General features: G+C 31.0%; 3 protein-coding genes across 3 annotated transcripts; all 3 read right to left on the reverse strand.

The window, feature by feature from the left end:
* Positions 1-28,769: 28,769 nt before the first annotated feature.
* Positions 28,770-29,740, reverse strand: LOC108487793 (vacuolar iron transporter homolog 2-like). The gene is made up of 2 exons (XM_017792151.2): positions 29,419-29,740; positions 28,770-29,190 (listed from the first exon to the last, which is right to left on the reverse strand). The coding sequence occupies exons 1-2, from the start codon at positions 29,738-29,740 to the stop codon at positions 28,871-28,873; spliced, it is 642 nt and encodes a 213-aa protein (XP_017647640.1). The 3' UTR covers positions 28,770-28,870.
* Positions 29,741-31,077: 1,337 nt separating this feature from the next.
* LOC108489691 (40S ribosomal protein S9-2-like) lies at positions 31,078-33,635 on the reverse strand. The gene is made up of 3 exons (XM_017794388.2): positions 33,481-33,635; positions 32,356-32,737; positions 31,078-31,504 (listed from the first exon to the last, which is right to left on the reverse strand). The coding sequence occupies exons 1-3, from the start codon at positions 33,506-33,508 to the stop codon at positions 31,321-31,323; spliced, it is 594 nt and encodes a 197-aa protein (XP_017649877.1). The 5' UTR covers positions 33,509-33,635; the 3' UTR covers positions 31,078-31,320.
* A 16,326-nt stretch (positions 33,636-49,961) lies between these two features.
* On the reverse strand, positions 49,962-53,337 carry LOC108486928 (pentatricopeptide repeat-containing protein At3g54980, mitochondrial-like). Its single transcript, XM_017791095.2, has one exon. It carries the CDS (start codon positions 53,211-53,213, stop codon positions 50,595-50,597), a length of 2,619 nt encoding a protein of 872 aa, XP_017646584.1. The 5' UTR covers positions 53,214-53,337; the 3' UTR covers positions 49,962-50,594.
* Positions 53,338-66,540: the final 13,203 nt, after the last annotated feature.

Genomic DNA, 66,540 nt, shown 5'->3' on the forward strand with positions numbered 1-66,540 from the left:
TAAAATGGATAATTTGTATGTTTTAGACTCAGGGACTAAATTGAATAAAAGAAAAATTGTAGGGGAAATTTAGTAAAATTTCAAAAAAATGACCAAAATGAAGGAAATGAATTTTTTTATTGATTAAATTAATATATTGAATGAAATTATTAATTTGGATAAAAAAATTACCAAAATTCCCCTGAATCTTGATATTTCTGAAATTTCGCTAGGTAAGTTCGTGTAACTAAATGAATGATATATATGTTCATAGAAGAAACGGTAAGAGAATAATATGTTTCGTGACATGTACATATATGATTATCTTTGATATGTTGATACAAGGAAATTATGTAAATTGAGACTATTATTAATCTCAAGTGTGATATGTCGAGAAAATAGGTATATCAATGTTGAAATTATATGAAATATGTATAAGTATACTAACAATGTTGTTGTTTGATACTTAGACAAGTGTCAAGCTATTGATTGAACAATAATATGTTTATTTATATGATGCATTGAATCGGTAAGTATTTAATTGAAATTTTTGTTAAATGATATGTAAATCCTAATAATACCCCGAAACCCTGTTCCGGCAATGGATACGGGATAGGGGTGTTATAATTAGTCTTTCAATAATTATTTAAACCAACATTTTTCAATAAAAAATTATAATTAATTCATATGATTATATTCAATTAACTCATACACTATTTCATTATTTCCTATTCATTCTATTTTTACTTCTTATTTTGATATCTCAATTTCAATTCATATTTCAATTCATAATTACACTTTCTCATACTTTAAATAGTTCAATCGATCAAATTCATTCGATTTTCTCATTTCATTTATTCAACTGATTTCAATATCTATAATTCGATATTTAACAATTTCATGAACCTTAAGTTCATGCTTCAAATCTCATGTCTCAATTCAATTCACAATTCAACTCATAATTTCTTTCTCATATTTTTAATAGTATGATTAATCAAATTTATTTAATTTTCTCATTTCAGTTATTCACCCTATTAACAAACTCGGACCTTGGCGGATAGACGGATCCAACCAACACACCAATACGACACTCAGTGCCTCATCAGCTTTGCCGAAGTAAACAATAATAGTACAGTACTCAGTATCTCATCGATTAAACCGAAGTAACAGTAACAGTACGACACACAAGGTGCCTCAACGACTTAAAGTCGAAGTAACAGTACGAAACTTATAGTGCCTCATCGACTCAAGGTCGAAGTATCCCTGAACACTTTCAATCCTATGGCATGCCAACTATATCCGACTTAGCTCGACTAGTTACTAGGGTATTCAAATCATTTTTCTATATCAAATTCACTTTCAATTCAATCACAATTCAATTCAAATTCACTTTTTCACTTTCTAATCAATATTCAATTCAATACCAATACATATTTCAGATAAGCACATATAATCATATAATCATACTTTGATTCAATTCAATCCACTTTTCAATCAATACACAATTCACATATTCACCATATTCATAATTTAATTTACTTTTATTCAATTCATATTTCGATTCATTTTCCAATCAGGTTCAAATCACTAATCACTTTTCAATTAATATACATTTCAAATAATCACATATTTTCTTCATTCAATTCATTTTGATTCAATTCAAATCACTTTTAATTTCCAAATTGTTCACATTTAATTTCAATAGCCATAAACACGTTTAAATCAATTTAAATCAACATCCTTATTTCAATTACTATCCTAAATTTATCTACCATGCATTTTAATTAAAATATAACAATTAATAATAAATAGATTTGAATTTTAGTAATATAAACCTGGATTTATTCGATTACTCCTCGACAACTTTTTCCTTTCCTTTCGATGTCGATGCCTCGGGTTCCTTGTTAGTTACGAAAATTAAAATTATTATACCATTAATTACAGCACTCATTATAACAATTAATTAAATTTCTATTCAATTTACACCTTATTTTCAATTAGGTCCTAATTAACTCATTCACTTTACTAACTTAATTCTCACTTCATTCTTATTCAAATTCCTATCAAATTCAATCTAACTATCAATTATTCATAATAAAACCCTAATTTAAAATTTCTTTCAATTTAACCCCTCAATCAAAAAACTTATAGCTTCTTTTACAATTTAATCCCTTTATCACTTCTAACTTGAAATTCATTCAATTAAACCCCTAATTCATATTTTTGTTCAACATGAACTATATTTGAAAACCTATGAACTTCCAAAATATTAAATTAATTTCATCAAAACCTTGTTTTAAAACTTCAAAAACATCAAAATTAAGTAAAAAAGATTTAATTGACTTACCTTTTAAAGCTTAAAGCTTCAAATCCCTAGTTTTTCCTTTTTCTTTTCTTTCTTTCTTTCCTTCCCCCTGTTTCGAATGCTCTCTGTTATTTCTCCTTTCTTTTTCTTTTGTTTTATTCTTTTATACCTTATATATATATACACACACTTTATTTTATTTATTTACTTAACATATATTATAATATATTTATTCTAAATATCTATTAAGTATTTAATTATATATATACAAATGTACACCATCAATACCATACAATTGTCACCATTTATTTTATTTTTCACACAAAATCTTATAATTTAATTATTTAATTAACAATAATATAATTTAATCTAATTATCTATTATTTTTTTTTTTTTTGATGTAAAGAAAACCTAAAGTTCGTTTACAGCAACTAGTAATATTTTAGCGAAGATAAATTTTATTAGTTGGTTATCTAAAACTAAATTCCATAGTCTATGGAGTCATGGCGAGCAATTAATTATGTTGTCTAATATGTTGTCTTGATTATCAGAGTAGAATTAACTCCCAAATATATATACATATAAATAGATAGATAAAACACACTAAAGCAATTTGAAGAAGCATTTTAAGAAACTAATGTGATGTGTTGGATTATTGTCATTTTGTCAGCTAAACAATTGTCTATATATAGCTAGATTTTTCATTAAATATATATTTTTTATAATTAAGTTGTTATAATTAATAGATATAATGAATGTTTTGAGAAATAAAATACAAGCAACACATTGACATTTTCAACAACCTAAATATTATTTAGCTAATGAGATCTAATTACGCATGTATGATTAAAATCCACCATTTGATTGACATTCTAACCGATAAATGAGTAAAACTTGCATTACAAATAGAATATTAAGCTATAAATTTGCATATAAAACTGAAGCAAAATATTCACCCCATAAAAAAATTAACACATACAATTAAAAATTAGCCAACTTATCGTAAATATGGAAAATAAAAAATAAGAATCAATGCAAAATGAGAAATTAATGTTATAGTAAATCGGGAAGTAAACTATAACTTTTCCAAATATATATATATATATATATATATATATATATATAAAATCATAATATTAAAAATATACTTCCATTTTTATAACTTTTCATCGTATAAATACACTCCCTGCAACTGAAACCAAAATAAATCAGATTCTATAAAATAATTGAAGTCTTTTCCTTTCTTTTCAAATTTTCCTTCTAACATTCTTGTTTTTATATTTTCTTTTGCTCCATTTACCTTCTAAAGGATCTTAAACATTAGTTTTTAACTTTTATATTTACTTTATGTTATAATAGATGTCAATAATGGTAATAGAATGATAGCAAAAATAAGAAAAAGTAACAACACTTTACGTAGAAACCCTTTCGGGAAAAAAAAACCATGGATAGAGGAGAAGAAATTTACTAATATAAGAAGAGTTTCGACTGCATTTATTTAAATGTTAAAAAACCTTATTCTAATCAATGCCAAATAGAAGAAGTGTAGTTCTATACAGATTCTACTTGTGCAGTATAGTCCGTACCGCGAGGGCTTCTGGCCCTCGGCCTTTCACCCCATATATCCATTTATTTTGCCACTATATTTTTATTTCTTTAACAAGTGATAAGATTCGGATCACACAACTCTTCCAAGTTCTACAATGTATTTTTTTTCATATTTCTTTGTTTTAATTTTTTATGTATTCTTTTTTATGATTTAATTTTACATTTATTTATTAACATTTTTTTATCTATCATTGTGTGGGTGCATTTTAAATATTTTACTAACGTTTTCTTTTCTTTCTATTTTGCTATCAACAATGGAAGGAAGCTCAATGCATTTAAAAAAAAAAGTTTTATGTTTTATTTTATTTTATTAATCTTCGTACTTTTTTATTTTTGCTTTCGTGTTTTTTATGTCATAATAGTATTGTCTCATTCTTAGTAAAATTTCTCATTATTATGCCTCTTAGCATTTTCAAATATAATTATTTTATTATCACCAAAATTGTTAAATTATACAAAACAATATAGATAGCCTTTAACCCTAATTGCATACAATATCCTATATTTTATTTAGGTTTAATAACAAATTTGACCACTAAGATTTATATATTTTTTCCCAAATGACCCTAATTCTATTTTGAGCCTTTTTTGGTCATCAACCTTTAACCGCTTTTTTCAAAAAAATTTTAGCAAATTTGATGAAAATGTCGTTAAAAAGTTAACAGGATGATATGGAATTTCATATGTGCAATATTTTTAATGAGATGTAATTTATTATTTAGATAACCTAATAAAATAATTACATGTAGAAAATAATAAAATAAATAATAATTCATGAAGTTAAAAATAACTATTAATCTAAATAAAATAAACATAATTATCTAAAAAAAGTTTCAAAATAAATACACATATTCAGTTTTTCAGTTTAATTTATTAATTATCTTTTGAAACCTTTCAGTAAACAAACATATACATTCATTTTGAAACATTTTTTAGATAATTACATTTATTTTCTTTAAATTAAGAGTTTTTTAATTTCATGTATGATTTATTTATTTTATTATTTTCACATGTAATTATCTTATTGGATTACCTAAGTAATAAATTACATCTCATTAAAAATATTCCACATCAACATTTTTTTTTACGTGTCCAGACTCATTACAAAAGAAAAAACTCTTTGTAACCTGTTGTTGTTTCTTTTGAGTTGGACTCTTAGCAGCTTCATTCTGATATTTTCTTTTCTTACCCTTGTCTTTAAAGGCATTGGCCAAATGATCACTTTCAAACTTACCTTTGGGTCAATTAATAAATGTCATCTTGATATTTTAAATAAATCAATCTACATAAAAGAGGTCACTTTGGTGGCATTCTGTTTCAACTAATCTATTTAAAATATTAGACATCTTTGATTAAAACCCAAAGCTAAAATCTGAATTTATTTAATTTAAAATATTTCTCTTAATTTCATCTTCAATCAAATTAAAATATAATAGTATATATATATATATATATATATATATATATATATCCCCCAAAACAACATACAGTGATGTTAAAAACAACCTCACATAAGACTTCGAATGTCATATCTCAAAAACCGGGTTAGTGAAACCAATAGCGATCACATCTTGTTCTTGAATTAATTAAGGTTGTGAAAATTATGTCAAGTGAATTGATTTGGTTAAGTGATTAAGTATTGTGTTTGTGTGTGAGAGGTCTTTGTACAACCCAATTTTAGCTCGGGCCCAAACAAAAAAAAAACTAAAAACCTAATAAATAAAACAGTCCATTAACAACCCAAAATACAAAAAGAAACCCTAAGCCCAAGGCCTACAAACCTAAACAACATTTTTAGAAAAATAAACCCTAGCCGCCGCAACCTAGCCCCCTAGCCCTGGCACTACTGCTCCCTCACGTCAGCTACCTACTCTGCCAACTGCTCTGCCACCGGCAACCAACTACCCTGCAAAGAGGCAAAAACTACAACAACACGCAAATAGTAGAAAAATAGAAAAAATAAATGATGTAAATGGCTATAAAAGCCATATCAATTGATGTAATTAGGGGGGAGACAGTTTTGAAAAAAAAAAGAATAGAGGGGATTGATTCAAAATATTAAAGGTTATCATCCTTTTCATTTTTTTTTTCTTCTTCGAAATTTCATACATATACTTATATTTTTTTATATATATATTTTTTAAAACTGTTTTATACACATATATTAATAATATAAAAAGGAGAAGAAAATAACCATTTTTGGGGGCTCCGTTTGCAGGTAATGTGGTTTCAATTTCTGAACTTGAAGACCTAAAAGTCACCGGCGTTCATATTTACAGGGTTGGGTTGAGAGAATTTTTTGTTAAGGGTTTTAGTTTTTTTTGTGTGTGAAATGAAAGAATGAAATTAAAAAAAAAATCTGAGTTTTATAGTCCCTCTAAATGTCGTTTTGGTCAGCGTTCTTAATGCCAAAACGACGTCGTTTTGCCCTGGTCCGACCCGACCCGCCTCAGGATCTGCGTGTTTTTTAGTAGAAGGGCTAATTCCACTTTTAGCCCTTCCGCTTTTTTATGGTTTTGCAATTAAGTTTCTTTTATTTCTAATTTTGCCTTGGAATTTTGTTTTGATTTCATTTTGGTCCCGTGTAAAGTGCTGCGATTTGGAGGGTGGGGATATTTTCCCCTTTAGTCCCTCCTTGTTATTCGCACATTCAATGTGGTCCTTTTCTGTCTTTGTTTATTTCGAATTTGCCCCGAAATTTTGTTTTAAATTCAATTTAGTCCTTTTTAGTTATTTAGCTACTTTATTATTAAATCGATTAATTTTATTATTATTTTCTTTTACTATTATTTATATTCATTATTATTATTACTATTACTACTATTGTATTTTTTACTATTATTATTATTATTATTATTATTATTATTATTATACTATTAAACTGATTTAGTTAATATTTAATATTTAATATTTATTTGTTTGTTTATTTATTTATTCATTATTATTTTTATAGATTGGTTTTATTTTTACTTTTACCTTTATTATTATTATTATTATTTTATTATCTATTTATTTATATCTTTTCATATACTTTTAAATTTTATATTATTTATATTTATTATTTTTACTATTATTATTATTAGCGTATTATTATTCTTTATTTTATTATTATTATTATTATTATTATTATTATTATTATTATCATCATCATCATCATCAAATTAATTTAGCATTATTATTATTATTATTATTATTATTATTATTATTATTATTATTAGTATTAGTATTAGTATTATATCTCTTTCTTTGCATTTATTTCCTATTACTATTCTTAAATACACTTATTTTATTTTATTCATTTTCTTGATTATTTATATCCTTTTATAACTTTAGGTATTCTATTATTTACATTATTTATATTAATATTATTATCATTATTGTTATAATTATTATTCTTCAGTCTATTTTACATATTATTTATTTATTTATTTGTTTACTATTAGGTCCTATTATTTTATTTTACTCTTTATTTTTTTATTTATTCTTTAGTTTTTTATCTATTGTTTTCCTTTTTATATGGCTTGTTTTAGCTGTTTATTTTGTTTTATTTTCGTCTTTATTATTTTTCATTTTATTTTCGGCTTGTTTTATTTTATTTTCTTTCTTCCTATTATCATTAACATATTTATTCTTCTCGTTATGCACATAAGCACTGTAATTTATTTTATTATTTTTATTTTTATTTTACTTCAAAATCGTGTTACATTAATCTTTAGCCGATACCTAAAATTTCCATTTTCTTTTATAAGCAATCTTTCGTATTTTAAAATTTGAAAGGTCGTTCCCTAACTTACGGAGTTTCGATTTCCTCGATGAAGCCGAATAAACGAACGTTTTTAAAAGCACAGATTTTAAATATTCTAGGGAATTAAGAAAAGATCGTGCTTTAACTTACGGAATATGATTTCCTTCTAAAACTGAGATAATTGAATATCTTTTAAAATAAATAAATTTTTTGGTGTTTATTCGCGTATCGGGAATTTAAGACATTGTGTCCTAACTTACGGGACGTAATTCTTTTTCTCGATTAACGTGAAATATGCCATTTTCTTGAAATTTTCAATCGAATAATATTTTAACAAAGGATCGCATTTTTAAAATCTTTTCAAATTCTCAATCCTCGATACTAAGACATTAATTAATCAACTAGGTGCTAATTTTGGGCGTTATGAGGGTGCTAATCCTTCCTTGTACGTAACCGACTCCCAAACCCATTTTTATGGATTTCGTATACCAAAATCATTGTTCTAACAAACAAAACTGTTTATTAAAAATAACTATTTTTTGAGGTGACCCGATCACACCTCATCAAAAAAGATTGGTGGCGACTCCCATATTCTTTTTCGTTTTCAAAACCAAAGTCAACCTTAAAAAAAATGGTTTTGACAGCTTCGCGACTCCACTAGGGATACACTTGAGAGAGTCAAGCCACGAGTTGATTACTTTTTGTCTTTTTCTCGAAAGTTGAAAATTTGGTTTAAATTTACGATCCTCTCATTGTATTTCGTTTGTTTTTGTTACAATCTTCATCAATTTGTTATGTTTTACTGGTTTGATTTCTTGATATATTTCTGCACATTTGCATTGCATGATCGGTCAATTTTACCCTTTTAAGTGGGAGTGAGAAACTATTCCTTCGTGAGGTTTTCACCTCTGTGTATGATAGTGGATCGCTTCCAGGGTACATCTGTACCTATGTCTTCGTGAGATTTTCATCTCCGTACAGCCATAGGAAAATGTATCTCCCTGAACTGAACTCGGTCTGTATGAGCCTATAATGGGTGAGGATCGAGGAATCTGCCGGTTCAGGTACCCTTCTCTTCAAAACCAAACCACATATAGTGACCTATAGGAGCCCACCCTAGGTAGAACCACTCCAAACCCTAGTGGTCACCTGGATAGGTGTTCTATTTTTTGCTTGCTTTTGCTTTGTACCAACCTATTTCATTTTGTTTTGGTTATAATTACATTGTATTTTTCATTATAAAAAGAGGTGTTGATTCACGTTCGATTACTAAATAGAGAGCTTGTCATGAAAAATAGATTTCTTGATAAAGTGGAATATAATACGGCCGTCCGAATATGGTTCAAGTAAACACAACGAGAGAAGGCTGATAGTCTATAGAGGAATATACAACCATGCTTCGATGATTCAAGCCGAAAAAGATTGTTCGAGAGCCGTCAACGTCCTAGCTTTCTTAAAGAAGCTAACGAGTATCATGAGGATAAGTGAACAATGAGTCGCAGCCCGGATCAAGCAGAAATGAGCTAGTAGAGGCATATATTGGAAATTTCGCGAGATTTGATCTTAACATCCGGATAAGAAGAAATGGATCGATATTTTCATATCGAATATTAGGGCAAGGCCGAATATAAATCTGTTTTATGTAAAGAGATTTATTTTCTAGAAAAGTTGTTCTAACAAAATTGAATCAGAATCAACGTCTCTTTTTACATTTACTTCATGCATCTGCATTGCGTTTCATGCATTGAATGTCACAAGAGGGCCCTAATTAGTTAAAAAACTATTTCAGTTAACCTGGAAACAAACGAAAACCCACCAACTAAGTATCACTATGATACTCGCTGCAAGATGAAAGCAATGGATCAAAGAATGGAAAGATTAGAGTAATTACAAAGAGATATGCAAGATCAGCTGCAGGCACAGATGCAAGAACAACTAGCCAAAATTCAACAGGATATGAGGGATCCAATGCTTAAATGCCAAAGAAGTATGATGAGTCAATTGACGCAGTTACTAGCTGGAGGGCTCGAAAAAGGGAAAGGCCTAGTAGTCAAAGGTGAGAATGGTAATGAAGACCCTATCTATCCCCTAGGTTTTACCCCAATAAACGCCCAGGTCCAACCAGAAGTGCATCTACAAGGGGCATCCATTACTGTCAGGCCCCAACAATATCAGGCTGGTACCTCGGCACTCATGAACTACACGACGGGCTCAGGTTTCCATCCGAGGAACAGTCCAACCAATCATGTAGTTCCTGATCTAGATGAAATGGCAAAAATAGAAAAAGCAAGGGTTGAACTGCCAAAACAACTCAAAGATCGGTACAGGTGGTTAGAGGAAAAACTTAGAGCAATGGAGAATGCTGATTACCATTGCGGGGTTACGCCAAAGTATAATGGGACTAGTTGTCCTGAAGCTCACATTACGATGTTTTGTCGAAGAATAACAGGATATATTGATAACGATCAACTGTTAATTTATTGTTTCCAAGACAGTCTGATTAGGCTAGCTGTCAAATGGTACAACCAACTGAGTCATGCCAAAATTCATTCATAGAAGGACTTTGGCACAGGCTTTCATGAAGTAATATGGCCACATGACAGACATGGCTCTTGACAGAATTACACTGTAGAATATGAAAAAGAAACAAAATGAGAGGTTCAGGCAGTATGCCCAATGATGGAGACAGGTAGTAACATAAGTCCAGCCACCTCTTCTAGAGAAAGAAACCACGATGCTTTTCATCAACACTCTGAAAGCCTTATTCATTACCCATATGTTGGGAACTGCCACCATAAGCTTCTCAAATATAGTAATGTTCGGCAAGATTATTGAAAATGCAATCAAGAGTGAGAAAGTAGACGCAGGAGAATGCGCCAAGAGGTCAACCCCAATGAGAAATGAAGTGAATAATATGAGCAAAGGGTATTCCAAATCGGTTACTAGGCCATAACTACTAGTTATCAAGGCCTATTCAGGCAAGAATCCAACTCGAGGCTAAACACAGAAAGATACAGTTTACATCTATCCCAATGACATATAAAAAGCTGTATTGAAATCTGTTTGATGCACATGTGGTATCCCCTTTCTACTCGGAATCCATACAACCTCCGTTCCCTAAATGGTATGATGTTAATTCTCAATACGAGTACCATGCAGGAATAACGGGGCACTCAATTGAGAACTACATCACATTTAAGAAGTTAATCGAAAGGTTCATCAAGATGGGCATCGTGAAGTTTGACGATCTATCAGGACCTAATGTAGTAGGAAATCCATTACTCGGTTATCCAGACCCAATGGGTAAATATGATAATTGAGAGTGGAAGAAGAGGTAGAAACCCCTACTGAAATGGGTTTTGAAATAAATGATAGATATGAGAATTCAGGAAAGATACCTAAAGGGATGGAGCGTTACTGTGAGTTTCACGCTGAAGGTGGTCACGAAATCCAAGAGTGCGCTAAATTTAAAGTTTTGGTGCAGAGTCTAATGAATAATAAAGAGTTAGAATTCTTTAAAGAAGTCAAAGGCCCAAAAGGAATGCTGGGGAATCTAAATGCAGTATCGGAAGAGGGATCTGGAAAAGAGAATTTATCAGGCTTACTTGGAACTGTTTTGAATAATGGGACTGTGGGAGAGATCTCTGTATTCTTATAGCTAACTCAGGGTAATGTTCAAAATACACTTATTGCTCTAAGCCTAAGAGTGATGAGAATCATTTTGTGAAATAGGCCTATGTTCAAAATTTTTATTTTAATAAATGCATCTTTACTATCATTTTAAGCAAATATTCTTTCATTCTTTCCATTTCATTCATAATCATACTATACAAATAATTATTCTTAGATTTTTTTGTTTTTTGGATTCTCTTTCAAATATTATTTTATTCTTCATTCATGATCATACCATACAAATAATCATTCTTAGATTCATTTATTATTTGAAATCTTCTTTCGTACCTACAATAGATACCCAGATATCAATGGCATAAGCGACGCTGCTACTAACCCAAAATCTCCTTTTGAGCGAGATATGTGTCTAGAGGGATCTCAGGATTTTGAAGATGACAAAGATTGTAACATATCTCATGATGTGTTAAAGATGGTAGAACAAAATGAAAACAGATTCTACCTTACAAAGGGTCAATGGACAGCGCGAGCCTAGAAGAAGAGAAAGAGGTGAAGATCGGAGCCTATATCACCACAGAGACAAAGCGGGACGTCATTGAGTTATTCCAAGAATTCAAAGATGTTTTCGCACAGTCGTATCAAGATACACCTGGGCTACTAAGACATATGGATGCGTTTAAAGCTAAGGAAATCTTAGAAGAGGTCTATAAGGTTGTCTGAAGAATACATGCTAATGGTTTTACAATGTCCAGGCAAATCATGAGGTTCGGGTACTGCTGGTCTACCATGGAAGGAGATTGCATCAGTTATGCCGTAAATGCCAAATTTATCAAGATAAGATTCAAGTGCCTCCTTCATTTATTCATAAACTTTCTCCATATGGGGCATGAATGTTATGGGGCTGATCTCGTTAAAAGCTTCTGGCCAACATCGATTCATCCTTGTGGTTGTTGGTTATTTCACTAAGAGGTAAACGTAGCTTCATATGCCAATGTCACAAAATCGACAGTCAGCAGGTTTAAATAAAAAAAGAGAAAAGAAGAAGAAGAAGACAAGAAAGAGATCGTGGGAAAATGACTGAGACTTGTAAAGATTGGTAGGAGAAGTTACCATTTACCCTCTATGCTTATTAAATTCCATCCAGGACCTTCGCCGGCGCAACACCTTTCTCATTAGCTCATGAAATGGAAGTGATTTTACCCATTGAAGTTGAGATTCTTTCCCTCCAAGCTTCAATTGAGTCAAGAATTGGATGAAGCAGAATGAGTCCAGTTTTAATATGATCAAGTAAACCTGATCCATCATGGTTAAATGTATCAGAAACGAATGATGCGAGTTTATGGCAAGAAGGCTTGCCCTAGAGAATTTTACGAGAATGACTTAGTTTTGTAAAGGATCCTTTACATACAAAAGGACCTGAGAGGAAAATGGATGTTGAATTAAGAAGGACCTTACATTATAAAGAATGTCTTCTTTGGAAAAGTGTTGATTTTGACCGAGATAGATGGCAAGAACCTGCCTAATCCCATAAATTCAGATTCAGTTATCAATCAAAAAAAAAAAAAAGAGAGGCCAAGACGAAAACCCGTAAAGGGCGCCTTGAGACCAAAGGGGATTTGAGTTGAAAACCCGAAAAAGGCGGCTCAAATTTAGACCAAAGTGGGGCATACAGTAGTCTTGCTATGCCTAAATTAACAATGAAGAAGTATGCTACATCTTGGGGCATCGACAAAGTACTCCGGATCCCTTAAACACAAATTGAGCTCAAAATGGTTCTCAAGAAGTTAGTACAGAGAAGTTCAAGCTGCGATATCTGAGGTACCCGGTTTTCCATTTTACCCATTTTGAATTTGCTATCTTTGATTACCTTATTATTTTCAAGATATGTCCCAATAAATTTTCTTCTTAATTGCATTTGCTATCATTGATTAACTTACTTGCTTCAAACTATGCTCTTAATTAATTTCCTTCTGGTCCATTGTTATGATCTTTTTCAAGTATTTTGCATTGAAATAACGATCAGTGGGCTAATAATACTTTCATAAAAAGAGTTTCGCATATTACTTTAGAAGCTTCTAAATAATACAAGAACCTGAAACAGGACTATTGTTTGGAACTCACCAAGCCTATGGGTTGGAAATATTGGGGAAATATGATTATCTCTTTGGACTTTTTATTGGTTGAACGAAAAGACAAGACATTTCGTCGGTGATACAACCTCGACAAATAATGAGCAATGTCAACCCAAGTGTAATAGTGGATTATTCTCGGGAAAAAAATGATATTCTGATTTCATGCAAATATCAGGGATATACATCTGGGGAATGGTGTAACAGATCAAATTGATTGAATATGATACAAATCCTATACCTCTGAGATGCAGCAGGATGGATGGAAGAAACCAGATGTTATTCCCCTGAAGTTGCAGTAGGAGGTACAAACTTTATGTCCTAGAATGTATAGTGGAGGGGACTCTGAAATTACAGCGGGGTAAGCTTGTTGAGCAGAATGCGATTGTTTCTTTGGGTTTTCTATCAAAAATACCAGTCGAACAAGATGACAGCGTAATACGTCAGTGATAATGCCCTGATGAACAACGAGCGATGATACCTTAAGCATTTAAAAAATGGTCATTCTCATTTCTGCATTCATATATCATTCATAACATATCTAGTTAGGAGCATTTAATTCATTTCAATCATAGCATCCTAATCATTTGGCATAAGCATAGGTACATGAAACCGATTCTACAAATCATGTCCCTAGAGGATGGTGTAGCAACATTGGTAAATTCACAGATCTTATCTCCATGAGGTAGTAATGGAGTAGATCGAAGACGGTGAATCTTATCTCCTTAAGGTAGTTAGGGAGCAGATTCAAGCCACTAGCCTTGTCTCCCTGAGCAGTAGTGGAGCAGGCTAAAGATTGTAAATCTTATTTCCATGAGGTAGCAATAGAGCAGATTAAAGACGGCGAATCTTATCTCCTTGAGGTAGCAATAGAGCAGATTAAAGACGGCGAATCTTATCTCCTTGAGGTAGCAAGGGAGCAGATTTCAGCCACTAGCCTTATCTCTCTAAGCAGCAGTGGAGCAAGATGAAGATTGTAGATATTATCTCCATGAGGTAGCAATGGAGCAGATTGAAAACGGAGAATCTTATCTCCTTGAGGTAGCAAGGGAGCAGATTTAAGCCACTAGCCTTATCTCCCAGAGCAGTAGTGGAGCAGGCTGAAGATTGTAGATCTCATTTGCATAAGGTAGTAATGGAGCAGATCGAAGACGACGAATCTTATCTTCCTAAGGTAGCAAGGGAGCAGATTCAAGCCACTAGCCTTGTCTCCCTGAGTTGTAGTGGAGCAGGTTGAAGTTACAAGTCTTATCTCCCTGAAGTTGCAGCGAAGCAGACTGAAAATATCGAATCTTATCTCCCTGAAGTTGCAGTGGAGCAGATTGAAGTTACAAATCACAAACCTTATCTCCCTGAAGTTGCAGTGGAGCAGGTTGAAGTTACAAGTCTTATCTCCCTAAAGTTGCAACGGAGCAGATTGAAGATAGCAAATCTCATCTCCCTGAAGTTACAGTGGAGTAGTGGAACAGATTGAAACTACAAGTTACGGATCTTATCTCTCTGAAGTTACAGTAGAGCAAGTCAAAGCCATAAATCTTATCTCCCTAAAGGTGCAGCGGAGCAGACTAAAACCACAAATCCTATTTCACTGAAGTTGCTGCAGAGCAGATCTCTCCGAAGTTGCGATAGAGTGGATCAAACCAACAAGACGCAATGGACTAGAATAAGGCTACTTGAGAAGAGGAGCACTAAAGAAGTCAAGATTCGGGAAGATCGGGCAAAATTGGTCTTTCTTAAAAGTCTTTGCTCTGTTATCGTTACACGACAACGAGTAAAGAGGGGCAGCTGTACAACCCAATTTTAGCCCGAGCCCAAACAAAAAAAAAACTAAAAACCTAATAAATAAAACAGTCCATTAACAACCCAAAATACAAAAAGAAACCCTAAGCTCAAGGCCCACAAACATAAACAACATTTTCAGAAAAATAAACCCTAGTTGCAGCAACCTAGCCCCCTAGCCCTGGCACCACCGCTCCCTCACGTCAGCCACCTACTCCACCAACTGCTCTGCCACCGGCAACCAACTACCCTGCAAAGAGGCAAAAACAACAACACACAAATAGTAGAAAAATAGAAAAAATAAACGATGTAAATGGCTATAAAAGCCATATGAATTGATGTAATTAGAGGGGAGATAATTTTGAAAAAAAAAGAACAAAGGAGATTGATTCAAAATATTAAACGTTATCATCCTTTTCATTTTTTTTTATTTTTCTTCTTCGAAATTTCATACATATACTTATACTTTTTATATTTTCTTTTTTTTAAAAAAAAACTGTTTTATACACATATATTAATAATATAAAAAAAAGGAGAAGAAAATAACCATTTTTGGGGCTCCGCCATTGCAGTGTCTCTTGGTCATTCGTGGCGTAATGGCGTCGAAAAAGTCACCGACATTCATACTTCCAGGGTTGGGTTGAGAGAATTTTTTGTTAAGGGTTTTAGTTTTTTTTGTGTGCGAAATGAAAGAATGAAATTAAAAAAAAAAATTGTGTTTTATAGTCCCTCTAAATTACGTCGTTTTGGTCAGCGTTCTTAATGCCAAAACGACGTCGTTTTGCCCTGGTCTGACCCGATCCGACCCGACCCGACCCGACCCGCTTCAGGACCCGCGTGTTTTTTAGTAGAAGGGCTAATTCCACTTTTAGGCCTTCCTCTTTTTTATGGTTTTGCAATTAAGTTTCTTTTATTTCTAATTTTACCCTGGAATTTTGTTTTGATTTCATTTTGGTCTCGTGTAAAGTGCTGCGTTTTGGAGGGTGGGAATATTTTCCCTTTTAGTCCCTCCTTGTTATTCGCGCATTCAATATGGTCCTTTTCTGTCTTTGTTTATTTCGAATTTACCCCAAAGTTTTGTTTTAAATTCAATTTAGTCCTTTTTTAGTTATTTAGCTACTTTATTATTAAATCGGATAATTTTATTATTATTTACTTTTACTATTATTTATATTCATTATTATTATTACTATTAATACTATTGTATTTTTTAATATTATTATTATTATTATTATTATTATTATTATTATTATTATACTATTAAACTGATTTAGTTAATATTTAATATTTATTTGTTTGTTTATTTATTTATTCATTATGATTTTTATAGATTGGTTTTATTTTTACTTTTACCTTTATTATTATTATTATTTTATTATCTATTTATTTATATATTTTCATATACTTTTAAATTTTATATTATTTATATTTATTATTTTTACTATTATTATTAGCGTATTATTATTATTATTATTATTATTATTATCATCAAATTAATTTAGCATTATTATTATTATTATTAGTATTATATCTCTTTCTTTGCATTTATTTCCTATTACTATTCTTAAATATACTTATTTTATTTTATTCATGTTCTTAATTATTTATATCCTTGTATAGCTTCAGGTATTCTATTATTTACATTAATATTATTATCATTTTTTTATAATTATTATTCTTAAATTTATTTTACATATTATTTATTTATTAGTTTACTATTAGGTCCTATTATTTTATTTTACTCTTTATTTTTATTTATTTATTTTTAGTTTTTTATCTATTGTTTTCCTTTTATATGGCTTGTTTTAGCTGTTTATTTTGTTTTATTTTCGTCTTTATTATTTTTCATTTTATTTTTGGCTTGTTTTATTTTATTTTCTTTCTTCCTATTATCATTAACAAATTTATTCTTCATTATGCACATAAGCATCGTAATTTATTTTATTATTTTTATTTTACTTCAAAATCGTGTTACATTAATCTTTACCCGATACCTAAAATTTCCATTTTCTTTTATAAGCAATCTTTCGTATTTTGGAATTCAAAAGGTCGTTCCTAATTTACGGGATTTTGATTTTCTCGATCAAGCCGAATAAACGAACATTTTTAAAAGCACGGATTTTAAATATTCTCAGGAATTAAGAAAAAATCGTGTTCTAACTTACGGAATATGATTTCCTTCTAAAACCGAGATAATTGAATATCTTTTAAAACAAATAATTTTTTTGGTGTTTATTTGAGTATCAGGAATTTAAGACATTGTGTCCTAACTTACGGGACGTAATTTTTTTTCTCGATTAACGTGAAATATGTCATTTTCTCAAAATTTTCAATCGAATAATATTTTAACAAAGGATCGTATTTTTAAAATCTTTTCAAATTCTCAATCCTCGACACTAAGACATTAATTAATCAACTAGGTGCCAATTTTGAGCGTTACGAGGGTGCTAATCCTTCCTCGTATGTAACCGACTCCCGAATCCATTTTTCTGGATTTCGTATACCAAAATTGTTGTTCTAACAAACAAAACTGTTTATTAAAAATAACCATTTTTTGAGGTGACCCGATCACACCTCATAAAAAAGGATTGGTGGCGACTCCTATATTCGTTTTCGTTTTCAAAACCAAAGTCGACCCTTCAAAGAAAATGATTTCGACAGTCTTGTATTCAAATAATTTCTATTGAATTTTATTAATTTCTGTTCCAACCTTTGACTTTGAAGTCCAAGCTTATATATTATTGTCGCTCAAATAATGATAAGAATGAGCTTATTGGTTTAGTGGTAAGGCTTTAGCTTACCTAGAGATCTTGTGTTTGAATCTTGTGTGTGCAAAGTGGAGATTATTTTTTATTTTCAACGTCGAGGAAAATTCTGATATGGATAATTAATAGGAGTTAGTGAGTAGTTTTTTTTTTTAAAAGAGAGATTATCTCCTAATTTCTCTCCTCCACAACCGTCTACCTCTCATCCCCACTCTTCCATTCTTTTTCTTGTTCTTGTTGTCCATTGTTTCCTTTCTTCTTATTTTCTTAGTTTTTTTTTTTAGTTTTCCAATTTTGCTTGTAGCCAGAATATTTCTTTCTTAACAGTTTTCATGTGATTTCAACCTTCATTCATTCTTTTGTTTTTTTCTTTCCATTCCTAATCTCTGATTTTATTCTTTGAAGAGCGATTTGGAGTTCTGGAATTGTGGTAAGCATCACATAAGTATGGTGTTTGTTTCCATTATTGTTAATCATGAGATGGATGTTTGTGAGTAAGTTTTGTTCAAGAAATTATTTGTTGGTTTGATTGCGTCTTGATGCTTTCTTTTGTGGGATCTTTTTAAGGGAGGATTGTGAGCCATATAAATCTTTTCCGGTGAACTGAGTGCATTAGTAAACGTTTTCCCCATAAGTAAAGGTTGGTTATTAAGCGTTTGTAGCCGAATAAATGTTTCAGGTCCATTGTATTTGTATTAGATTACTCCATGTTTTGGCATTAATCTAACTTTTTTATGCTGTAATAGGAGTTATAAGTGTTGTTGTTGAATCGACATCGAAAAACGACTAGGTGTGTAACGGAAACCCTAAAATATAGTGAATGACGCGATGCCGAAAAGCCCATTGTCGATGTCATACGGTCATGCGGGTCACACGAGTTGGGTTATTTGGGCTGTGTGGGCCACACAAGTGTGTGTTAGATTGTGTAGACCATATAGGTTGGGCCAATTAGGCTGTGTGGGCCCATTTTTTTGTAAAAGTTAGTTAGGGTTGTATTTAAAGTGTGATTTAAGATTAGCCGCTTCGTAGGCTCCGAAATATGTTATGTAGGATTTATATTTATGAAACCTGACATTCTGCCTATGTTAATATGATTTTTGAAAGCATGATAATAGATTCTGATGTGTATAGCACATATGAATTTAATATAAGAAATATGAAATTATGATATTGTATATGTAATGTTCGAGAGCATGTTTGTGTTATAATTTCTACATCTGATCCGTGATTTGAGTTATTTATTTAAACATGATTTATGTACGCATATCTAAGTATGTAATATGTTTGACATGTGCATTGGGGTGGAATAATGATATGATGGAGGAAATGTTGGCAAATTAGCTGCATATTGATAAGCCATTGTTGTCGGGCAACCTAAGATTACTTAATTAGTAGTTTAACTACATATCTGTTCTGGCAACTTGACAACAATTCTGGTGGCTTGACCAAACTTATTTGATTTTGGCAGATTACCTCATTATATCAGGCAGTTTGACTATACTATTCTGAAAGTGACATATGCTCACTTATAGTTGTGTGGGGTTGGGTGAATATTTATTATCATAATTAATGTGTAGGGATGGATACCTGTTTTTGTTTCTGTTTCTGTTTTTGCATCGTATCTGATTCTGTATCTGCATTTGTGTCTGAATCTATTTTTTATTTTTGCATCTGTGTCTGAATCTGTATTTGCATATGCATCTGTGTCTGAATTTGTATCTATATCTATTACTATCTATTCTATTTTTATGGGCTGAGTTACACACTAAACTTGTTCGCTCACCCTTTGTTTTTTTCTTTTATCCTCTTAAGTAATCAACAAATTTAGGTTTGGGCGGCGCATAGGAGCTCAGATTGGCTTTCTCATGTAAAATGGTTTGATTTGTTAATAATTTAATGGCATAATTGCATAAAATGCCCTTAATGTTTATGGGTTTTTAGGTTTGAGCCCTTAACCTTTTTTTTATTGACACCCTTAATGTAACAATTTTTTCAGAAACCAACTCAATTTTAACGGTAAACGTGAGTTGACCGTTAGTCAAATGGCAAGTTAATGAAATAGCCTAATGTTGAGCACGATGTCGTAGATGACATCATCAAAACAATTTTTTTTTCATTTTTCCATTTTCTTTCTTCTTCTCTCTTTCTCTTTTCCCCTCTAACTACTGTTACAATAAAACTTTTTTTTCTCAATGCTTTCCTAGATTTTCTCTCTTTCCAAACACATCTTTAGTTTTTTCTCTCTTTCCAAATTTTCTCAATGCCTCTATAAGTTATTAGTATTTTTCTAATCAACACATATTTGTTAATGAAATGGCATATAACAAACATCCAAAAGGGCATGCAAACTAACGAAATCCATTAAGAGATAATATAGATGCATATATATTTATATGCACACCACCATTTTCTTCAGTTTTCTCACCAACCAAATAGAATAAAATGAATCCATACAACAAAAAGAAGCTAACTTTCTAGTGTTTTAACAAAAACGCAGCAAATCCCACATCTTATTTTATACTAATTTAGTTAGATCTAACCTCCAAATTCAACTTTTAAACCTTCCACAATCCTGTTTGTTTCTCAAGAAAAAAACAGAGAAAGAAAGAAAAAGATTAAAGAAACTAGATTTCGATTTTAATTGACGCTCTTCCTCTAACACAACAACCTGCAAAAATGATTATCAACAACCATTTTTATGATTATTATTGCTTTTTTTTAAAGAATAGATGTCAAAACACTGTTTGTGTAGGAATAAAATAAGTAAAAATATTCAAGAAGAATAAACAAATTAGTGGAATAACTACAGAGGGAAAAAAACCATTTTTAACAATAAAATATATTGGAAATTCAAAGTCTTATGTTAGATTCCATGAAAAAAAGGGTAAACATGTTATCATTTACTAATGAAAAGTTAATGGTTTAGTTCCAAATTGAATAAAAAACATGAAATTTTAAACAACAGTAAGCAAAACCCTAGCTGAAACCATCGACGGTGGAGGACCCGAAATCAGCAAAGAGAGTGGGGTCCACCTACAAAGTAGGATGCTGGATGCGGCGGAATCGTTCCCATTGGACTGAGAGAGTTTAGCGATGGATGAAGGCGACCTGTGAACCTACTTCTTCTTCCACTTCCTCACCAGTCCACTGAACACCGTCGAACCACCATACCTAACGGAAGCTCGGCCGAGCTTAGTGGAGCCCACTCTTTCCATTTTTATATTCCAAATTTTGAAGATAATTATCAAGAGTTACAAGCAAAAAAAAGAATTTTTTTTCGAGTGAATGAAGTATCTGGTTTCAGAATAGAGGGGAATAGAGAAAGAGAGAAGAAGAAAAAAGATGGAAACAAAATGAAAAAAAATGTTTAATAGATGATGTCATCTATGACATTGTGCACTTATGTGGCATGCCACATAAGCTACATTGTTGACCTGCAGTTTTAATTGACGGTCAACTCACGTTTACCGTTAAAATGGGGCTGATTTTGAAAAAAATCGTAACGTTGAGGGTATCAATAAAAAAAGGTTAAGGGCCCAAACCCAAAAACCCATAAATGTTAAGGTATTTTATGCAATTATGCCTTAAATTTTCTGGACTTTTGGTTTTTGGACTAATATTTGGATTTAGTTTTGGTTTTGGTTTCGGGCTGTGATGGTTTGTTATTCAATGAAAGATTTTTGCATGATTTCTGTTAATTAATAATTGGTTTTTCAAAATTAAACAAGCTAAGGTTTTTCCGCTGCAAATTTGAAATGAGTTTAACAAAAGTTTCAAAATATGCTTAAACGACAAAACTATATGTTTTCACTTATCGAAATCACAGTTTTCAAGTTATAACTCCAGAATTTTCCACTGCAAAACTATGTATTCAACTAAGAATTTTTCCGTAAAATAGATAAGTTCTACGCATGACTTTCCAAAAAAAAAATATAAGAGTATTGCCAAAAATAATATTTTTAGATTACTCGATCTTTCAATGCTAGTTTTTTGTTAAGGTTTTCAAGCGAGAAGAGTAATATCTCAAGATCTGGTCATAACCTCTAGGTTGGGTTTGGGTTGTTACATTAAATTTAAACCAAAATAATTTGAATAAAGGAAAACCCCATATTAATATATCAGGCACTATATCAATATTTCATCTTTGGACAAAATATTAACTTTTAAGTGATATTTTGGTGTAGTAATTAAACACTAACAATAAGCACATGTCGAATAATAAATCTTTCTTTGGGTCGATTTATTACTCATATGTAAAACCAAATAATCGTCACATGTTTATTACCAAAATTGTACATGCAATTTTGTTAAATATTAACTTTCCTTTGTGCCAATCGATATTAACATGGCTTAATTTACATGCGCACAACCTTTTATGTTTTAAAACAAAATAATTTCAATAACAAATGTCACTTTGGCAACTTAATATTTTTAATTAAGTTATTTTAATATATATATATATATATATCAATATTCAAATTTTAAAATTTCCATAATAGTTAAAGGTCAAAACTAAATTTTTTAATGCTCTATAGTTTTGAATAACCCAAAATAAGATTGTCTTAATGCCACCATCAGAATCGAAAACCTTAATTTTTGATTGATTTAATAAAAACAATAATGATGATGAATTAATCATAGAATGAAAACTATTTCTTTTACCAACTAGACAATTCCATTATTATGATGCCATGATTGATGTTTAAAAAACACAATTCGTTTAAATTTACACTAAAGCATTTAACATCAAAATTTTAAAAAAAGAAAAAAAAACATGAAATATGCTAATAACAAACATCAATAGATCATGCTCTAAAGGGGAATCAGATTCAGAATTGAAAATAAAAAATCAATGGAACAAAGAAACCAAAGACTTAAATTCCCAAAATATGAATAGCATGATTGTTAGGAAATACTCACTTACCAATTAAGCCTTGAATAAGAAAAGGGAGTTTTATAACAGTCCTGTGCCACAAACATTTAATAATTTCTACAATTGATTAGAAACGTAACTTGGATCTTTAATATACTCAACTTGTCATTGATAAACTATCCAGTTTAAGGCAACCAGAGTAGTGTCGATTAAAGCAAATTGTAAAGTAACCAAATTCAAAACCATGAGCACAATCAATAAAAAAGGACATGCGGTGGTAGAATCAATAATTAACAGACGCATGAAAGCCACCCCTTTAAAGCCATACCCATCATCGATATTGATTTCATTAATGAAACCCATCCAAAACTTGCCATATTTTTCTTTCTTAATCGCACAAAATATATTACCAAAGCTAAATAAGTCTGTCTTCTCATTTAAAGATATACCAAAAGCATTCAACCAAAATATTGAGCCACTATTTTATTTCAAAGCAAAAATTAACCGTAACCCACTTTAAACAACAATGGGTTTATTTACATTAAAAATCGAAAAATACCAAAATTAAGAAATTAAAATCGAAAACCCTAAAACTTTTGATATAGAGAATCAAAATTTAAGAAATTTTATAAATAATTAAAATATCAAATTCATAAATTTTGAAAAATGAATCAACCCAAAACGATAGAGAATCAATTCGTTCTCAATTAGTTAACATGAAGAGGTTCGGATGCCACTTGTTAAAATCATAAAACAAGATCTGATATATAAAAAAAAAAAACTTAACAAACCAGGATCTGCCATGTAAAATCATCAAGAACAAAACTAAATGCAAAAGCGTACATGAATCCATTGATTTATTGGAATCTTCGATCTTATAGTTTTGATCTTCCAAATTAGCACATAATTAATCTAGACAAGGTGACTCTCTCTTTTGTAAAGATGAGATATTAGAAAATTTATGTTATGTATAATTTGGGGACCATAACTTTAATATATAACTTTTGCACATTAATCCTAATTTCTAATCAGCCCATCATTAATTAGAAATTAGTTAGTAGAGTATCCATACTTTATTCAATAACTAAAGCTCAATAAACCTTAATAAAATTAGATCATTTTAATTTGAGCTAGCCTTTTATGATTGTAAATAATAACATATAATTACTCTTATTATATATGGGATGTCCATATTTTTCAACATTGAAACCAAAGCGAAACCAAAACCATATTGAATAAAACCAAAATATCCAAAATCGATAATTGTGGTTCCATTTAGTGGTTTTACCAAATTTGAGCTTTGTAATATATATATATATATATATATATATATATATATATATATATATTACCTTGTTTTGGGAAAAAAATCTAATATTATAATTTTTTTCACAACAATCATAGTCTTTTTTAGATTCATTTATACATTTATAAAGTGAATTAAATAATTAAGTTAATATCATAATCATCAATAAGACCATTTAACAAATCATTTTAATTTAAGCTATTAAATTGATAAATCATTCAAAGTTATTAAAAGGAAAGCTAACACATAATCATTCGTATATCTAATTGTAACTCCCTAAACCATCTCTATCGCCGGATTAGAGTTTTGGAGTACTACAGTACAATTCGGAACATTTAACTTCAAACAAACAAATATTCAAATTAAATACTAACATTCAAATACACATTTCATTTATTGAATAGTTGCACTTACGAGCCTTAAATCGGACCTTAAAAATAGATTTAGGACATTTAGGGATCATTTTGAAACAAAATATAGATTTTTAGGAAAATTGAAAAATTTTAGAAACAGGGGTCACACAACTATCTGACATAGCCCAGACCGTGTAGACATTCAAAGTATGGACACATGATCGTGTCTCAGCCCGTGTGGTGTTCAAAATAGGGTTACATGATCGTGTGTCAGCCCGTGTGTACATTTGATGTTGGGTCACACGGCTGTGTCGTTGACTGTATTCCACATTGACTTGAAACACACGGTCGTGTAGGGTGACCATGTGTGTCACACGACGGTGTGACAGCTCGTGTCCCAGACCATGTGCTGCATAAATTGCCCCTAAAACAAGCCAAATCAAGTCTACATTCTTGCCCACTAAGACACACCATACCTAGCCTATTTCACATGATTAAAAGCACATTCAAAACACCAAAAACATGTCAAATATTCATCCATCCTATGTCTAACCCATATGCTATCAAAAGACACCACAATCACAAATTAAACAAAATCCCATTTAACATTACAAGTTCATTCAATAAACTTAGATCAAACATACCAAAAACCATGACTTGCCTAATATAAGATAGAACATGCACAAGTGTAACTTCACCTATTTACTTCATTGTTTACAACACAACACCAACTAAGCACTTGACCATAATAAGCTTATCACAAACTCAAAACATCAAAGGAACCAAGATTACATTTAAACTCTATACATGCCAAAACATATACATATCATTTAATCTAAATGCCCATCCAATGTACCCTCATTGGTACCACAATAAACATCTAAAACAATTCAAACTCAATGCTAAAAAACTAACATTAAACATATATCTCAATTTGACAATTTCTTTCACATCCTAGTTCTACCATAAGTCATTTACTTAAAAAGACACTCACAAATGACTAAATCACATATTTACATATACCTTAACAAGTCAAAATCAAAACATATGGACAAGAACTCTCAAATCACATCACATTGGCCAAATAACATAAAACACCTATTACATGTCATTTATAACCATCAACATAATAACTAAAGTCTACCAAAATGATGGACGGATAGTGTGAATGTACTCCAAAAAAAATTCCAATCGATCAAGCTTTCCGATGATATGAAAGACAAAGAAAACAACAACATAAGAAACTAGTGCTTAGTAAGCTCGTATAATCTTAAACGTAAACTTACCTTTTAAACTCAATTTCTATGAATTTGATGCATAATCTTATTATCATTCTCATGAATTTATGAAATCCTATACACATCACAAGTTCCACAAGTTAGTGAGCTCAATAACAAAGACATATAATCTCATAATTTCATAAAACACATAATAGTAACATATCAAATATACCTTTCATTCATCATTATACCAATTTGCATAAAATATCCAAATCAAAGCATTATATCAACATCTTCCATTTCAACTTTCATGATCACATAACAATTCATATAATTAAGTTTACTCTTTTAAGTCTTTATTACCTATTGGACCAAATAGAATATCATTAGATACTTGAGATAATACTCATATAACCATTTAATTCTCTAAACACACCATAAACATAACTAGATAACATATTTATAGACATATGAAACATATAATTAACCAAGGCATTAATATTCATTATCAAACTATACTAATCAAAACATTCATCTCATATTCATACTTATAATACATATCTCACTTGAAACATGATTCCTGAATAATGGTTGAAGGATGAGATACCAACCTTTTCATTGCTATCATTTTCAACCTTTTCATTGCTATATTTTTCAACCTTTTCATTTGTTATCCTTTTTGGATAAATTTCTTTTCAACATTTTCATAGATTCGGAAATACCAAATGTAATGTCATGGTGTCTTTCAGATGTAATGTCATGGTGTCTTTCAGCTGTGGTCTTTTCCTTTTTCGAGTATAATACCATGATGTATTTCAATAACGGACCTTTTCTTTGCTCAAATCAAAACAATCTTAATCATCAATACATAAATACTTATATAAAGATATCAATTTACTTCTACAAATCAAATAAATTAATTTAATTAAAATACGAACTTACCTCAACTAAATAGGTGCAAAAACAAAGCCGACGACTAGTCCGATACTTTAGCTTTTCCTCGATTTAGTTTCTATTGGCTTGTTTCTTGATCTAAATAACAATATTTTTTATTCAATTAAACCATTCCAGCACTTAGATAAGTAGTTTAACATAATTAAGTCCTTCCATCATCATTTTACATAATTATCCCAGCATTTTACCTTTTATACAATTTAGTCCTAAATTCGAAATTTGCAAATTAACCACATTTAATCCCAATTCAAGCTAACTGAATTTCCCATTATTCCTATACAACCCATAGTTATCACCTTTTCACAAGAATTTCACGCAACTTTACTATTTTAACAACTTAGTCCTTAAACTTTAAAATTAACTAAAATCACTTTATAAAGTAGTCCTATTTAACTATCAAGCTTAATAATCTATCATAAAAATTCAAGAACATCACAAATTCATCCATGGTACAATTCTAAACATTTAAAATTTTACAATTTAGTTCCTAGATTACTTAAATTAAACTCCAACGATCTCAAAAATATAAAAATTATTAAAAATGGACTAAAAAATATACCCCTTCGATGGTTTGCCGAATCCTTTAAGCCTCATGGTGGAAGAAAAAAAACATGAAGATGACTTTTGTTTTACTTATTTTAACATATTTTATTTATAATATTATTATTAAATACCTATTTTATTATTATTATTAACTAGTCCATCCACTAACCGTCCAACAACATTAAAATGAGTTTAATTATCTAACAAGTCCATCCAATCATGTTTATTTGATAAATTAACACCTTTAAACTAATAGCGATTGACTTTTCAACTATTATGATTTAATCTTTTCTCTTAATTAACTATTTAAATGTTAAAATTTTTAACTAAAATTTTAATATGACCCTAATAATACTCCAAAAATATTAAATAAAATATTTACGGGTTCGGTTTATAGAAATGAGGTCCCGATATCGCATTTTCTAAAACCACTTGACTTTAGGGACATATATGTACTTGACCTATTTATTTGTTCAATTAACAAAAATCATAACATCAAATTTCAACGGAATTCTATACTTGACTCGTAAATATTAAATAATAACATTTACAAACTCATTCGTCAGACTTGTGACCTTGAAATTACCGTTTTCGACACCATTAAAAAACAGTTATTACACTATTTTTTTTTTTGTGTGTGTTATAATTTAGTGACCACAATATACCATATAATTTATTAAATTCATAACTATCAAATATATATAATTGTGAAAAATTATTTTTATAAATAAAATATTATAAAATTTAATAAACAATTTTCTTAAAATTAAAATTATGTTTATAATTAAAATGATTATATTTAAGAAATGATCCACTTATTAAAACTACACTTTTAGATGATATCTAGTTTTAATAATAATAATAACAATAATAATAATAGGATTAAATTAATTAGTTCATATAGACATTGAAATCTTCAATTTATTATTCTACTAGGACTATTTTTTTAAACATAGATTTTTTTTATTTAGTTTGATTGGATAAAACGAGTTTCATATGAAAAAAAATCAAACACGAACTAAATTATGCGGTTTAGATGATAACATCAATCCAAAATTGAACCGAACAATATAAAACCCTAATCGAATATATCAATTTAAATCGATTTATCAATTTTTCCAATTTCTTTACTCAACCCTAATTCTCCCGATATAAATTAATCTTAAATTCATTTATATAACTTAAAAAGTAGTTTCATAGAACTTCACCAACCACCTTAAAATCTTCAACACTAAATTTAGGGAAATTCCAGCTTAAAATACCAAGGAAAATAAGATTGTACCTGATTGAGGTCCACCTTGGAAGCAACTATAAATGGCGTGCTATTTTTTAATTGTTTTTATTCTAATCGAAAAAGCATAAAGCATTTTGAAGAAAATGAATCATTCAGAAACCATGGATTTAAGCTCTTTATGATTAAAATGATTAAAGTATTAATACATTGTCTCTCATTAAATTTTTATAATTTGATAGAAACAATGTATTCTACCTTAAATCAAATTCCAGGCATTTAACTTTTACAAATATACATTTGCTTTGCACTACTTTAATTTTTATTTAAAAACCTTAAATTATATAATTTTCTATATTACATTATTAAATGATAATCACATTCCCCAATCATCTTGTATATATATTGACATATACAGTATTTCTTATTAACTAGATAATATTTAAAACCCTAGTCAGTGTCGCTGCCATGGTGGTATCTATCGAAGGGCTTAAGTAAACCGTAAGTAATGGCCATGGCAACCCACCCTCCAAAAAGAACTCTGGCTGCTGATATCCTAACTGGGGAGCCCCCAAGACAAGCTCCAAAGCAACCGAAGACCGCAAGAGCTATAGATGAAACCACTGCAATCACCACAATCCGGATAACATGTTGTTCAATAAAAGCAGCAGATGCCAGAGGAACAACTGCCCCGCATAGAAATGACAAAGCCGAAGCTGAAGCCGCCTTACACGGGTTGGGCAGTGCGTTTTCCTTGTCATGATCATCATCTTGCACCAATGTTACTAGTGCTTTAGTTTTTAAATCATCGGTCATCACTTTCATTATAGGAGATCTACGGGGAGACAGACCCTGGGGCAAATTTGGCTCTAGAATTATAACAGGAGAGAACATTTTTTCTATCGGTTCACGGCTGCATGGTCCATCTAAGTTTGTCTCTCTTAACCTGCTTGCTTTAGCCGTAGTAGCACAGCAAGTCATATCTAGTTTATTGACACCATCATTTTGCATGCCTGTATCAGTTTTTGAAGCCTGCTCAATATCTCTTTGGGTTGAAACGGAAACAAACTCGCCAACAGCCATGCTACAGGCACCTGCAATGGCTCCAGCTACTCCAGAGAGGATCATGGACCATTTATCATCATTTGCTGCACCTATACCAAGCATTAGGGATGTGGTCGAAAGCAACCCATCGTTAGCTCCTAGAATGGCTGCTCTAATCCACTGACCTCGTTGCACAAGTTCCGTCCCTTGATAGGTTTCATTGGCTACAGAAATACTTTGCTCAGGACATGGTTCAGTTGTGTGTGGGGAAGCCATGGGAAGAGTTATTCGGGGATAAATAGCAGTGAATAGCGTACAGGAATCTGGATGGAGTGTGGCTCGCAATGTTAAGACACACTCAGAGCACGTGGATATATATAATATAAGTAGAATATATTAGAAACTGAGAGATGCGAATTACGTTCCTACAAAATAGGGGTTTCATAGGATCTAGAGATCCATAGGTGGTGCCGTGGAAGATTACAAACAGGGAAGAAGTGAAGTGGGACGTTGGGGTCTATAGATTTGTCTTGTCCAACCCGTCCTTCAAACTTAACTAGTAATTGTTTGTTTCCTTCTCGTTCCTATCTGCCTTGAGATGCTTGGCTTGTCTAAACTGGACTTAATTAATTGCCATCTCAGAAGCATTTTAACTCTCCTAAAGGGTTACAGGTTTGGAGAATTTTAAAAATAATTATAAATAATTTTTATTTTCAAATATTTTAAAATGGTTTTTATTTATTAGATTGTTTTTTTAAATATTGGTGAAAAGATTTCTCCACTCCTTAATTTCGAAAATGATAATTAAGGACAATTAATCATGACATTAATGTCTTTAGTCAATTGTATATAATTTTAATTAGTATAACAATAAATTTAGCTCTTAATGTTTACATGTTTTGTCAAAGTGATTTAGATATTAAAAATTATATAAATTTATCTATAACATTTACACATTTACATATATGTTACAAGCTAAATTTGTTAAATCATTATCAATTTGATAGAATGTGTAAATTTTAAAAGTTAAATTTATTATTATACCAATTAAAATTATGTACAATTATTTTTAATTGCTCACTTTTGAAATTTACAATGATTAAATTATTTTATTTTTTGAGACAAACCAATAAATTCAATTTTGAAATTGATAGGATTTGGAAAGTTTTTTTTTTTTAACAAAAATATTACAATATTGTCTAAAAATGGACTCAACGATTCAAGGTAGGTTGCTTCTTAGCAGCTTTAGCCTTGATTAGTTAGATTCGTCCTATGGCTCGAGTTTTACTTTGCTTTTTTTAGTTGGTGGAAACCTGAAGCAAGCATGTTTTCTCCTAGCATGAGTTGACTATTTATTATGAGTTTCAGGTTTGTTTTTTGTTTTTTTTTACTGAAATGACCATGAATGTAAAGTTACTTTCAAAATAACAAGTTTCTAGGTCTTAAACATCGAGATCTTCACACTTCATATTTTTCTTCTATTCTATAAATGTTTAATTTTGAACCATTTTCACCCACTTACGTGTCTTTTGTATTTTTCATTGACTTTTTTCCTTTCAATTGGCATCTAATCAACAGATTATAGAAAAGCACAGTTTGGCCCTTAAATAAGGTTTTAGGTTTAATAGAATACGTCATCCATTAAAATACTTCAATCCTTAAACAGCATACTTACTTAAATAGCTTTAAATCAGGGATAAAAAAACACAGATTACTAAATGCAAGACATATACCAATATCCGCTACAGTAGAGATCTGGAAACAAAACTCAAACCATGTCTAACAATGGAGGTGATGGCAAAGTTTCAAACATATGCTTTCAAGGGTTCCTAGTTGCAGGGTAATGGCCTTAACGTTTACTCATCTTCCTCATCATCGCCATCTCCCCCAGCAGCCTTCTTGGCAGCTGCTCTCTGGTTCTTTCTCTTCACTCTTCCAGGGCGGCCACCTCCGAAGGGACTTGTGAGAGAGAAGTCAATATGTTTTTGAGAGTCAACCCTCACCATGAAAGATGGGATGTTGACCACTTGCCTACCAACCCTATCAAGAAAATAACAACAAACATCAAGATAGACCAAGCAATTCATGTATGGATATTATGTTCATACATTTTGTTACATCACAACTATTTTATCTTTCTACAAATTTCAATAATTTAATAATTCTATTATATAGATTTTAAGTCATTCGTGTCATTTCTTTTGTGTTTTAGTTATTTCTGTCAAGCAACGTGTCATGTCTTATATTGGCAACTCTATATCAGGATGCAACATTAAGAGTATCCATAAATTATCTAGTACTCAATTAGCCTACATCTATGAAACTGCTCAAACAAGAAATTGTGTATAGAAATATGCAAAGTACCAAGCAACAAATCACAACATGCAAAACAAAAGCCACATAGGAATATCAGCAATCAGCCAAAGGACTTGTTAGAAAACTAGTTGCAAAACGCTCATAATCCTGTAAACATGCAGCTTCACTAAACCACTGTGGCACTTGAGCTTATGTTGCTCTAACACTTTATTCCAACACATTTTAGACATGGGTAAATAAAAGTATCCACATCAAGCTCCATATTCAAAACTAACACCCCAGTCTAAATAAGATAGGCTTGAAAAAATAAAGGATACTCATAAGATGTGAAAAATCCTAAACATACATCCTTAGCACCAAACAGTTAATGATTTAAGAACACATAATCAAAAGACAGTTGGCAAACATGAAAACGTGCATCAATAGAATAAAAAGATGAACTATTTATAGTTAACAGGCACATCACGTGCAACAAAAGATGACTGGTGCAGTTTCTAGAAACAACCTAACCATCAATATGTAAACACAGTAAAATAAACTCCAGGCTGCTTTATAGCAAGAAGAGTAATGATTACCTTATGTGCCTTTGCCTAATCAACACACGAGCATGGTGAATCGACTTGGCCATCCCAGTCTTGAATACTAGTGTTTGCAAACGACGCTCAAGAAAGTTCTCAACAGTCAAAGCCAAGACGTAATCAAGCTTGTTTTGGCTCTCATCCAAAAGTCCATACCTATTCATCCTACGAAGAAGCGCTTCACCTTCAAAAATACGCCGAGGGTTCTTCTCATCAAGAGTGAGAAGATCCCTAGCAGCATTACGGATACGGCTCAAAGCATACTGAACCCTCCACAACTCCCTCTTACATCGGAGTCCATACTCTCCTACAAGTCTCAACTCTGCATCCAATCGTTCCTTTTCATAAGGACGCCTAGGCTTCTTAAAGGTCTTCCCATCTACAACCATACATCAATTTCATCACCATCATCCTCATCAACAACAACAACAACAATAATGTGATTCAACTAATTAGTAAGTCAGGGAACAATCATATAACCGCAAATGAGCACAAAACAATCATAACGATATCTTCTTTTTTTAATCATATCAAGAAAAGCACCAAAACCATTAACCTAAACAAGTATATTTATCAAATAGGATCCGAGAGTACCGAACACCAATCAACCAATTATGCTGTTTTTTAGGTCATATAATCTACAAAGTCGGAAACCATACAAACGTTAAATCCCCACTGGAGACCAGTAAGATTCAAGCTTGAAACCTCAAATATGGAATCTTTCTAACTGCTTTATATCAATTATAATATAATCTTCTCTTTAATTACCAAATAGTAATCTAATAGAATACATCAACAGGTAACAAATAGATCAAATCGGCTAAGAAATAAGAATAAAGCGAAATCCAAGGTAAAGATCATTTCTAACAACCTAAACTACATCAAACACAAAAAAACCCCGCTTATTAAATAAAAAAGCGAGAACTATAGTATTATACCAGCTAAATACAAAAGTCCATTTCTCAGAACCAAAAAAAAAAAAAATCGAAAAATGGAATAAAATTGGGTAAAACATTCACTTTCATAGTATAATACAAACTCAGTTGAAACTACAGAATACGAAGAAAAGAAAGCAAAAAATAATGAAAGTGGAGTCGGGAAAAGACAATGGAATTAGCTTACAGTTGCGGTAGAAACTGACGTGAACCATGTCGGCGCCGGCTTCTCGTCAGAGCCGAGATAGAAACAGGGTGGGTGCAAAAGGAAGAAGCCGAAGTTAAAAAGAAAGAAGAGGCGAAGCGTGATCTTTTATATTACGGAAACCCAAAACCCTAAAATTTCCCTATCCTTTTTAGGGCTTTTAACGGGCTCTTTTGGTGAATAGGATTCAATGTCTTCTATTTTGGGCCTCTTGTGTTCAACGGTTGAACGACATTAATTAAAATTATAGAATACAGAATTCAAATATTAAAATGGACGAAACTCGAATAAGTTCAAATCTGAAAAAGTTGAGTCTAACAAATTTAGAATCCGAATTTAATACTATAAAAAAATAAATCAAATTGCAATTAATAATTGCATTCTAATATCTTTAAGTAATTAATTAAAATAAATTTTAATATATGATGAAATAACTATTTTAAATATTTTAGATATATTCTAAGGCTGAAAGTTTACTATTTCATAATGAATATAAATTATAATGTATTACTTCAACTTAAGTTTATCTAATCAATTATTTTAAATAGCAATATAATTAATTCATAATTTATTATAATTTGTACTGAGAAGTGACAATAACAAATGTCGATTGTAATTAAAATATCATATTACAATAAAAATACTCTTTTTTAGAAAAAAAAAATCGTATCCATTAATAAACCAATGTGGAAAACTCAAAACAAAGATAAAACAAAGGGAGCACCTAAACCCAAGTTATTAAGCTTGTCCAATACACTTAATCCTAGCTCCTTATTTTATCATCTAAACTAGACGATTTTTTAGCATTAACAATATTAGCAATATTAAAAGGATAGTCAGTACAATTGGTGTAATTCGCTCTCAATAAAGCTCTCGTTGCCAAGACATGAGCAGCCTTATTAGCGTCCCTATAAATCCAGCATTACAAATAAGACTAAAATCTAAGGCAATAAAGACACAATCCATTAGTAACAAACCTGAATTTGAGGCATCTACTTCACCAAGAAGAAAAGCTTATCAAAGTCTTTGACTATTAGTCTCCATTACAATGTTATCTAAATACAAATACTTGAGCTAGAAAAGGACATCCCGCATCGCAATAATTTCTGACTAAAAGTGATCAAGAGTGCTCTTCATGAAAACGAAAATACATCGCACAAAGTAACCTGAACCATTTTGCACAACTATTTCCATCCCACACATTTACTATCAACAAAAATGGCTCCATCAATATTACATTTAAGCTTTCCTCTATTCAACCTCTGCCAACAAACCTTCCCTGCCTCTATCGACATGTGCATGATAGTTCGAAAGTTGTGAACCAACCTCGTTTCCAACCAACATTGCATAAATTCATCTACATGTTGTACAAGTTGGCCCTCTATCATAACCTTTTGTTTCCAAACCACCGTATTCCTACTATGCCAAATACCCTATAACATCCCCAGAACTCACCTCCTCATGTCATCTTATTGATCAACCGAAGTCCTATGAACAAGCTTATCAATCGACATAACATTGGTATAAAACCAAGTTCCTGCCACATAGCAAGTGCGGAAGCACAATGTATAAAAGTGTTATCCAAATCCTCATAAGCTTGGTGACATATTGGACAAAGAGGATCAATATTCACCCCATGATTCAAAAGCTTACTAATCAAGGAACAAAACCACACAATAATTTTCATAAAATTCTTTAATCTCTGGTGGCAAAACCTCATTCCAAAGGGATGGCCAAGGATCATTGACATAAAAATCTATAATGTTGGTGAACAAACAGAAAGCCACTCGATAATTCGACTTAACAAAGTAATGGCCATTAAAATTGCCATATAAAAGCATCATTCATTGAGAACCAACTCAAAGGCATACGCAGAATCCACTCAACATCATACAGTATAAATAGTCCTTCCACCATATCCTTATCCCACAATCCTCTAGTAAGGAGAAACAAATCACAAACATGCATGTAATCACATCCATTAAGGGGAGCAGTGTCGACAAGAAAGTTAACATCACCATTAACCCAAGGATCATGAAAGACACTAATAATATTTATGTTTCTAATCCACCATCTAATGCCTTCAAGAATCACCACTTTAGCCTTATGAATACTCTTCAATTAAAAGAGGGAGATGCACCCTCCATTGAATCAAGAAACCCAACAATTGGGAAATTTTTAAATTTGAAAATCCTGTACGAAAGAGACTTAAGCAAAGTAAAGAATCTCCATCCTTACTTAACAAGTAGCACTAGATGAAAATAATACAGATTACAGAATCCCATCCTACCAAATTTCTTTGAAATATAAAGCTTATCCTAAGACACCCTATGGACTTTCCTCCGCCCATTACCAAATCCACGCCAAAACGAATTCATCATTTTCAGCAAGTCATCGCAAGAATTGTGGGGAAGCAAAAAAACACTCATGTTATACACTGAAACAACTTGAGCTACTATTTTAATCACGACCTCCTTTCTTGCTCCAGAAACCAACCTATTATTCCAACTCAAAATATGCTTAATCAAGCATTCCTTAATAAAAGCAAAAACATGCTTTTTTTTCGACCAATTAAAAATGGTAGATCCAAATACTTCCCATGGTTAAGAGGTGCAGCAACTCCAAGAATGGTGGACATGATGTTGGATATGGCGCCCTGAGTGTACTATATTCGTTTGTAAACTTATATTTTTTTCGAACAGATTAGTTAATAAAACAAATTCATGGATTACATTAGTACACTTTATATAAATTGTCCCCATATGGTTTTTGCATGCAAAGCAAAATAGAAACAAATATTAGCTCACTGGTTGTTTAATATTTAAACTAATATTAAGCAATATTACGTGGTCAAATCGTAATATGGAAAGACAACTTATATCAATAGGCAAACCTAAATATGTTATTAGTCTAATCGAAAATGAGCAAACCGATTGAAAGACTGATATATCGCCTATCAAGTCCAATTGGGAAGATGATTTGTCTTGAGCATCAAAGCGGATGACTCCTAGAAGATAAAGACAGATGTGACTGACCGGACTGACAGTACATCAGACATGACCCAAGAAGAATAGATCCTAAATTCATTTGTGGATTTATTCACTTGTGAAATTCATAGGGTGGCATACCTAAATCCTGAGTGGATAACGGACTATGTATATGTGACTCGTATATTTTGATGTAAGTAAAAGCTTGAGTTTAAATAGATAAGGAACTGAACGTTGGTGTGTAAGGTATACGACTTCTGCAGTATGTAGCATCATTCACAATAGTAGAATTCATAGCCCGAGACATGGGTAAATGATATCCTCTAATTGGTATTACATAGTTGATGAAAAGTAAATGAGGTTACGGGTCGTTTGTCTTTGTGATGAATGACTTGATTACTATTTGAATGACTTGATCAATAATGACAACTTTCAAAAACTTTAACAGTTTTATAAATTGGTACATGGCCAGCTAAATCAAACTCTTATGTCCTCAAATCTATAAAAATTACAAGAAAATGACTTGATTCATTGCCTAATTTTATGGTCAAATAGACAATGGTTTGAAAACTTTCTTCGACCTTTTTCTTTCTATAAAGACGACAAAAGAGGAGGAAGATGATATTATTCTCTTTCTTTCCACTTAACTTGATATTTATAGTTTAATTAGTAGTTAACTAACTTAATAAATCATAGTTAATTACCATAATCCACCTTTAATTTTATTTAGTGGAGATTGCCATAAGTTTCCATTAACTTTTACTTAATAATGGTTTATTAACTATCTTCACCGCTTTGGTTAATTGTTATTTAAGTCCCCAAACCTTTAACCAATTAAAACTTTATAGCGATTGAACTTTTACAATTTAGTCACGAGCCTTAATAAATTATTTAAGTGACAAAATTGATGTACCAAACATCAATATTCTTTTATATCAACTCCGTAAATATTCATATTTAATATTTACCAACTCAATTTACGGAAATGAGATTCCAAAACCGTCTTTTCTTATACCACTAAAAATCAGGTTGTTATAGTCACACTGCTTGGCATAGAACTTAGACAAGGATTTATTGTCTTGCATCCTTAGGGTCTCAAACCTTGTAGTTAGCTTCTGAATTTTAGACTGTTGCTTTATAGTTTTGGCCCCTTTATGGGAAATTTAGTTCAAGCTTCTTTGATAGTAGTACACTTAGAAATATGCTTGAACTTTTGAGGGTCAACTCCAAAAACAATTACATTAAGGTTTTTGGAGTTTGCATTTGCTAGTTTTTCTTCATCACTTATGCAAGTTATTTCAAGCTTAAGAGTATTCACACTAGTTACATTAGTTGTTGGTGGTTCCCAACTAGTCAAAATTGAACGTTAAGCTATTTTATCAATGGACTTGATAAAACCCCTTATCCTTTCTTTCTAAGGCATATTTTGTACCATCCAAGATAAGGGACCTTGAGACTTATGTTCCTCTCATCTCAATTGCAAATCAATGATAGGATCTCCATTCAGTGTTTTAAGTGCCTAGGTCTAATACGAAATTTGAATTCATTGAATTTGCTTTTTAGATTTTCATTTTGTTGCAGTTAGAGGTGTTCAATCGGTTAACTGACCCGAAATAATATTAACCGAATTAACCGACCCTTCAAAATTTTTAACCGTTAACAGAACCGAAAATTTTTCAAAAAAATCATTCGAACCGAATTTTTTTGGGTTAATTTGGTCGGTTAACCGAAAATTATATGTTTTTAAATTTTTTGTTAAAATAAGTATAAAATTAACCGAATTAATCGAATTAACCGAATTACCCGAATTACCCAAATTAACTGAATTATTTGTATAAAATTATATGTTTTTTATTTTTAGTTTTAGTTTTAGATTTTTATTTTTATTTATTAAATTATTTGTAATTTTTATGATTGGGTTGGGTAATTGGGTTGGGTTGGGTATTTGGGTTAATATATATTAGATTGGGTATTTGGGTTTATGTTGGATTGGATTTGAGTGAATAATGGGCTATTTATATATTATAATTTTATTTATTAATTTTTTTGGTTAAACTGAAAAAATTCGGTTAATCAACCGGTTTCGAACCGAATTAACCGTTAACCGAAAATTCAAAAAATTATTAACCGACTCCTAACTGAATTAATTCGGTTAACCGACCGATTAATCGAATTCGGTCAGTTAACCGAATTTTTTCGATTTTACCCGAATTTTGCATACCCTAATCGCAGTTGAACAAACTTACCAACTATTGTAAAATAGAAATGGACACCAACTTGAATGTACTAAATCTTATGACCAGCCCTTTTTCAAGTAGAAGGCCCGTTACGTTTTCTAAAGTAACCATACAATTGTGAGTTGGAAGAAGAAAAGTAGGAGTCTTGAGCCTCCATCATCCTACCAGAGCAGAGATCAACTCTAAGAGTAACAAAAACTTGTCGATTGGAGTAACATTATATAAACATGCATCTTATAAGCGGGGAATTATTACTGGATTTGGCTTCTTAAATTTCATGTTTTTCTAGGCATCCTAACATTTGTAGATGATTTTAAGGTTTAAGTGGGGGAGATTTAACTTGGTATGAAAATAAAGAAATGGGAGAGATATTTATACAAAGAGAGTGAAGGTCGCCCAATTAGTCTCTTTAGCTCAACCTTAACACTCATGGCTGATTGGGTGTGGAGGTTAGTCATATAAGACCATTTCGTACCTTGAGAAGCACCAAATTCGTTGTTTTTTAATGGATACACTTAAGAATATTCTTTTTCCCAATAAAAGGGTTTATAGAAAAGCAGCCAACAAGGTTGACATTAACAAAGAAAAGCATTAAACTTTGCGATATCATAATAGATCAAAATCAGATATTGACCGTAACCCATCTTAAATGTGTCAAGTGGCACTATGGCTTTAACACTTACGTACCCTTGCTTTTCCTTGTTTAGTAAATTTGCATAACTACCCTTTGTTTCCGTGCATAATTTCTAAATTTAATTATATGCACATTCGTATTTTTTATTCGCATGATATAACAATTAATATTACATAAAATTTAATAAATTTATGTATATTTATGTTTTTTAAGTGACTAAAACGTAATATTTTAAATATAAATAATTAAAATATAATTTTAAAATAAAAATAATTAATTTTAAAGTTTATCCTAAAAATGTTTCTTCATTATTTAAACATGTTAAAAGTAAAATTATAGGATGTAACTAATTATGCAAATGAATACGTGGTAAAATTGTCATTGAGGAGGTAAGAAGTCATTCAATCAAAATGCTAGAGTTCATTTATAGGTAATAGATTAGATTGCCTGAAAAATAGAGATATATTTATCGGCTTGACTTTATCTTCCAATGTTTTCTACAATTCCACATGTAATTTAGTTGAACCAGATTGATTGAATTTTTTTCTTTCAGAAAAAAATGTGGGGATTTTCTCCTCAACTCTATCGTGTCTCATGAAGGTTATAGGGTAGGAATACCTCAAGGAACAGCGTATTTTTGTTGGAAGACAATCAATTCTTCCTGAAAAAGTTTGGGAAGTAAATTTGATAAAATTTTCAAACAAGTCTTTGATATTGTCTTTTATGGCTCTTAATTTTGCTCACAAAAAATTGTCATTTGTGCTCATGAAGTCACTCATAAAATAATTTTAATATTATTAATAATCAAATCTAAAAAATAAAAAAATTTCTAAATTTATGATAAATACAGACATATTTGAACCATATATAAAGGTCAGGCAGACACTTCATTGTCCGTAATATTGGGCTCCCTTTCGAAAAACAAAGCAACACTGGCTTGTTCGTTTAAGTTTAAATTTTTAATTTGGTAAGATTCGTGCAAGTTTAATGAATAAAATTCTCTTCTTCTTCTTTTTTCATATATTTTAATTTTATAATTTTTTTTTCCTTATTTTTAAAAATTTGGCTTTGTTTTTCCAACAGACTGATTTTAGTCTCACCCCCTTTTTTTTTTTTTTTGTTTTTAATGTTTTGTAGTTGAAGATTCTGGTTTACTTTTTCTTTTTAATGTATTTTATTTTAATTAAATAATGTGGAATATGCATATGGTAATGTGTACAGTCACATTACAGTCAAATAATTACATATAAAGTACAAAAATAAAACAATCTCATCATTTTTAAACGGAGTTAAAAACGAAGAGTGAAAAAGAACAAAATAGAAGACCAATTTATGTACTTCAAATGTTTTTCTATTTTTAAAATTTTTATTTTTAATAATTTTTGGAAATTTTATATTTTAAATTATTTTCAACATAACATGCAAAAAAAAAATAGTGACATTAATTATTGTAATGTGAGTTACCATATTTTTTAATAATTTTGTTAAATTATAACTAATGTAACGTATAATATTACAAAAATACATGTTTATGTGATAATTTATATCTCTTTGATATTGTGAATCATAAATTTAGAAAGAAATCATTTTGGTATTTTATTAACATGACCAAGTGTTAGTCTAACCTATAAAGAAGTTAGTTTTTCCTTTTCATTTTAATCAAATGCCAGATTTGTATAATATAGCAAGTAATTAGCTTAGATAAGAAAAACAATCAAGTTAATATCCATTAACCTAGCTATTAATTAACCTTATTATAAGTTAGTGGGAAAATGATGACAAGTGATTTACTAAAGCATTAACATAACTTTATCAAAATTGTTTTATTGCTAATATAACCTTAGTTTAATTGTCATTTAAGGCACTTGTCAATTTAAAAGTTAATTTCCTTTCATTCTAATCACCAATCAATTTAGTTTCTATGTTATTTTTATTAATTGTTTTAATTCAATAACACCTAATTATTTTACCTCTTCATTTCGTACTTGACCTATAATTATTAATTTTATTATAATTATATAGTAACTCAATTTAACTAATTCAGTCCAAAACTGAATTTTACGACTCTATTGAAAATCGAGTCGTTACAAGTTTGTTAAGTATGTAGGGTTAGATTATATTCTAAATAGATAGAGGAAAATTGTTATGCGTTTGGAAATATTACATGTACAATTATGTTGTGAGATGAGTTTTATAAGGTGCCTGAATGGTTTGGATTTGTATTAATGTCGATGTTATTTTGTTAATGGTTGATTTATGCCGAATCATTAATGATGTGTTATGCATGACTATCTAGCCCAATTAAACAATACTGGATTGAGTTTGGATATAGTTGACATGTCATAGGATATGTTGTATATCGGTGAGAGTTTTATTTTGGCACTTGTGTGCAATTTATTAGACGCACCTATGCAATCTTAAATATGGTACTTGTATGCACACTCTGGAGTGTTAGGGATATATGTGTTCACACATATAGAGCCTTTGTGCTCATTGACGCTTGTGCTCAAAATGTTGTGGAGTATTAGGGATTCCGCCCTTATGCCATTCATTGTGTCAATTTGTGGTTAATAGGGCTTCTAATTAATGTAACATAAGAGTTAATATGGAACCAAAATGGTTAATTAATGGTTTACGAATGTGACTGCTATGGAAATTTGGGATATTGTTTATTATTGATTATGACAATATGACATGGTCGTACTTTAGCTGAATGGAAAAATGAGAGTGTATGCTTGTATATGCAGTAATGATTTATATTTACGTAGAAATGTTTAATGGAATCTTTACTTGATAATCTTATGTTAAAAAATTTCGATTTTGTTAGCATCATTGAGGTTCATTACTCAGCATACAGTTTGTTTGTTATTGTGTACAGATTTGAAGCTTTGTTAAAAGTTTATTTGAGTGTCTATAGCATTCAAGAAGATCTCAAAACTCAGCTTCATTTGATTTGTAACAATTATTTATGTTAGAGTAGTAAATGGCATGTACCAGTGTTTAGGATGCTTTTCATTCTAGTACTAAGTGACTTTGGTTATTAATGTGGTTATTGGGCATTTTGGTATTATTTTGACACTTACTTGGTCATTCGATTAACTTTTGATGGATTTTGATTTATAAAATACAAGATGGCATGAAAGGTTGTTAGTTAACCATTTACTTGTCATATGATATTTTGATGCATTAAGTTATTTCTTATGAAATTTTGAGTTGATTTTAGTATGTGTAAGTTGTGTATAAAAGTTTGGTTGCATGTTAGACTTCTTTTAGTACTTTTTAGAAGTCTAATTGCATGCCAAATTTTGTATATTTGCACTAATATCTTGAGATGTAATGAACATGTCTTGAGACATCAAAAATATTTTTGACAACTTGGTACACTTTTGGGTAGAGGTATTGAGATATGACATGTTTGTCTTGAGACATTGAGCATTTTATCTCAAGGCATAAAACATAGAATCTAAATTAAGAGAAAATACGTGTAAGGTCTCGAGATAAGCAGTCTTGTCTCAAGACAGTCTACAAATTGTCTACTAAAAATTTGAATTAGTTACATATATGAGGTTTAAATTACATATCATTAATAGAAGAATGCACATTGTAATATTATAATGTTATAATAATTATTATACATTTACAATTTAATTATATAACAATTGATATATTATATGTTCTTAAAAGTGTATGTATATTATTTTTATAATATAATATGTACTAAAGATAATTATGTCATACTACAAAATAAATTTATATTATAATATTTATTTTAATTATATAAACATTAGTTAATTTTTTGTTACATATAAAAGGATCATGTTTAAGAGAAGCTAGATGAGATTTAAGAGAATAAAATGTTAAATAGAAATATTTTTCTGATAAAAATTATTTAAACATATTTAAATATATTATATTTATTATTAAAATATTTATATGTTATTTATTAGTTTGTGAAAATTTTAATCGAGGTTAAAGGTTAATCTTGATGCCTAAAGCATAGGTTTATTTGTTAAGAGTTTTGTGTTGTTGGATGTAAAATTTAAATATTTTGGAGGACCCAAACCTGCAATCTTGGGACACATGATCAAGGATTGCAGTGCGTTCGGGAAAATTGGTGTACATATATCTCACCTGAAAATGCTGTCGTAACCATTTTTTGAAAATAACGGGAATCGACTTGGATTTTAAAAATAAAAGAACGGGAGTCGCCACCAATCCTTTTTTGACGAGGTGCGATCGGATCACCTCATAAAAGTGGTTGTTTTTAATAAATAGTTTGATTTATTTAAACAACAATTTTGGTCTACGCAAATCAAGAAAACAGGTTCGGGAGTCGGTTACGCTCGAGGAAGGATTAGCACCCTTGATACGCCCAAAATTGGTACCTAGTTGATTAATTAGTGTCTTAGTGTCGAAAAATAAAAAAACTTGAAAGAATTTTAAAATACGATCCTTCTTTATAAAAGCTCAAGTGTTAAAGACCCTCTCGTCTCAAAATATAAAATGTCACACCCAAGAAGTTAGGACTCGACATCTTAAATTTTCGAGAGCAAGCTTGCCTTTTGTGAAATCTGTGTATTTTATTAAAAGGGTATTCGATTATTTAGAATAAACGAGAGAAATCGAAACCCGTAGTTAGGGCACGTTTTCTCAATTCTCAAACACCGAATATTGCCTTTATTTCTAAACAAAATTCTTATTTCGAGATGACAAAATATCATACCCGGTAAGTTAGGGCACAACACTTCACATCTTCGAGAATAAGCATTTTTCAAAACTCGTATAATGATTTAAAAGAGTATTCCGTTATTTAGGTTAAATGGGAAAAGTCGAAACCCAGAAGTTAGGACACGATTATTTGGACTACCTAATAACGGATTTTGCTCTTATGAAAGAATTGTTTTAATACATTGAACAAAAAGCAACGCGATTTATAATAAAATGTAAAAGCAAAATATAGCATTGATGTGTATAAGAATATAATAATGGTGCGACGGTGTCAAAACAATAACATGATCAATGTAAAAGATGAAGTAAGATCAAGGTTAATAATATGCAATTATAAACAAATGATAAACATGGCAAGAATAAAAATAACAATGACAACGAAAACGATAACGATAATAATAATAATGTAAATAACAATAGTACGAAACGATAATAACGCATGGTATTTAAATATGATAGTAATAATGTGAATATGAAGTAGTAGGGAGCACATGTATGTAAAACATATAATACCAGATTACAAATATGTATGCAATATTTATTAAAAATAGTAACAATAACAAAGACTAATAATGACGATATATAATTAAACACATAAATGTATATATTAAAAATAATAATATGTATACGTAGTATTAAAATACATAAAATGCGATATTAATGAGACATGTATGCACACAAAATATATGTAATATATTAAAAGATTGGACAGAGTATATGTAAAATATATACATATATAAAATGTATGTAATGTAAGATATGTGCTTAATAGGGAATATAATATATATATATTTAATGAAAGCATATGTGACACACAAATACCTAAAAACAATAGTATTAAGCTATTAATAATGCTATATAACATATATGTATATATACATGAAAATATATGCTACTATATGATAATAATGAAAATATAGAAATACAAAAAGGGCCATTATAATAAAAATATTAAATTAAAGTAATAGTATATGTACAAGAAACTATATATATAAATGTGTATATATACACATATAAAATGTACACTAATATATAATGATAATAGTGATAATGATATGCTAATAAATAGATATGGTATAATAATGGAAATATAAATATAAGATAATATGAGAAATAAAAATATAGAAGTGACGTAGTATTAAGGTATATACATAAAATACAATATTAAGTGATAAATACACGTAATAAGAAATGCATCCGTATTTAAGATATATACATAATAAAAATGCGATATTTGAAATACTTTTATAGTATATATACATGCTAATAATAATAATAATAATAATGTTTAAAATAAATATTAACAATATTATGCAGTATATACATATATATTGAAATGAATGCAATGATAGTATTAGAAGTATGTACACAATATATATGATATATTTAAGGAATATATATATAGATATATGATATTTATATATGGTATAATGTTAATATGTATACGTATATAAAATATAATATAATATTAACATACATATGTGTTAATAAGAATAATAATATTGAAATTATTAATAATACTTTATAACATATATATATATATATAAGTATTAAATAAAATGATAATAATGAACTATTAATAAAAATACAACAATAATAAAATATGATATTATAAATAATATTAAAATAAAATTAGAATAATGAGAAAAAAGGATGAAATTTGAATTAAAATGGAACTTTGAGGCGAGTTTAAAATAAACAAAGGGAAAGGGGATTAACTTGAACACGCGAAATAAATGGAGGGGCTGATCATGAAATTATTCCAAGTCCTCAGAACGTATCGTTTCGATGCGGACCAAAGTGAATCAAAAGCCGAATTAATGGGCTAAAATAAAAAACAAAAGCAGAGAAAAGGGATCCAATTGAAGGAGATGGAAAAGGCAGAGGGATTAGGGGCATAAATAACCCAAAAACGACGAAAACACGCGGATCCCTTGTTAGCGGGTCGGGTCCGATTCGGGTTGTGCCTAAACGGCGTCGTTTTGGGTCTGGGCCTAGGCACCAAAACGGTGCCGTTTCGGAAGGCTATAAAAGCCTAAAATCCTTCAAAAATTTCATTTTTCTTTGGTGTTTTAAAAAAAAAAAAGAAGAGAGCTCTCCTCTCTGCTGGTGGCCCGTGTGCTGATGAGGGCTCCGGCCAGCAGCCTGACCGTCGCTTGCCGTAGCGCCGCCGCGCCGACCGCCGTGGCCGGCCACCGCATGCGGTGCCCGGAGTTCAAAAGGGTATATTTTTTACCTCCTTTTTTTTTATATTTTTTATATGTTTATAATATATGTGTATTTTTTAGTAAAATAGGTTAAAAAGAAAGAAAATAACGATGATAACTAAATGAAATCACCTTGGGCTATTAGATGTTGATTCTCTGTTTGGACTATTTTTGCTCTTGATATTGCTGTGGTCTTCTGCTCTTGCTAGTGTTTAAAATCAAAAATTGCTTTTTATTTTTCACCCCAAAAAAATCCCCCTTACATCGTTTTTGATTCGGCCTTAAATAGCCATTACAAATCTTTTTTTTATATTACATTGTCTCTCTCCTATTGTTGTCGCAGGCAAATGGTAGTGGAGCAGAGGCGGTGGTGGAGGTGCCACTAGCACTGAGGTAGTGGTAGGGGTCAGAAAGTATGGCTGAAAGTTAAGTATAGTGGCAGTGGCTAGGGTTTTTTAGGTTTCTTTTTTGTTTTGTGTTTGGGTCATGTTATTGGGTTAGGGGTTTGGGCTTGAAATTTGGGTTTTGGGGTTAAGAAGTAGGGGTCCCAAAATTGGGCTTGTACAAATGCTATAACTGTTCTTATGACCATTCCGAACTATTTTCTACAAACATCACTGAATCCTGTTGGGGGTGTGTAAAAAGATAGCCATGAATTTTATTCAGGGAGTATCGAATGAGAATAAGAAAGCCAGTTTAGTTGATTGGAACTCTTGATGGTGGAGGAGTTGGCTTGAGAAGACGAGCGTTTTTTTGCCCCAACGCATATTAGGCGAAAATCCTAAGGGAGAAATAGGAAGTAAAGGAGGCGTTGCTGGTTCGTGTTGAGAGAGTAAATTGTTGTTTCATTTGGCGCTCGCTCTCTAAGGTATGGGCTGATATTCGTGAGCACACTTGTTGGTCTATCGGAGTTGGCTAGATGTAGCCTCTGGATAGATCTTTTGATAAATATGCCCACGTGGTACCATTGAAGAGATGAAGGTTATAAACATGACAAATGCCCAAGGCTGATTTGGAGAATGTCCTCTCATAAATTAAATACCATGAATGCCCCGACTGAAGCATTGCTTCGGGGAAATTCCTTTTTGCTGATGAGCGATTGGGATATGCAGAGTCAATATTGGCAGCAAATTTGGAGGTAAAAATCGCCTCAAAAGGCGCGACAATTCATGTGATTAGCCTTTGGGGGGGTGGGAATCCTTACTAATAGGGAGTGTTACAGAAGATATTTATCTGATAGTGAAATTTGGTGGTCTGTGCAACACTTGTTGTGAAACAGTCCATAGAGAGAAGCCAAATCAGGGGATGTGTCACTGATCACCGTCGAAACCGTTGTTAAATATAAATTTTCTATGTTGGAATTGAATTAAAAAAAGTAGTATAGAGAAGTAAGATCGATTTCAAAAGAATTAGGACTTCTAATAATGTTTCTATTTAACTATATTCCAAAGTCGTGGCAGCTGTCGTGCTCATGACTCGTCGCATGCGCTACTGAAAACAATAAATAAAAAAATATAAAATTTAATAGAATGAAATAATAACAGAACAATAATTGAAAAATAAAATTTAATAATTGAAATTAAATTGGTAAATTAAATATGCAAATTCTTAGCCTCAGTCTCGGTACGTTTTGAACTCAAATCGATCCATGAAAGTAGATTTTTCCTTCCAAACAATAAATTGATTATAAGCTATCAAGGGTGCCTCAACCGTAACTCTTCCTTGTGTAGTTGGTTTTGGTATGACCTACAAACCAACCCTTAAAGGTTATTTAACTACGTAACAAGCGTCCATAATTTAAGATCCCGACAGCTTTACAATCTAGAAGAGCCCAACTCCAATTAACTGTCTCAACCGCGTGGATTGTTTAAATTTGATCTCTATCTCCCTTGACGGAATCCAATTAGCCTTTTCCAATTGGACATGCTAATTTGTCTGTGGGAACTCAAATACAGCAAACGCCCGACTTGCTTTCCTAATTGTACACCAAAACAACTTCCTCTCAACGTGCACTTTGAGTTGAAATTGGATTAACTTTGAGGGATGAATGTGACTATCCTATATTCCGAAGAGATAATGAATATCATATTGTAAGACTTTAGTACGGATTCATTTCTCACAATTCTCAATCGGAACGATGATTGGTCTAAAACTAAATAGGGATTAGTTGAGCATGTGCTTTGTTGGATTTTAAAAATGAATTTTAATGTAATGAGGATAGTTGAAAAAGGAAAGAGAATTTAAGAGAAATTGCACCAAAATAAGAAAAAAAAAATGGCAGAATGCTTGACAAGCTAGAGATGTAAGAAATGGAAAAATGTTTTGAATTCAAGTCTCAAATCTTTCCTCCCAAGCTAAAATTACAAGCTTTTTATACACTTTCAAAAGCTAATTCAGCATGATTTACTCCTAAAATTATGTTTTAACAATAAAAAAATCAAATATTTTTTTAATTATAGGATTTGATAAAATCAAAATCTAATAATTTTATCATCCATCAATTCTGCAACTTTTCAATTTGACCATTTTTCTTGCTTTTTTTCTAATTTAGCCCAATTTATTTATTTTTTGAACTTCGACATCCGAATTGCGTCTTGATAAAATTTAAACAAGAAATCAAAAACTTAGTAACATTCTATTCAAAATTTGACCAAAAATAAATACATTAAACACAAAATTAATTTGTTATCAGCCACCAAAGAGTTGGATGACAGTCTAGGTAACTGGGTGACTGGTTTTGGAAAGAATATCGAGAAAGTCTCATTACTCCATGCAGAGCTGCAAGCAATCTTAGATGGCCTAGAAGTTGGCTGGAGCGGGGGGTTTAGCAAGTTGTGGTACGAAGCGCTGGGAAGATGTTGCAGAGACAATAGGAAGCAGAAACTCGTCATGTACCGAGAAAAAGCAATCAAGCAACTGATTTTGCAGCCTAGTTTTTGAGGAGAGGACACGCCATGCTGAGCATGTATGAGATCCCAATTCTAGGAAGTTGGTCATTCCTCACAAACAATGCATTTGGCCCAGAAGTTTATAATGGATGAAGTCCTTTAGTAAATGCAATTTCTTTTTATCCCATTAAATTAATACAACTGTAAAACCATTTTTTAAATTTATTCATCAACACATTACTTTTATTCGATTAAACTTTAAAACCATTTTTAAATGCATAGAATTTTAAAACGATTTATATTTTCATATTTCTCAATATTTGGCAAAATATGATACTTTATTATTATTATTTTAAAGTAACATTTATAATTCTTGAGAATGTTTTATTAGTAATAATTGATTAATTCTTTTTAGAAACAAACCTAACAAAAAATATATTGAATAAATAATTAAAATTAATCTACTGGAATTATTATTTCAAAATTTGAATTTAAATTTCAAAAACTATTTAAAAATATAACAATCATTTTTCAAATCTATAAATTTGATAGAAATTTGTTTAGTTATGAATATAAAATCCTTAAAATATTTTTGGATTTGATAAATTCATATTTTATTATACTTTTCTAATATATGTTATATTGAGCCTCAACTAGTTTGTCCACTTCACTCTTACCATTTACATAATAATTGAAATCTAAACCCAAAATTTCCCAAAATTTCCCACACAACATTAATGAATCTTAGGGTTCAAGAGTAAGATAGATAAAAGAAAATTCAATTTTTCTTCCAAAAAAGAAGTTTTATACATACTCATACCCTCAACTTTTTTATTTGGAAAAGAGAAATGATTGAATGATTGAATTAAAAAAAAAAATTGACAAAAATTCATCAAAGTAACTACATCTTACATTTACACCACACCAAAGACATAAATTTAACTTGTTTAAGTTAATAAGCCTTTAATTCTTCACCTGCCTTCATTGTTCCCTAACTCTGTATTATTGCCAAATTAACTTCAGCAAATAAACAATCAATAACGAGTATGAAGAAAGAGAAAGAAAAATTGATAACCAGCCGAAAGGTCTAAATTTCTGACCATATCCCAACCCCAAATCCCAGCCTCACCCAAAATCACACAACTCACCTTTCCCTACCAGACGGACCAGTACTTATTTCATGCATTCCTGCCTAAATTTTTCTCCTTTGTCTACAAGTTAACTCATCACAATTCCAAAAACAACTCAGAAGCATATGTCATTGCTTTCAGAGCTGTATGAAACATGCAAGGAGAAGGAACTATTACCAAGTCATCAGAAGAGTGCTGCTTGTTATATCAATCCCAAATGACCTTGAGACGACCCAGGAGGTTTGATGCAGCCATCCATGAACCTACAGCGAAATCCAAAACAAACTATACAATTGCATCTCCAGACAGACCAAAGCCCCCACACCAGGTAGCTTCCTCTTTGCTTGAAACTCCGTAAAGATCTTCACCTTTGGCCTTGACTTTTCCATTTACAAGTACATCATAAGTAGCGTCATCAGGTACAAGACCTCTATCAAGCATTTCATTATGTAATCTCAAAGCCTCTTCTAGATTCCCGTACCTAAAGTTTCCAGCAATCAAAGCATTATATATAAGTACGTTAGGAGTAATGCCCTTTCTATCCATCTCTTCTAAAACCTTGTAAGCACTCTCAAGATGTCCTTTACTACAAAGACCATTTAACAGAACAGTATAGGTAACCATATCAGGCACAATCCCCTTGGACAGCATCTCTGAATAAAGATCAGATGCAAGGTGTAATTTACTCTCTCTCAAAAATCCATCCATTAGTGTGGTGTATACTTGTATATCACAAGGAACTCCCTCCTTTATCATTTTCTTGTGCAAGTCCTTAGCTGCTTCCATATTATTTGCATTCCTAAACCCACGAATCAGGCTGTTGTAAACAAATTCATTTGGAGATAACCCAACTTGTTGGAGTTCGGAAAAAAGTTCACATGCTCTGACCATGTCTTGCTTCTTGCAGAACCCTTCAATAAGCGCACTGAATGCAGTAACATCCAATTGCAAACCTTTGCTTTTCATCTCATGATGCATTTTCAGAGCCAGATCCATGTTATTGCTTTTGCAAAATCCATTCACCAAGGTAGTGTACGTGACAACATTAGGTGAAATTCCATTTTCATGCATTTCTTTATAAACTCCCATGGCAGAGTTCATGGCACCTTCCTTCACATATCCATTAATGATGCTATTGTATGTCATACATGTAGCGACAAAACCCCCATCAACAAACACCTTCAACATATCCCTAGTCTGAGATGTACGACCAACTCTGCTCAAACCATTAATCATTATGTTGAATGTGTAGTCTGAGGGGGCAATATGCACACCTATCATTTCATCAAAAATGTCTAAGGCCCGTTCAGCATCACCTTTTCTGAAATGCCCATCAATTAATGTTGAATATGTGATGGCATTAGGTTTAAGGCCCTGTTCAAGCATCTTTGAAAATACAGTATGTGCCATATCCATATTCCCCGCTCTACAGTAGGCAAGAATCATGTTATTATAAGAAACATTACTAGGTACCTGACCATTAGCCACCATTCTCTGCCATAAACTGCAAGCTTCTTTCACTTTACCATCCTTAGAGAAATGGTTTAAGAAAATATTATATGTAAAAACATTGGCAATGCCAGACTCAACTGCCTTGTCAAACAAATTAGATGCCTCATTCAGTGAGGAAGCTTCTAAGAATCCACGAATCAAGGAATTCACATTAAAAACAGTAGGTTGAATATCCATGATTTTCATTTCTTCATAAAGCTCATACGCCTTTTTAACATTCTGATTCCTACAACACCCTTCAATCAAAACTGCATACGTAACCTGGTTAGGCGCAAGCCCATCCTCCTTAATCTTGTTATACAAATTCAAAGCCTGATCAATATCACCTTGCTTGCAGTATCCCTTCATTAAACTAGTCGCAACCACCAAATTCAACTGCTTCCCAGAACTCAACATCTCATCCTTGAGCCTCAATGCCTCTGCCAAATTTCCCTGTTTCACAAAAGCCCCAATAACAGTTGTAAATGTACCCTCAGAAGGAACCCATCCCCTATCCTTCATTTTCCCCAATAACTCGCCAGCCATATTCAGATCAGGTTTCTGACAAGCAGCCTGAATCGCAATACTATAAACTGCAGCATCAAGTTCTATCCCTTGAGCCTTGGCCTCCCTGAAAAACTTCTCAGCTTCCAAAGGCTTCTCTTCTTTCAAGAAAGCACGCATCATCAAATAAACTGTAAAACAATCACCTGCAACTCCAATGGAAACCATCTTCTCATACAACTCCCTGGCTTTATCCATCAAATTCCTCCTAACCAATGCTGTTAAAAGAATATTCGTAAAGGGAACCCAAGGAACTACATTACGCTCAATCATTCCATTAAAACAATCCACGGCATCATCTATCCTATTGAATCTAACATAACCATTCAACAAGTAATTAAAAGCTCGCGAATTCAACTCAAAATCAAACCTTTTTGTGGTATCAATCAAGTGATCTAAGAAAGCAAGTGGGGCAGGCTCTGAATGGTCTGAACCAAATTTATCATTGAGAAAATATTGAACATGTTTATAGGTCTTGGAGGATCTTACCAAAATGTGAAGCAGAACACAAAAGGCATCGATGCTTTGGACAAAACCCCGTTTCTTTTTGATGGAACGGTAGTACTTCAAAGCCGATGGGGGATCGTCTTTGTGGCTGAGAAGAGTGTTTATGACATGTGTTTGGGTCAAGCTGGCGTCTTGTGTGGAGAATGATGTCAGGTGGGGTTCATTGGAACTGGAAATGGGGCAATCGGAATCTGAGAAGGGTTTTCTGGTAAAGTGCGAATCAGAGGGGATTTTCTCAGGAGAAGTTGGTGGTTGAGGCGTAGAGCAAAGGCATTTGGGGCTTGGGAAACAACGGAAAACAATAGGTGGAATGGATGGAGGATTTCTAAATGGAGACTTCATAATGTCGAAACCTTAAGCCCTAATTTCCAATGGGCAAGGCAATTTGAAGTAATTGAATATGACGCATATTATTATACCCGTAAAAGTATATTGTATTTTACTTTTTTATTCAAAAGATGAACAAATAATAAATTGATTTTCCTCTTATAAAATTTATCCACTTTTACTATTAAATATAATGGTTGATAGGATATTTAGATAATTACATATTGTGTGTCATGTACACCTCATACTGATGTCGTGTTTTAATTTTTAACAATAAAATAAATAATTTAACATATCGAAATTAATTTATCTATTTTTTAATTAAAATGACAAAATATAATTTAATTCTTGATACAAAGACTTATAATACTTTTACTTGTAGATACTATAAAAAATATTTATATATTAAATTCAAGTAAATCGAATAAACGAATTATTAGTGTAAAAATAACCTAAAAATTTAGAAGAACTTTAACTTTACATGGTTCAATTTTCAAATAATCTAACTCTGAAATTATTTAATAAAACTCATGATAACTCAAAGTATGCTTAAAATGTCAACATGTAATAAAAACTGTCTAAAATAAACATTAGTTATTGGTATTATTTTTTAATATATTTTTAATTTTTAAGTATATTTATGCATATTGATATTTAAATTAAAATTACAAATTACAAATATTATTTATTTATATTGATATTAATGTGTCACTGATTCTATCATAATCATGATATTATTTGTTGGGATGAAGTATACTAAGTTGTTGGGATTAGAATTCATTTAGATAGTGCTGAGATTAGATTTGATGTGATTAAAAATAATGGTAATAGTAAATTGAGAAAATATTAAAATTATACATGAATTATAGTTTTATGGTTTAATGTATGTTAGAAATTAGTGAAAGGGAAGATTAGATAGTGCATTAAATGCATTGTGATATTTGATTCTAGTTACACGAATTGCTATTCATTTGCTGGATAAGATAAAAGCAACACTTCACCATCTAGTTTTTGTTGTTTATTTCTTCTGTTTTTTGCTCTAAAATAGACGTACTATTAGTTCATGCCACTGTTTTGGATGTCAATTTTCTGTACATTACATAAATTGCAGCCAAGAAACAATAGAGCAAGTTATGGCAGATGCACTTTCAAAATTTAGTTCTAATCGATCTGCAATTTGAGCTGTTTGTTTAGCACTATCTGGATTAACCATCCTTATAAGCTAATCAATATGTTGTTTAATGTACAATACTGGGATAAAAGTTGTAAATCCTTATCGTGTAGATTTCTAAATGTTACATGATCCCTTTTATTGTTCTTCACAGGAAAGTTAAATTCTTTATTACCGAATGGTGAAAATATTAATCTGATTATGTAGAAATCTTGACAATGTAATAGCTATAACTATATAATGGCAAAATAATGTGTCCATGATTATTTGTTACATTAGTTTGTTGGTCTTGATTTTTTTTTTCTTTTTGAATATTAGGTATGGACTTATTTGGATCATGACAACGTTGGCCTTTATGTTTGCTTCCTTTAGAAACTGGGCCACATACCTTATGCAAAAGCACAGTGATGATACTACTTCTTGGAGCTTTGATGTTGGCTGTATAAATGCAGCGGTTGTTGGAAATATATTCTTTGAAGCTATCTGTTTACCTTCAATGAAAATATGTTCTTGTTCTTTTTTTTTTTTCTCTTGTATCTGAAACATATAGACTTGGATGATTAGCTTACGGTGATTTGCTTTCGTTCTTCAAACTAATACCTGAAAATAGCAACTTGGTTCGAAAAATATTGTATTAAAGAAGCATTAGATCTTTGTATAATTTTTGTTTCAATATTAATTTGCTAGACTATGTTAGTAACAACAACAGGGTTTTTAAAGAGGTTTTTGTCTGAAAATGAGGCAAAGGTAAAGCTAATAAATGGCAAATGTTTCCTACTTTCATTAGCCATGAAAATTAGTTGAGTTCTTGCTAGATTTGTCAATTAGATCTGTCAAATATTATTCTTTTTTTTCTGTAGAATAGGAAGGTTGCAGTTAGGGAAAAGAAGAATTCTAAGAAGGTAACATATGATTTGGTTTCTCTTCTTTTACAATTTCTTACAATGCAATAATTTTTTATGTTATTATTCATGTTTCTAATGTGGGGTTTTGGGATGCAAAGACCAAGAGGATTGAAGGCCATCGGGAGTATGGAAGTGATTTAGATTGAAGATAGATCAATGGTAGTAGCAGAGTCCTTTTTCTTTTTTTTTTTTGATATGATTGGGGGAATATTTTTGGAGTTAATGTTAATGGGTTGGGGAAAAATATAGACAAGTTAAAACAATGGTCTGCAGTTTGTTTGATGTTTAGATGTTTGATATTTTTCGTATATATAAAAATGAGAATAATTATTGTTTTTAGTCTAATATTTGTAATTTTAACAACTATGATACCATAAGACTATGTTATGATTTTTATTAATTAATATTTTAATAATAAATATATTAAAATGTTATTAAATTATATATATATATATATATATTTTATTAAATTATATTTAATAATAATTATATTAAAATATGATTAAATTATTTATTATTAATTATTAAATTATATTTAATAATAATCTTATTAAAATTAATAACAATAGCAATAATTATCTATCAAAAAATTTCTATTAAGAGTACTCGATCATTTTAGTTTTTTTTCTTATGTTATTATAACATCATTCCATTCAACCAAACACAAGAATACTATTATAGTTCTATTCCATTCCATTCCATTCAATTAAACAATTGAATTACTGATTACAACTCTATTTCATTACAGTGAACCAAACATTCACATTCCATAAATCTTTAATTCGAATCTGAAAACTTGATTGAAAACCATCAAACATTTAATTAATTCAACCTTGAAACCTTGAGATTTCAAAAGATCAAAGCCCTTACTCAAATAAATCCCTAATTTCCCTCAAAATTTATTCGAATAAGGTATAAAAAGCCATTGTAATGCAGTTTGCATGCAAATGGATAAATACAATCTATTATTAATTTGCAAATAATAATGTATTTTTATTGCATTTAATCTTAAAATAGTTTTCCAAGCAAACTAGAGGAAATAAAATTAGTTCGTCCACTAATACAAGTTACCTTTTTGTCTTACAATCCAACCACGTAACACCATTTAGTATTAGTTGAACATTAGACAATCAATGAATAACGTTTGATTCAATTTTATTTTGCGTGCAAAAACAATGAGGACAATATTACAAAATATTAATGTAATTCATGAATAATTTTATTAACCAATCTATTTGAAAAATTACATGTATACTTAGATGAAATTATTACACTTAGAGCATCAGATCTAACAACTACTTGATAAGTGAGTAAGACTTAAATCACAGCTTGTACTTGTTGAGCATAGTGAACTAACTTTCTAGACAATACCTAGTAAATGTAGGAAGCTTCTAAACTATGTGAACAAACCTTTTATGGTGATCTATATTCTTTTCCTATAGTAATCACTTAGGTCAATTGTAACTTAACATATATTTAATTGAAAAAAAATCAATGATCTTTGTTCTTCATTCAACAAGCAGTCCATGAGGCAATTTTCTCATGAATTGCAACAACAATATCAATGGATTTTAGGCAAATTTTGAAGGAAGTTTTAAGGTTCCTCGAAGATAATTATGGTAAAAATATAGAATTGATATCATGATTTTGAAACACTATTTATGAAAAGTAATTTGTCTAAAGTTTTTTTCTCGTTAATCAAATGAAATCGTATATTTTTAAAGAAATTGTTGTTGCAAAATCTTTAAGGAGTCTTACCTTAAAGATTAACATATTGTTATTACAGTTAAGGAGGCCTATGACTTATCCAACTATTAATTTGATGATCTAATGAGTTCTTTGCAAGTGTAGGAAGAAAGGTTGCTTGGGTCAACCAAAAAGAATGAAGAAAATGTATTTCAATTGAAACATGAATTCATTTAGAAGGAGAAGACAAAATTTTACAAGTCGTGGTAGTGGCAGAGGTGGTTTTCATGGAAGAGGCTGTGGTAGAAGCCAAAGAAAAGGTTGAGGCAAAAAACATTCTAATGAATTAAGACAAAATAAAACCTTTCTGTATCAGTATTGCTAAAAAACCAAGTCATAATGAACCTTATTGCTGACAAAAGCAAAGGATGAAAGCAGCCAAGCAAGTTTTGTAAGGAAAACAATTCAAGTAAGTTGTTCATGGCATTCTTTGTGAAAAAGAAAAATCTAATAATGTTCGAGTTCTGGGCAGTGGATGTTCCAATCATATGTCAGGTATAAGATCATTGTTTAAAGAGCTTAACGAGTCCAATTTTTTTTTTTAATTAAACCAAATAGATTTAAAATTTCTTTAAAGAATTTGATGCATCGTTGGTCCATAAGTCTCATGCACCATTAGTGAATAATGTAATGACACATCATCAATAAATTAAATAGAAAAATGGAGAACTTGTAAATAAATACTAATAATTTTATTTAAACATAATTGAACATTAATTTTAACTATTATAAATAAATATTAATAACTCGATTAAGAATCTTGAGCTTAAGATTTAAAGTCTTGGGTTTGAATATTGGATTTAAAGTCTAAAGTTTTAGCAATTATTTATAATTAATTATTAATTATTAATTATTCATCTTTAAATAAGGTTTTAAGTTGGTTTTATTTTATTTAATGATGAAGTGTCATGTTATTATTCACTGATGATGTATGTGACTTATGCATCGATAATGTGTCAAATACTTTCTCCTTCTTTAATATTCTATTTTCTAAAAGAATGAAAACAAAATGGCCTTTTATTTTCAAAACCAAGCACATTTTAAGTTTTTCAAAATGCTACCAATTTAATCTATAAACACTTCTATATTATATTTACTAAATTAAAATAAGTTATAATTAACTTAGTTGAGTCATTTCTAATTAAAATTAATTTGAATTTAAATTTTTTGGCACAAATTAGGATGATTTTTTTAAGGATGACTTCTTCTAACTAAATCAAGTTTTAATTTGGATGAGTGGCAAGAAATTTCCATTCTTCATAATTTTCATTGTTTTAAATCTTGTTGGTGATTGGATTTAGAGTTAATAACAAAAACAAATATTTGAAGAATTTTTGGTTCATGAGTTGCAAGAAATTTCCATTCTTCGTAATTTTGATTGTTTTAAGTCCCACTAATTGGATTTAGGGTTAAGTAAAAAAGTCGAGAAATGAAAATCGATTTAAACTCTGGGGTTAGGACAATTTTTTTCTTAAGTTAAAAATTTCAATCGAATAAAATTTTATTTTTATTTTTTATAATATAAAACTAAATATGTTATATTTAAAATAATAAAAATAATTTTAAAATACAATATAAAATAAATTTTCCAAAAATACTAATAAGGATTATTGATATTTTTATTTACTTGAAAATTTAATATTTTTTAAAAATATTTGTAAAAATGCTTTAAAATTTTATTAAATAATATCTAGAACAATTTATCTTAGATAATTGGAAAAGCATAACCAAACCAAATTCAATTTTACTTGAGTAAACTTATGTTATTTGAATTTAGATACTAGTAGGATAGATAATATGTTTGCATATGTATATTTTAAATATATATATATTTAGAGAATTATAACTTTGTATCCATATTTACCAAATATAAATATTAAATTTGGGGATATTAAATTTGTATTTGAAAAGTCTGCTCTAAGGTGGCACGTTTTAGTTTAGCAAAAGTCTAGGGTTTACCGATAGGGATCCTGCAATTTGTTCTCATTGCTTTTGCTTCTGCAAAAGGATTTTTACAGCCAACAAATAAAATTCTTTTAACAAAACAGAGTCTTCACGTTTTAGTTTTTGAATTTCTGATTTAGGTTAAAAAAATAAAATATCCATACCTAAGGAAACTCTGTTTTTTGAATCATAGCAGAAGAGATATCGATAGAGAAAGAGTTGGAAGAATTAAGCCTTGAAGAAGAAGAAGATGAAAGGAATTTGTGATGGAAACTAGGCCACAAAAACTTGTTTTTTGAGATGTGTTTAGTGGGCTGTTGTCTTACAACAAGCGTAGTTAATTTCCCATCATTAAAAAACACTATGGCCAATTTATGGCATCTGTTGAGGGGAATTCAAATTTCTGATTTAAGAGATAAATGATATTTATTCCGAGTTTTTTTCTAAGGTTGATGTGGAGAAGGTGATGAGTGGAACACCATGGACTTTTAATCACAATCTTCTTTTACTCCATAGATTACAAGAGGGTGATGATCCGAATTTGGTACCTTTGTGTTATGTTGACTTTTGGGTGCAAGTCCACGATCTTCCATTAGGATTTTTCTCTAATTGTGTGGCAAAACAACTGGAGGATTTCATTTGAAAGTTCCTGGAACATGATATAAAACAAATTACCCAAGGTTATCAAAATTCTACACTTATTAGAACCCAGATTGATGTTAGAAAACCATTAAAAAGGAAAAAAAATTATGATTTCTCAATCTAGTTTTGTTTATGTGAAATTTCGATATGAAAAATTATCTTTATTTTGTTTCCTGTGTGGATACTTGGGGCATGGTGATAAATTTTGTCGAAAGACGATTTATTTAGGCCCAAAAAAAGTGGATTATGGATGAGATATTTCTTTAAAGGCACAATCACGAAGAGCCAGTGTCATACCAAGCATATGGTTAAGGAAGGATAAGGTGGAAGGGAACTTGAATGAAGTAAACTAGCAATTACGAATGACAATAATGGGGAATATAATTTTGACATGTGACAAAATAATGGTTTTATTACCCATACCCTAGGAATTAATTTAAAAGGTAGGAATAGATGTGATAAAGGAAAGGGAATTGTATGGAATAGTGAGGAGAGGGGTGAGAATATGGACGAAGATAATGAGGAAATATCTCTAGTGAGAGATGAAGGAAAGAAAGACATCGATCAAATATCAATGAATTAGGTTGAATTTTATCAAAAGGGAAGGGTAAACTAGCAGACCAACAATGAATTAATTGTACAAATCAGATATTGACGGCTGCCAATAAGCAAGCCAACCGACCACAATGAAAATCCTAAGTTGGAATGTCCATGGATTGGGGAGTCCATGGGGCATTAAAAGGCTTCAATATGCGTTGAAGTAGAATAGTCCCCAAATAGTCTTCATTATAAAGATGAAAATTGACAAGTCCCGAATGGAAAGAATTAGATGACACTATGGCTTTCAATTTGGCATTGATGTACCAGTAATTGGAGCACGATGAGGGTTGGTTGGAAGGAGGAAATATCAGTGAATTTGAGAAGTTTTTCTAATAACCATATTGATGTTGTCATTAATGATTTTGAAATGCGGGCTAAATGGAAAATGATTGGATTTTATGATGCCCTAGAGACACGAGGAAGGGGAGAGACATGGGATCTCTTGAAGACGTTGGGTAGAGAGACAATCATGCCTTGGTTAGTTTGTGAGGACTTTAATGAGATTTTATACTCTTTTAAAAAGGAAAGAGGTCTGCCTAGAGATGAAAGACGTACGGAGGAGTTTCGAGACACTTTTAATTTATATCGACTTGAGGCCGTGGGTTTTTCAAGTAAATAGTTTACATGGGAAAGAGGGAACCTTCCGGAAACAAACATTAAATAACGTCTTGATCTAGGAGTGGCTAATACAGAATGGCTCTATCTTTTTCCTGATTATACTATCTAGTATTTGACACATTCTTTTTCGGATCACCGCCCTTTGTTATTTCAAACAAAGCATGAAGATTTAAGTAGAAGAATGAAAGGGTTTAGATTCTGTTAGTACAAATCTCCGGTGAGGAAAATCTCAAACACACGAACGAAACTCGAACAGAAAAAGAAGAAATAGGATAAGGCTCTAAGGCGTGTATCAAGCCACTATCTTTAAGGTTATATTCGCCTCCACCTATCTTCGGTGTGCAAATGAGTTCTAAGCAAATTAACCTCAAGGATACAGTGAAGCCAATGACTATTTGCGTTTTGTACTGACGAGAATAGTCCACTACGCACTGAGCAATGTATAACAAGAAACTCAATTTCTACAAAGGATTTCTGCAGTAATACTTTATAGAATAATCTAATAATATCAAATAATGAAGGAAGGAAAGAAAGAATATTAGAATTTTTTTGTGTGATTTCCAAATGAAATCTAATTCCTATTTATAGGAATTTTCATATCTTTTCATAGAGACATCTTTCAATATGTGTCTTTTGAATAATAATGTCTTTAAAATAAACACATAATTATTCATTTAATATTATAACTATTCTAATAATATTATTTAAATAGTTATAATTCTTTTTCAAAAATTAAATAATATAACTTTTGATTAATTACACCCATTCATTTATAGTTATTGGAAAACTATAAATATTTGAAAATGTTCCAACAGTCTCCCCCCATGTTCAAAATATTTTAGATTTTGATATTCTTGGAGATTAATTTGCATAAATGAAGGTATCTTACAATTGAACCTTCACTTAGTGAAAACATGTTAAAGTTAATCGAAATTGCATGGTAGACTAAGTTTTGAACCAACTATTTCATTTGATTAACCGAACAAATCTCACACAATGATTTCAAAATCGGTCAATGCATAGTATCTAAGGACACTATTATGGCCATGTGTCTGTGTCCTCTTTTCATGAGTGCTATCAGAGCCAAGCCCTTGAGCTCCTAGAAGTGGCTCCACTTCCACTCACATAGGTAGATCCCATCAAGAGTGTTCCCATAATTATAACACTCTAACATGTTTATGTTATGGGTCCATTAAGAATACATTACTCAGCCTTCCCTTATCATTACGGGTACCTAGCATATTAATCTTAGGATGGATTTTTTTATAGTGCTAACAGTCACATACTAATAATTTACTTTGTCTCATTGAACCCAAGACTTGACATCATACCAAGCGTTGAGTCGAGTTTCCATCATAGGTTACTTTAATTAATAGGCTTGAGTCCCATCCCTTTTGAGGTCCTTTTTACTGTATCTCTAGCAAGACTTTTTGTCAAAGGATCCGCCAAATTTTCACTTGACCTCACATAATTAATAGTGATCACCTCATTAGAGATTAATTATCGGACATAACTATGTCTTAATCTAATGTGTCTAGACTTTCCATTATATACTTGGCTATATGCCTTTGCTAGAGTAGCCTCACTATCACAACGAATAGAAATAAGTGAAATTGGTGTAGGTCATAAAGGTACATCATAAAGCAAATTTCTTAACTATTCTGCTTCTTTAGATGCAGCAGCTAATGCAATAAATTCTGCTACCATGGTGGAATCAGAAATACATGTTTGTTTCTTGGAACCCCAAGAAACGGCTCCTCTACCTAGAATAAAGATCCATATACTAGTAGATGCATGATCTTCCAAACTTGTAATCCAACTAGCATCCAAATACCCTTATAAAACTGGAGGATATTCATTATAAAACAATCCATAGTTAATAGTTTTCTTTAAGTACCTAAGTACTCTATTCAAAGCTTGCCAATGCAAACTACTTGGATTACTTATGTACCTACTCAATTTCCCAACACCATATACAATATCTGGTCTTGTATAAGTCATTATGTACATAAGACAACCAATTAGACTTGCATATTTCAATTCATCAATTTTCCTACCAACATCAGATACTAATTTTATTTGAGGATCCATGGGCGTAGATGCTGGTATACAGTTGAAAAGATCAAACTTTTTAAGCGCCTTTTCAATATAATGTGATTGTGATAGAGTTATAGTGATTTTATCTCTGGTTATTTTAATCCCAAGAATAACATTTGCTACACCCATATCCTTTATAACAACGTTGTTTGACAAAAATTTCTGTGTTTTCTATTTGTTCCAAATCTGTGCCAAAAATAGACATGTCATCTACATATAAGCAAATTATGACACCTTTTTCATTTTCAAATTTGCTATATATACACTTATCGGATTCATTTATTTTATAGCCATTAGCTAAAACAACCTTGTCAAACTTTTGGTGCCATTGTTTTGGTGCTTGTTTAAGTCCATATAAAGATTTAACAAGCTTACATACTTTATGCTCCTGTCCTGGAACAACAAATCCTTCCGGTTGTTCCATGTACACTTCCTCTTCCAATTCACCATTTAAAAATGCAGTTTTTACATCCATTTGGTGAATAACCAAATTATAGATAGAGGTAAGTGATATTAAGATTCTAATTGTAGCAATTCTTGCTACTGGAGCATAGGTATCAAAGTAATCAATACCTTGTTTTTTTGTGTAAAACCTTTGGCTACCAGCCTTACTTTAAATTTATCAATGGTTCCATCGACCTTCATTTTCTTTTTGAAGATCTATTTACAATCTATTGGTTTGGAACCCGACGGAAGATCAACTAAGATCCAAGTTTGATTTCCTATTATTGAATCCATCTCATCATTTATTGCTTTTTTCCAAAAAGCAAAGTCTTGAGATTTCATTGCCTCTTCAAATGTAATAGGACCAGATTTCGTATTATAACAATAAGGTATCTTATTGCATATACTTTCACCTTTTCCTTCTGCAAGAAACATAATGAAATATGGTCTAAAATCTTTGACCTTTTTAATCCTCTTACTTCTTCTTAATTCCTGACAAGATTCATCATTATTATCAATTTGTTCCAATAAAATCTCATTCTCATTTGAAGAATGAATCAATTGTTGTGGCTTTAATTATCTTGAAATAGAATTAAATCTATTTTTATCAAAAATAGCATTTCTTGATTCAATAACAGTATTTATTGAAATTGAATCATTTGGTTCAATTACCATGAGATGCCTTACTATTATGTGCATATCCTATAAATATGCATTCGATTCCTCTTTCACCTAACTTTATACGTTTAGGTATTGGAACTTTTACAATAGCTCTACAACCCCAAACCTTCAAATAATTAAGGTTTGGTTTCCTTTTCTTCCATTTTTCATAAGGGGTTTTTTAGTTTCCTTATTAGGAACTCTATTCAATAGATGACAAGCTGTTAGAACTGTTCTCCCCAAAAACCTTGTCCAAGACCTAAATATGATAACATTGAATTTACCATTTCATTCAAGACCATTTTTCCTTTCAGCTATACCATTTTGTTGTGGTGTATAAGAGGCTGAAACTTGATGGACAGTTCTAGTGGATTCAAAAAAACTTGAATTATTCTCCACCTCTATACGATCTTAAGCACTTGATAAATGATTCACATTGAAGTTCAACTTCAAATTTATAAACTTTAAATTTATCAAGCGCTTCATCTTTTGAATGCAAGAAATATACATAACAACATTTAGAACAATCATCAATAAAAGTAACAAAATATTTCTTTCCACCTAATGTAGGAGTATTATGCATGTAAGATAAATCACTATGTATCAAATCAAGAAATTTTGTTTTCCTTTTAACCTTAGAGAAAGGATTTCTTGTACTTTTTAGTCAATATACATGTATTGCATTTTCCAATATTATTATTAAAAACAGGAATTAAATCTAACTTATACATGTCATGTAACACCCCCTAACCCTTTTCCGACATCAGAATGGGATTACTGAGTATTACCGGTCACTACAGTTTATAACACGAATCAAATAAAATTAAACATTGTATAATTTAGTAATATATCTTATAAACCTCTTTTTGGTACATTCTAGGCTCATGGAATATGTTAAGAACAAACCGGAACCTAATCAGAAGCTTATAAACTTTTTCATAAGATTTTCCAAGATTTCTTTTAATGAACAGTACCACAAGCTCGTATGGTTTAGAGACACGCCCCCGTATCTCTATGACACACCTGTGTTGTCACCTCGTGTGACTCACACGGCTAGGACACGCCCGTGTCCTTTACCCGTGTACTTCTCTGTTTGTTGTTCATGAACAAACTAGTTTCACATGGCCAAGACACACGCCCGTGTGCTTAGCCCGTATGGAATTATTTTCAATTCAAATCTAGTGCAGTTTCCACATGGCCAGGCACATGCTCGTGTCACATGCCCGTGTCTCTGCCCATGTGGTAAAACCTGAGCATTCTATTTTACAAAATTTAGGTGCAGGGGACACACGACCTAACAACATGTACATGTGCAAGCCGTGTGTCTCACACGGTCTGATCACACGCCCGTGTGCCAGGCCGTGTAGACTAAAAAATGAACCTTATAGTCTATGTTTACCAACCCTGCAAACTTCAGTAACAAGCAAAATTTAAAACCAATCTTTCAACCAATCCAAAACATGATTTAATACATCCCTTTCACATTATAATCATCAAAATGTTACTATCCAACTCGAGTGTACTAGTAAGTATTTAACCAAAAACTTCCAAATAGTGTAATTTGGAACTAATTAAATCACTTCAATTAGACTATATAAATGGTCATATTGTAAACATAAACTTTGCATTCATGGGTTAACCATTATTATTCTTACACTATTAACTTTTACATTCAAAATGATTTCCAAAAGATAACCTAGGTACATGCCATTTCTCAAAATAAGATACATCACCAAGTATTTGAGTTCAGGCTTGGCATGGATGCTGAGTTGTTAGCCGCTTTCGTATCTAACTTGTGCACAGAAGCAAACCGTACGTTGAGTATACACTCAGTGACATTTCTATAAACCAATACTTAAATTTAAATCTATATTTAAACCATAGGTTTTAACAAATAAACATATCATGAATATTCAATCAATTGTCTTTATTTTATAAAACATGTATCATTAGAATAAAAACCAGTAAGATTTTCAATTCAGTCGGTATCATTCAATCTTCGGTACAGTAGTTTACCTCTATTAACATAACTCGGATCTGGACGGATACACGGATCCAACCCACACACTAGTATAGCACATAGTGCTTCATCAGCCGAAGCCAAAAAATAATAGTAACAGTACGATACAGAGTACCTCATCGAAATTTAATCCGGACCAGTAGCAGTAACAGTATGACACACGAGGTGCCTTATCGACTCAAGGTCGAATATCCCTGAACACTTCCATTCTTATGGCATGCTAATTATATTTGACTAGCCCGACACTGTTACTAGGGTTTTTCAGTTCCTTTTCAATTTAAAATTTCACATTTCAAATCAGTACAGTAAGTTAACAATACTTACCTCATTTTCATTTTTCATGTAATTTAAATAATAAATAATACAATAAATAACTATTAAGTTCGGTTTATAGAAATACAAACCGTAGTTTTCGAATTACTCTTCGTCAACCTTCTCTTTTCCTTTCTTCATCAATTTCTCCGGTACTACATTAGCTACGGAAATTAAACAATT

The sequence above is a fragment of the Gossypium arboreum genome, chromosome 10 (assembly GCF_025698485.1).
Source record: "Gossypium arboreum isolate Shixiya-1 chromosome 10, ASM2569848v2, whole genome shotgun sequence".
NCBI classification, from domain to species: Eukaryota; Viridiplantae; Streptophyta; class Magnoliopsida; order Malvales; family Malvaceae; genus Gossypium; species Gossypium arboreum.

Coding starts and splice junctions, on each gene's coding strand:
- LOC108489691 (XM_017794388.2), bottom strand. CDS start 33,508: ATGGTTCACGTCAGTTTCTACCGCAACT. Junction 32,738..33,480: donor CGTCAGTTTCTACCGCAACT/GTAAGCTAATTC, acceptor GTATGGTTGTAG/ATGGGAAGACCTTTAAGAAG. Junction 31,505..32,355: donor ATTAGGCAAAGGCACATAAG/GTAATCATTACT, acceptor TTTTCTTGATAG/GGTTGGTAGGCAAGTGGTCA.
- LOC108486928 (XM_017791095.2), bottom strand. CDS start 53,213: ATGAAGTCTCCATTTAGAAATCCTCCATCCATTCCACCTATTGTTTTC.
- LOC108487793 (XM_017792151.2), bottom strand. CDS start 29,740: ATGGCTTCCCCACACACAACTGAACCATGTCCTGAGCAAAGTATTTCT. Junction 29,191..29,418: donor TACAGGCATGCAAAATGATG/GTGTCAATAAAC, acceptor CATTGGTGCAAG/ATGATGATCATGACAAGGAA.